Source organism: Limanda limanda, chromosome 7 (assembly GCF_963576545.1).
Source record: "Limanda limanda chromosome 7, fLimLim1.1, whole genome shotgun sequence".
NCBI lineage: Eukaryota > Metazoa > Chordata > Actinopteri > Pleuronectiformes > Pleuronectidae > Limanda > Limanda limanda.
The window spans coordinates 7,455,721-7,527,282 of record NC_083642.1 but is presented as its reverse complement, the minus strand read 5'-3'; the positions used below and the strand labels follow the sequence as shown (position 1 = coordinate 7,527,282).

Here is a 71,562-nt window from a genome sequence, read left to right as displayed (position 1 = left end):
ACACACACACACACACACACACACACACACACACACACACACACACACACACACACACACACAGGGCCGGCCCTGGCAATGTTGGCGCCCTAGGCGGGGTTTCAGAATGGCGCCCCCCCCAACATACACACGCAATTTGTCATGCATCCCCAAGAACTTTTGGACTGTATACAGATGCACACACAGGCAGACAAAATTGTAAGCTATAAAAAATAATAAAAATATATAATAAAAATATAAAAAGTCTGAAATCAGCTGTACTGACAGCATATGTCGACAAAAATAAACATTAATGATGAATTGGGGTGATTCTACCTCTTTATTGTTCTTTCTTCTCCTCCCCTACTTTGCTGCGCTTTCTGAATCGTGCACCTGATAATTTAATCCTTTTTTGACTCATCTTCAACTCTTACCACAGTCTAACACGCCTCCCCACACACACACACAAGAGAGTATGTGCTTGTGTGTTTCTGTCTGTTTAGACACAACTGACAAATGTGTGGATTAAGCAGTGTTTGGCAAGTTACTGAAAATTAGTAATTAGTTACAGTTACTAGTCACTTCTTTTAAAAGTAATTGATTTACCCCACCAGTTACTGTATATCAAAAGTAATTAGTTACTAGGGAAAGTAACTTTTAAGTTACCTTTATGTCTGCTTTTTAAATGTAATGAATATGAACAGTACTGAACAGTCAAACACAATACATATATTTTTTAGACCTATTTATTGTAATCAACAGGGCAACAGGCCCATTTGTGGGTCATTTGGTACCGGGACGCACAGAAAGAATAAACATTTTACATGTTTTCTGTTTTATCTAGTATCCGGTAGTTTTTCAAAATAAAACCGTTTTATTTTGAAAAATTACCGGATCCTCTGCGTTATGACTCATGCTTTATGCATGTCAAGACGCTCGTCTCGGTCACGTCACTTTTTCGCTGACCACAAACCAGCACGGTATTTGTCGGACCCATTTGTCATCAAACCAGGTGAATCCAGCAGGTCTGTTTAAGAAAAAGATCAGCTGCCCGAGATCGCAAATGACGGCGGCCCTTAAAGTATGTTTGAGAAAACAACTCTGCCGGTGTCCTGGATTAAAGTCACGGCAGAATACCCTGAGATCGCCACAACAGCACTTACAACTGTTTTGCCATTTCCGACATCATATCTGTAGTGACATGATAGATCGTTTGAAATATATCAATTTTCAGTGTGTTTTCCGGCCCGATTTGCTCGCAGCGAGCGAAAAAAATAGAACAGACCCCGGAACCATCGCTGCAGATCGCGAGCCGGCCGCGGCGCTGCCCGCAGCTTCCCGGCACGACGCTGCCGGTGCGAACAGCCCAATTATTTAACATGGGCGCGGAAAGGAAGCGGACAGCTTTCGTGGCGCCTCGCTGCGCTTCTATCTCCGGTGCGTCCCCGGGTTTAGAAGATGATGTTGTGATGTGAATGTTTTGGTTTATATTGCATGTGTCACGTCATGATAAATCAGTCCCTTGTGCCGCCCTCTCGGCATTTTGCGCCCTAGGCAACCGCCTACTTCGCCTATGCCAGGAGCCGCCCCACACACACACACAAACACACACACACACACACACACACACACACACACACACAAACACACTCGCCCTCTCCTGGTATTTCCTGATGGCCTGATACGATAATGATTTAAAAAAACAACTTTACGTCCACGTTAATCATATGCAAACTGATTCGCTAAGTACATCGTTCGCGAAAAATATGCACAGCACTGTACAGCCACTGAAGAGGAGCTGAAGAGCCGCGGGTTGCCGACTCCTGTGTGGAACCGAATTTGTTTGATGTATTGGACATGTTTGTGTCTCTTGTGGCAGCAGTGTCCATCACTTTTAGCTGTCCTCTGGAAACACTTCAGTTGTCTTTTTCTGTATTTGCAGTGCGTTTCTGTAATGTGTTGTGTTGTGTTGTGAAATTGATGAAGATGTTTTTTAGTATGTGGACCCCCCCGAACTGGAGAATGTGTTATCTTTGCCGTTGTCCTGATCGCCAACATCACTTACGCTGGTGCAGCTGCTGCAGAGCGCTGATTGCTCTTTATTCAAAGCTACTTAATTTAGAAAATGTTGAGATTTCAAATGGCAGTAAATTTGACACAGCACTTCGATGCACATGGCAAGCGTGAGGCTGATCAGATGAATGGTTCTAGAGACACAGAGATTTCTGGAATTGGTGGTACAGAGATGTGGCTCATCAACTATCAGACAGTAAATGATGCTTGAATATCTTTAGTTCTTTGTTACTTTCCCTTTTTTACCTGTATTACTCGATGCCATCATTTGACAAGACTTGTTCTCCATTGTAAGTGCAAACAGATCATTTAAGGTGGTACACTATAGTTTTTAAATCAAACTGTGGTGGGACTTGGACTCATTTATGTCTTGTAGGAGCTTTATGGTACAAAGTTAGAAGATGTATCAGGTTTATACCTTAACAACTTGTTGATATTACGTTTTATTTGTTGATTTTGGGTTTTTCATTATATTTGTTGAAAGTAAAAATATACACAATCTTGTGTCTGCGCCATCATTATGTCTGCATTATTTCTGGGGGAATTTCTGTTTGTCAGTCCCGTTCTTGTGAACACTATCTCAAAAGGGAATATTGAGGGAACTCATTTTCATATCTGGAACAAATATTCACCGGTATTCAAGGAGGAACTAATTTTCTTTTGCCACGTGAACGTAATACCTCAGGACACCTTCAGGTCATTAGGGTTGGGGGATGTGCTACAATATTCTAATCAGCTACTGTCTGCCCAAAAGTGTATCTTGTGTGTGGCAGCTGATGACTTTTTGCCTCTGTGTGTAATGTGCTCCTCAGACTCCGTATTCCCAGCAACAGTCCACTGAGAAGAGTGTTGCCCACTCCACAGAGCACCAGACCTCTTCTCAGACCTCTCTCATCTCTGTGGAGGCAACAGTCGGGTCGACCTTCAGTGCTCCAGCTAGGACGGAGCCTCAGGTCAGAAACTCTGGAACACACAACTTGCCATTCAGACCTGTGACGCAACTGACGCAGCATCACGTCCGACCGAGACTGAAGAACAATTCAGAGGAAGGAAAGTGGGGAAATGGGAAAGTGTCGGTCACACCATTCAAAGACCTTTTTAAGACTTTAGACACCACTGCTTTCAACCTCGGGCATTAACATTGGACTTACTTTTGTTTTATCTCCCTAACATATTTCAAAGTCTAAATCTTTTATTCTTTTAGCATCAATTTTGAAACAGTGAAACTGAATGTAGTTATTATCTGAGGCAAAGCCCAGGCTTCTGATCTCTATAACCTGTATGTGTTTACATATTATTTGGATTTTTGAAAATGTGAAAAGTGTGAAAATCTTACCTGTTTACTTATCATACATATGTTTGCCAAAGGTTTTGAGTAAATCATGTCACTGTTTCCAAACAATATTGCTGCTACGTTCGTACTTATTGCCAGTTTATTAGGTACATTTACTTTTTAAAATACAAACGCCCTGATAAGCTGGTAAATGTGAGTGTGTAATGCATTTGTTTACATTCTCCCTTAATCTGTGGTCAGTCCTGGTCACCTTGTTTATAAGGGGTACACATATTTCAATCTTGTGTTGAATTTCAAACTTACAAGCTTCTTATGCATAAGTTGTTCAAAACTATACAACTGAAATTTTTTATTCTACAATGGAATGCCATATATAAACTGTTGTGCCACAAATCTTATTTTTGTTCAGAGTAGATAAAATATTGGAAGATAAGATACTAAAGACTTAATTAGATCAATTATATTTGAAGCTTCTGATTTAAAACAGTCATATTTAGACAGGAAAGATGCTGGTTTATTAGGCCAAACTAAATAAAAAGTTTGTTTTTTATCATTGTTGTAAAGTATGTAAATTACAACTTGAATAATGAGTATCATTCATCAATACTCTACCACAAACTTTCTACACTGTGCATATATGTAAGATATATGTATGATGCATGCTTATTAAAATGATATCTTAACAGGAATATGATGTAAGAGGTCAACTTGTGAGGGAGGATGGGTCATATCATGAGGTCAGCGCCAACATTACAGATGCTGTCCGGTGTTTGATCACATGTCGAACGTACATGAAGTTGAAATACACCTCGAGCTCAGCATCACAGTTTTCGTTTTTTGCACATTGCTTTTCAAAGGGAACCTGTAGAAAAAAGATTGCTGCTTATTTGAAAATACAGGGCAAGAAGCAGATAGTTGCACTACATGTTTTACTTTGGTGCCATTAAATGATATCAAAACATGCAAATGAAAAAATTTGAGTTAAACATAAACAGTACAAAAAAGGTTTAGAAAACTTGATGTATAACAGGTTTATTTAATGTATCGAAATGATGAAGTATAAAGTGTTACTATCGCTCTACACAGATATGTTGAGGTTCCTGTCTCCTCAGCAGAAGCTTGTGTGAAGTTTTAAGTCACTTGATCTATATACACCATGATTTTTTCAAAAAGTCCAAGTCACATTTAGCTTTTATTGATAGAATTTTTTTCCACCACAGTCATTCATAATTGTTTTCCCATTATATTTCAGCATTTCCTCTCCGGTTTGTTTATCTGCGAATCGAAAATATGCTTAAAATGGGGAAGATCTTGTGGGACATCCATTTCATCTTAGTTTGGAACCTGTTAAGAGAGCGTCTGTAAGGATACAACTCTGTGTGACGGCCTGCAGCCATCTGCAGTGCACATACCTCAACACTAGCCGACCTGCTGCTGTCCACGTTCAGGACGGCACTCGCACTCTCAATGTCGACTTGGGAAAAGTTGAATTTGATGGTGATGGGTGAAAAAGTGTCTTTCAGACATTTCTATGAGAAAGGAAGAGAAGTCATCTGTATATTCACAAAGCAGAGATTTTTCATTTAAGAAATTGATTTCAGCATGACCATGAGAAAAGATCAAATAAATGTACAAGATTTTGACGGCTAGTGTTACTGGTATGTGACTTGACAGTCCAGTTTTATCAGTTAAATGTATCATGATGTGACAAAAAAGGTATTGCTACATGGAGAGGTGGGACGGTGAGTATTTGAGCTTGAATAACAACAACAGAAAACAAGTAAACTAAAGCATGCAGCAGATTTCAATACTGATAGCAAACATTTCAGTGTTTTCCTCAGAGGAACATTTCTGTTTGAGAAAAAGTGTTAAAATCCTTAAGCGAATTGTGAAAACACAACTACACACAATTTTGATGCGTTTGTTGCAGAGGACATGTGCTCAAAACATTTCGCTCATTTTTAACTCCGCCCTACACAACATTTTATAGTGTGTCGTGTAGGTCAGAGCTCCTCCATTTTTTTCTGGCCATTGTCTCCCTATAGACAATATTGTGAGGACCCCTCACACATGTCCCTTGGAATAATTAAACCCTGCCTACTTTTCATATTTCTACAAGTTTTGTGAGAACAACTAAAAACATTTCTTAGAAAGACATTCAACATGTATAAGGGTTGTTTCCAACACAGAATAACCATATATCATGATCATTTTAATGAGCGAATTTCCATCAACCCCCCAGGGTCCTCTGATCCCAATTTCAGAACAACTGGTGTTGGTTATGGAAGCAATTTACAGTGTAGCGACATGGATGATATTTATATATAGGTGGTAGGTGCTCTTAAACATATTTGTAGAGTATGAGTGTGAATGAATTGGTCTCCATACAGGCATGTTGACAGGGAGCTGGAAGCAAGTTTCATTAGCCGTCAGGTTGCAGGTGGAAGTAAGACTCCTGGCTTTCTTGTCATTTCCAAAGAAACCTCGGTAGGTTTGTCTCACTGGATCCACATTAAGCATGTATGAGATGTTCAGTCCTGAGCTCATCACGTCTATAAGGACACAAAGCAAGATTAAAGTACCTCATCGATAGGGTGTGCACTATTGGCAGCTCTTAATAAATCTGTTCATTGGCTCCGGTCCTTACCGGCTTTGCTCTTTGTGCTTTCTACCATTTCAAAGCAGACTTGTAAGATCCCCATGGGTAAATCTCCATCTGTTTTGTCCACACAGTTAATCTCCTCAGTGCTTATTTCCTTAGGAAGAAAAGAGAGATGTGCGGTGACGTTGAAGACAGGACGGGACCTGAAAGATATTGATTAAAGATACAACTTTATTCAATTAATTTTAAGAGATAAAAAATGTATCATTAGACTGTGGTGGAAAATTGGTCAACAAACGAGGTCCTGAGACAAGTTGTCTTTGTAAGTTTCTTTGTAAAAGCTCTTTGCAGAAAGGATCACACAGGCAAGGTGGAGGTAGAAAGTGAGAGGAAACGTGTGTGTGGGTTACCTCCTGATCCAAAAATACCCAGGGGGGCAGTGTTTGTGAATGTATTGTTCTGTGACTGGAACATATAGTCTGTAACAGTGCATCCTAAATGTATTAGAGAGGAACTAGTATCATGTATGGTTGGGTGGTTTGGGTGAGTGTTCTTCAAAAAAACACAGTCCAACCACAGACTAAAGCAAAGGCCACTAGAATTCAGATGACCTCAGGATCAACTTCTGCAATACATGAAAAGACTTAGGGCTCACATGCTAGAAAGTGTGTGCACCATAAAGTTTATGTCGAGCTGTGCCCTAGATGGAAATGTCTGTTGTAAGGATAAACTAAGAAGTTTTTAAGTACATTTCCATTACAAGAAGCTTATTTTGTAAAGCGTCTTGCATAGAGTTGAATCATATTTTGGTAGATCATATAGGAGACGGTTGATATTAGTTCCTTCGGTCCTGCTTTATACCAGCTTGGATGTAAACACTGCTTTATTATTGTAGAAATATTGCAACTGCAAAAAAAACTGACCTATACTTTGAAATCAGCTTATGAGACATTTTATAGATGTATTGTGTATATTTGAACAGATTTGATATTTTTTTTCCTTTCATTTATAACATTTAATTAATATGTTATAGGTTACTTATAGTGCTAAGTAGGTTCTCAGGTAAGGTGTTCACTCAAAAACCCTTTTTTATCTGATTCTGATTCAGACTTGGCCATAATCTTTAAGGTTTAAGGTTCAGTTTGTAGTTTTTAGTGACATCTAGTGATGAAATTGCATATTGCAGCTAAATACCCTTCACCCCACTCTCCCCTTTTCAACATGACATAGAACCTCTGGAAACCTTAAGTTGTCATAAAAAATCAACAGTGTTTAGTTTGTCCAGTTTGGGCTACTGTAAAAAAACATGGCGGCCTCTGTAGAGAGGACCCGCTTCCAATGTAAATATAAAGTATTTAAATATAAAGGGCCCATTCTAGGGAAAATAAAACAATGATTCGTACAATTTAGATGAAACACACTAGTGAAACATCACTAGGATTATTTTATATTCACTTTCTGCCAGTAGATCCTTTCACCTAAATCTGACACACTGAACCTTTAACGCACACAGTATCCATACCTCAAGACAACAGCCATGCCCTGGGATCCGATCAAAATATCTGGAAGTCCGTCCTCTCCGAGGTCAATGCGCCCATCAATGGCCTGTCCGAAGAATCTCATCTCAGGTCTTATTCCCTGTCCCATGATTCTCTGGAATAAAAGATTGGAAAATTTAAAGTGTGCACGATTCGCCTATAAATTCTAAGTTACTCATTAGAGAGGTGGTGGAAACAGATGATGCTTGATAGATGGGGCAACATCTACGAAACCACACTGCAGCCACTTTGCTCACTAACAAAAAGGAGCCATAAGGATCATACATGAAATTGGATATCAGGAACAATCTGATAATCTGATTTTAAAGTCACATGCATTGAAACTCATGGATCTGGTGGAATTTCAAGTTGCAGTGCGTAGAATTTAGTGAAATCTATTGGTAAAGTGTCATGTGCTGAATTCCCCTCACCCATCCTCCCCTTCCAAACATGATAGAGAACCTGTGGTAAACTTCAGTGTTCATAAAAACTCAAAGGGTGTTTAGTTTGTCCAGTCATGACTACTACAAGAAACATGGCGGCTAACATAGAGAGGACTGAATATTTATGTTGTGTTTTTTTCGACTACATATGTTGTTGATTAATTATTTTGTGATTTTTCCTATAAATATATTTCATTCTATCTTTTCTATTTCTATTCTATCTAACATTTGAAATAAACTAAAGTAAACTAAACAAAAGTTTAGTTTGTCCTTTAGAAGATGTGAGTTTTTGTTTTATTCAAAAGACAATTTTATTCTGTGTAATGAGGAATAAATACATGTCTGTCAAAGATTTTGACAGACAGTATAGAGATGACAGGAAATTAGGAAGATTCCACAAACGTCCCCATGGTGGATTTGACCTGGTGAAATTGTGGTTCATCTTAATGCTGTATTCACTGGGTTTCCTTGATGCACCACTGGTTGATGTGTGGTTGATGAATCTACCCACAGCATGTCAGTGATGAGCTCACCTGGCTGAAATTGCTGCGTATGCCATTGCGTCTGTCACCAAGGTAGATGTACACAGCCCCTCTGTTATCATCCTCAAGGGGGGCTCCAACAGCAACGTCTCGGAGTTCGTCTCCGTTAAGATCCGCAAGGCTGGAAATGGTGGTGCCAAATCTGCCCATGGATGCTGTCACATTTAGTACAATTTCCAGTTGCATCTGTAGAAGTCAATTCATTATGAAAACAAATGCATCGATTAAAAAAGTGAAGGAAACAAATAACAAGCATCTCTAAGCTTTATCGCTGCCCCCACCTTCTCAGACAGTATGTAGACATAGATCCGGCCTTCTTTCTTCTCATGGGGCTGATAGAACAGGGGAGCTCCCACCAACAGGAAGTCAGTGTTACCATCTGAGTCGATATCTACTGAGCACAGCTCTGCACCAAAGTAGGAGCCAATCTGAAAAAGTGGGGCATACAATTGCAGAGGGTCTAAACATACACTTGCTAATATATTTTTGAAAAACCTACATGTATTTGAGTAGAGTAAGGATAATCATGTATTGTGCTTCCAAGAGCTCTGTCATTTTCTCACACATTGCAATGCTGTCTCAAATGTTAAAGTAAGCCTGCACCTTGCACACATTCTTTTTCGTCATTGAACAGCTACTTTAATGAGAAATGACCCAAAAATGATTGATAAGGCCTCTAAGGGCTGCGTAACAAAAAGACGTTTGTTAACTTGCACTGGCAGATTTAGCAGAATTACCACGTTAAGCAAAATGTTTATGTTATAATGTTTCGATAACTCATATTATAAACAACCTTTTCAAGACAGTGTACCTACCTGGGTACCATTTAGTGATTGGGCTGCGGTCCAATTACCACCATCACGTCTGAAAAGTAAGACCTGTCCTGTGTGCTCAAATCTTGGTGCACCCGCAAAGTATAGAGAAGCATTGTCCCTCTTGCCAACAGAGATGGAGTATCCTGCAACAGTGACCGTCACAACATGAAATGTCACTCACATGAAATGTTCATTTTTAAGAAGCCCAGTGCTTTACAGCTATTTTAACTGTCAGCTACATCGTCATTTACCTTTGCATGTCTCCTGCCAAAATAAACTATTTTAATAAAGGGGCAGGTGATATGGTAATGACTGTTGATGTGACTTTACCCATGTAGGAGTCCTTCTTCATTAGTGGATCTTCAATTTGTGTTTCTTTTCCTTCAAGGATCTCTCTGAGAGAGCCCCCCCAGCTCTTTGAGCCCACTGAACCCAGGATCAACGTATTCTGTCAACAGAGAAATGCATTACTAGTCAGAGCACAGAGAAAAGTGGAGCTACCAGTGGGTGCTATGTCGAATGCTCAGTCTGAACTACTGCTGTCAAACTGGTTGGTCCACTGGGGCACTAGAGAATTGTTGTTTCATCCAGAAAAAACAATGGAAGATTGTAAACAGTGGTCCCTCAACAAGACAGCCGCTTTGTTCAGGAGGGAATTAACTCTACTGTTTGTCTGCACCTGTGTATAAAACCACTGGGATTTTGAATGTGCTCAGATTTTTGTCTGTTTTCACTTTACTCACGTTATAGAAGACAGCACTGAATCCACTCTGAGCCATTTCCTCCTTCAAGTCTTCTCCTCGAGCCACACTGGAGCCTAAATATGGAACAAAATTAGTTCACTAGTATTGGTGTGTATAGGCTATGGTTTGTGTTATAACATTGTTTGATAGAGAGGAAAGAAAAATATCCAATATCACTTTCCATTTTAAAAATCCTTTTTTGAAACTTTTCCAGTATTCCTTTCAGTCCGTTGTAGTTCTCGATTTTAAAGGCATAGTGCTCTGCTGGTTTTGAAGCAATGTCTGTGAATTTTGCTAACGAGGCTTCTTTGACCTGAAATCAGAATGCAGTTGGATATTATGACCCACGTCTTAGTCTGAGGTCGTAAAGAAAAACAGCACAGGCTGAAAGGCTGAGCTCTAACATGATTGTTACACTACCATTTAAAGAGAAAACACTTTAGCGTTGCTGGTCATACATTTCAGTTATTTTCTAAGAAGTGCAATTGTGCATCTCAGTAGGAGTTCCATCCTGTATGTGGAATGCATATCCTGTGAACCAGAATTTTGACATGCAATGCGTTCAATACAATACAATACAAATAGGATAAACAGGTCTAATTCCTCTGATACACAACAGCAGCAGTCAAAACCGCCACCAGATCATTTTGTGACCTGAGGCAAAAATTCATAGCAGTACCATTCACAGAATCACTTCCTTTTTAGGAGTTTGTCCCTAGAGTTAAAGGACAATGTTGGTTTTGTTGCTGCAATGCCTCATAACAAGCTGCACTGCAGCACTTTTGGTTTTACAAATTGTGAACTTGGGTCTGAAGATGGATTGCTTAACAGACCTCTGTAATAGTGGACATGCAATTCATGAAATTATAACTGCAGGCCTTTTTTTAAAGCCTAATACAAATGTCGTAAGTTACCAAGGGACTTGCCGCAGGTTATCAAATTCAGGCAGGATTTTCTTTTTTGGCACAAAGAACACTAGAAGTCTCCTCTATGAGATCTCCATTCTTTCTTCGGGAATAAGTAGCATGAGTCAAAACTAAAGAAATATCCCATATTACCCGAGTTCACCCTATATATATATATATATATATAAACAGTATATAAACCACACACTTGAACAGTAGCTCAGCACTATGAACACAGGACGAGAGAACAAGTGAACTAGTTATATAGATAAGAAAGAGTAATAAAACATATAAAATCACAGCTTACCCCAATGACAAAGCAAATGATCTGTTTCTCATCATATTTTTTAATAATCCCATTGTCTCTGTCACTGTGATCACCATCTGTGAGTATTACCAGAACTTTAATTGCATCAGGAGAGGCACCTGCAGTTTGGTTTTCCAAGATATTTATCCTGAAACAAACAAATAGTAAAGTGTTTTTTTAAATGCTCAGAATAAACAAAACTCCATCTATATATATGAATAAATCAGCAATAATAACTTAAATTAAAAAAAAATCCGTCAGTCAGTTTTTATCTCCATCTTGTTGTGATGACACTCATCTCAATTTGAAGTTGATCCGATGAAAACCCTGGTACAAGTGCATCAAAGAAAAAATGTGGAATATGGCCAAAATGGCCACTAAATGCAAAATAGCAGGCATCCTGTTGTGTTTTTCCAATTGCACCCAGAGACATTTTTGTTTGTCTGGTCATGATACACCTGTGTATCAATTTTTGTGAAGATCGGTCAATGGGAACACCTTCCGGGGGTCTCGGGGGGTCTCGGGGGGCACCGTTGAGCCATTTTGCGACGCCCATTGAAAATTCCTTCAGAATACGTAAATTTTCACCACTTACTAACTTTCTGCAAATTTTGGTAAGAAGTTGAGCATGTTAAAGCCCTCAAAAAGCCAATTCATTTGCCTGAAGAAGAAGAATAATAATCCTTACAATAACAATAGGGACCTCCCTGACCTTTGATCAGTGCTCGGGCCCTAACAAGAAATAATAATCCTTACAATTTCAATAGGGTCTCACCAGACACCTTTGATGTCTGTGCTCGGGCCCTAAAAAGTAAAGTAAAAATACAATGAACATAAAAACAGAATATATATACAACACACATAAGAAAAAAAAAACAATATATAAAATAAAACGATAAACAAGATCAAATATATAAAAAGTAAAGTAAAAATACAATGAACATAAAAACAGAATATATATACAACACACATAAGAAAAAAAACAATATATACAATCAAACGATAAACAAGATCAAATATATAAAAAGTAAAGTAAAAAGTGAAACGCAAAACAGGAGAGCAATGTCAATTTGCAATATGCAATATAATATAATATAATATAATATAATATAATATAATATAATATAATATAATATAATATAATATAATATAATATAATATAATGTACAGTGATATAATACAAAATAGAATGAAATAGCTTGTTTATGTGAATAATAACATTTTAATTTTGTTTTGCTGCAGTTAGGGGACATTACATCACAACCACACACTGTATATAAAGATCCAGCCGCGTCACAGAGGTCAGTGTTCCCCGGGCCGCAGGTGGAGGATGAAGTCACATGACGTGCGCACTCGGCCCTGTTGTTTGAGTTTTGTTATGACAAGTCGAGGCCTCGGACTAAATTTGTAGCGTCGCCCCCCCTCACGCTCCCGTGTCTGTCCGGGCTCGAATCCGCGATGGAGGGCATGGAACTGGACCTGGACCTGGACCAGGAGCTCATGCAGAAGTTCAGCTGCATGGGAACCACGGACAAAGACATCCTGATATCGGAATTCCAGAGGCTGCTCGGGTTCCAGCTCAACCCGGCCGGATGCGCCTTCTTCCTGGACATGACCAACTGGTGAGCCCGGGGACTTGTTGAGGCCTCCGGGGCGATGCTCGGTGCAGAGGCAGGGCGCTAGCTAGCTTCTTGTCTTTTATTTTTTTACCCCCCGCTGCTTGTTATCGTACAGGGAGAAATCGTGACTAAAACCGGGATTACAATGATTGTTATTAGTGTGTTCCTTCGCGGTGACACGCTGATTTACGTTAGCTGCGTAAACGTAGAGGGGGCTGACAGTTGAATACGTTGTAGTAACGTAACCAGCTGAGTCAGACACGGTGCTAGCCTGTTAGCTTAGCAGGGTTTTTTAATTCACATTCATCCAGTCCACACACACAAGCTCGCATTAAAATGGCTGCGTTTCATTTTGTAATGAATATAAACGAAAGTACATTTTACGTGACTGACGTTCTGTGGTTAGCTCGCTTGCTCAACGCTGATTAGCATCAAGCTAGCTCCGGTTTCATCACCGTCACGTCACTGGACTGACACCGTGATTAAAATGTGATTTCATCGAAAGCTTTGGGTTTTTTATATTGATCAGATTCATGAGAACTCGATCGCTTCTGTTATCTATAAGAACATCGATCCCACGTTTGTCTCTGATGACGGAGGATCACTGCGGGTTGCGTAACGTCGGAGACACTCGGTGGTAATGTCCTCCCGCAGAGGGGGAGTGTTAGCCTGGTGTAATGTCTTACATGCAAATCGTGGGTTAAAGGGCCTTTTTCACCTTCTTAGACTAAATCTGGACATAATTCATAAATGTGGAGTGTCCCTGTGTGTAAACAAACACATCAGGTCATTCTGAAACCCTCCCTCCATGTTAAGATCTTGTCAAATGTGTGTGTGTGTGTATGTAGAAGAACAGGCAAGTTTCATTTTGTATTTTTCCACCCAACTCTAGTATAGACAGTCAACGTACAGTATCGAAACAGAAAGATACGATGGTCATGAATCGTCACGTATACATTATATACCCAGAACAAATAATGAATGAAAACAACAACAACAAAGGAGAAATTAAACACAACAATTTAGAGGAAGACCTGACAGGTTTTATTCATCGACCAAACGAAGGAATTTAAATGCAAACGCAGAATCTCAAAACTTCAAGGAAAAGGAGCAGAAAGAGGAATAATCATATATAATCTGCCTTGGCCGCACATTAACAAAGCAAATACTTCAATCAAATTAAAAGTTAAAATAGCTGCAGGCCAACACATCCCTCTATTAGTTCCTAAGTTACAGTTCATTTTCAGAGAAGCTCACACAATGATTTCCCTGTCAACCTGTTACATTAATTGTTTTGATGGCTTCAAAGGGAAGTTGTTGACATGTACTGTTCCATTTCTTTCATAAATACAAAGAATTGGGGGGTTTTTTTGTTAGTGAACTTGCAGGAGAACATGCGAGTGGCTGTGGGCAGGGCTGCAGACCGTGTGTAGTAGAATCACGTGAGCTTGTGTAATGGCTCCTCTGCAACGGGCTGGCAGGCTAAAAATAAAACCCACCGGTTTATGGAGGAGCAGCAAGTCAGGGAAGCTCCTCGTCTGCATCGCTGTGCGTCTGCAGACATCTTAGCTGTGGTTGCCCTCAGTGTTCTGCATTGGGATCAGTCATTAAAACAACACAACAAGCTGCCATGAATGACTGTAGTGTGATCACTGTACAGCGTATTCTACAAATCCTTGTAGTACTAATAATAACATCGCTGTTACTGGAAGAATATTTGTACTTTTTCCAGAGATTTGCATGCTCAAAGGCCATGTGTGCTCTTGTTGTTTCCACCGTTCAGAGCTAAAAGAGCTACATTACATTCAAAAGCTGCAACTTCCATGCTGCTTTACAGTAGCTGAGATTTATGCTGCATGGAAATATATGCATGGTATTAATGTTTTTCGTATGAGGTTGTTAATAAAGTATGTTCTGAGCTTTAGACTGGTAGTTTAACAAAACAAGTAATTTGAAGATAGCGGTTTAATCGTAATCAAATATGAGTATTTTTGTTATTTCTAACTGTTAAAAGATCAAACGATCAATCAAAACAAAACAGAAAGTTAATTGATACAAATGATCCTTAGTTGCAAACCTATATGATGATATAAAATGCTTTAATTGAGTTTTTATTTTAATTTCTTAGTTGAAATAAATGTCCACACTATGGAGATTTTTGCTCTGTATGGATCCCATATCTGGCTTAAGCCCATTCATAAATGATTAGTTATACTTATTTTAGTTCTGGACTGATCGGCTGGATTTCTGTTGTCCCAGGAATTTACAGGCAGCCATCGGAGCCTACTACGACTTTGAGAGTCCCAACATCAGCGCGCCGTGCATGTCCTTGGTGAAGGATGTGACGATCGGTGAGGGAGAATCGGTTCCACCTGACACGGCTTTCACAAAGACCTGGAGGGTACAAAACACCGGTAAGTCTGCTGGATTGATGATATGATACAACACCTAGCTAATTCTACAACTTGTAAAAGTAAAACAAGTGCACTCACATGTTCTGTTCGAGTTCAGCATCGTTGTGTGTTTGTTTTCAGGTGCAGAGTCGTGGCCTCCTGGGGTTTGCCTGAAGTTTGTGGGAGGAGATCAGTTCGGTCACGTGAACATGGTGATGGTGAGGTCTCTGGACCCCCAGGAAATGACGGACGTTAGTGTACAGATGCAGAGCCCCGTGTCTCCTGGCATGTTTCAGGGTCAGTGGAGAATGTGCTCGGCTACAGGACTATACTTCGGAGGTGAGGACTGCAGCCGTCACACCACAGACTGACTGCTGCTCAATTGACATGTATGATGAAGAACAGACTGAAATGAGTAGTCAATTAATCAATTAGTCGAACAATATATAAAAGAAAAACAAAACAAAAGTTTTATAACTTTTCTAGAAACGGCAATGTGAGGTTTGGCTGCTTTTTGCTGTTTTAGTCCTTTGTCAAGGGAGGATTTTGTTTTTTAGACTTTTGGGAGGACAAATATGTAGCTTAATAATCAATCGTTACAACCCTTAAACTAGGAAAGGGTTAGGGTTAGAATCTTAATGGTTTTGCAACTTTCCTAATGCTTGTTCGTGGTGAGATGCAGCTCCCATCAACTTTAAAGGTTGTCATCCTGACTTTGGAGCGGCCAGGCTTAATGAGCCAACTTTATATTATGCTACTGAGTCTAACATGCAGATGTATGCAGCCTTAGGGAGCAGTCATTATTTAAGATTAACTGCCAGATAATACCGTGTACATTTGCTACTGTGCAAACTATAGTATGATGGGCCACTATTAATACTCTCAAATTAAATGAAGAGCCATTAATTCACTGGGTCATGTCATCCTACTAATTCAACACGTATGATGGATCCTAACAGGAAGTCCCTCAGGACTTGCCCACTTACAAAGTAAGCAGTGGAGGGATAAATTATACTTAACCTTAATATTTCATGGATGTGTTCATAGCCATAATTCATCACCTAACACTGTCAGTATCTTAGTGGCTTTAAGAGAAAGAAAAGAACCAGAGACCTGGAGCGCTAATAATCTTTTAGGAGATCTGAGATGTGTGGTCCACTTACATGATACACGTGTTGTTTACATGCAACCTAGTTTTTGGTCCATCTGCTGGTTGATGTAACCGTTGGGTTTTGTTTCTCTTGACAGATGTGATCTGGGTGATCCTGAGCGTGGAGGTGGGAGGCCTCCTCGGCGTCACACAGCAGCTCTCCTCCTTCCAAGCCGAGTTCAACACCCAGCCTCACCGCAGCCTGGAAGGAGACTACAACCCCTTCGCCTCGCCAGAGAAAAGCAAGTGCCCCAACAGCAACAACAACAGCCTCCATGATGACAGCGGTCACCGGGTCGCGGAGGAACATTGGCAGGGAAACCCAAACCAGCTACAGCAAGATCAGAACGGACTTTCACAAAACTCTGTGGATCTAGTAGCAAACAGTCTACAAAGCAATCTATCAGTAGTCTCTTATAACCAGGTAAGATATGATCACAGGGGAGGAAATGTTCTTTTCCTTTCTTCTTTTCTTATGACAGATAAATTCAAAACCTAAATAACAAAAAATATGTATGTTGTTAGCTAGCAATGCTAACTCATCACTCGGCATAAGATTATTTAAATTACATTTTCCATTAGGGTTATGCTATGTGGTGTTAAAGTAATATATAATATGAAAATATTTATTATATAACTAGTCGTACAACAAACAATACATTTTCATAATGATTAATCTATTGATTATTTACCTAATAGATCAATGTTGTAGTCAATAAAATAACATAATAATAAAAAATAATCAGATGTACTGTCAAGAAACAAGGGAATATTTGGTATTTGTGCTTGAGAAACAACTTAAATAATCAATCAATAATCAAAATAGTTGCTCATTAACTTTTTTTTCTAAGAACTAATCATTACAGCTCTACAGCCAAGACAGTTGACTGCCCAAAAAAACAAAGATTTGAATCTGCATGAATATATGTACAAATCTGAGCCCCTGTGAAGGTTTATGTATATTATTTTCTGTCTCATTTAGTCGATGTTGTTACTCTCTGTGCTTTAACCGTTTCCCTTCGTTCCAGGGTATACAGGAGTCCTTCCCTTTTGGGCACTCCTAAACCACGGGACTTGTAACGGTGCAGCGGTACTAAACCGTACCTCCGGAGTTTGTCACACCCATGAGAGAAAGAAGAGGCTTTATCCGAAGCTGCTGGAGATTCAGAAACACTTTATGCAAAGTCCAGCTCCACTTTGAGGAACCAGAGGCTGACGCTCCCGACATGCAGCTCAACTAACATCCCACACCCACTGTATGCACGTGTGAATGCTAAGTTAAAAATGAGTGCTGAGTCTTTTTGAGTGATTTGTTTTTTCTTTCCTTTTTTTTTTAGTTGTCAGAGTGCAAATGAAATGACGATGACAGGATATATTTGTGAAGTTTAGTGTATAAGTAGTGTGTGCGTGTGTGCATTGTGCAACCTGAAAGAAATACTTTGGAGGAAAAGCCATTTATTTTTTGCCAACTGATTCTCCAGTTTCTGCTCTGACTCTTTAAAATGTTTATTTCTGAATCAGTTCCCTTTAACTAAATCTAATAATATAAGTTTCTCTTAAACTAACCATTGGATATCATCATTTACTTTTCATCTTATTCATTTAGTATAAACATTTTTTTTTTTTTTTTTGGAGAAGGGTAACGGCAACATCCTCCAGAAATATATCTAAGGCTCATTTAAAAGCCAGTCGGTTTTTATCAGTGTTTTTCAACATGACTTGTTCATTTATGGGAATTAAATTCTATGCTGTTATTGTACCTGCAATGAAACTTCCCTCCAGTTGAGGGAGTCGGCAATTACTCTAACACGAAGGCACCGACATCTGAGAAACAGACTATATTTTATATTTATATCATGGCTCCTATGATTTGGTGAAGCTTAACCTCAATTATTTTACAGAAACATATTTTCTTTAAGCTAGAATTAAGAGCAACAGTAGAGGAAAACCAGACCGAACTGCAAAGTCATCTGATTTGGTATGAAAGGTTTCAAAAACATTAACTAGACTCATTACTGACACTTGAAAGATACATATCTATATAACATTAGAGGAATAGTATTCATTATCGCAGTATTAGAGATCCCCCCCCCAGTCATTGTCTTGATGAAAGATATAGTTTAAATTTTACATGCTCGAATTCAATAAAAACACAAAAATAAGAAGATTAATGTACCTGATGCTATAAGCTATGAATATAAATGGTGTTATATACACACAGTAACATCACATTATTATTAATGTTTTGTTTTTTGTTGCCCCGTTTTTTAATTTTCATTTGAAATCTGTCCTGGACTTTTATCACGTTAAGTTGAATGTATCCGATGAATGTAGTCGTTTTTTTGGAGACATTCATTTTTCCCAAAGATTTTACATTGTAAATTTTTAATGAACTGGCAGTTTTATGAGTGTAATTATTATTCTGCATTTCCCCCGTCTCTTGTTACAATTATTCTTGGGATTCTTTGAAGACGCATTGGAAAAAATTTGCCCTGTTATCTTTTCTTTTTTCTTTTTTTTTTCTTATGACAAACGTAACATCAGTCAAATTAAAAACTTACAATATCATATTTTGGTTTTGGAATTGTTACGGCTTTACTTACTTGCACTATCCAGCTGATCTATGCACTGAGTAAGGTGACCTCCATGGGACGGTCTGTGCGTGTTGTCCCCCCCCCCCCCCACGAGGACAGTTAGGTCCTGAAGGGTTTTTCAACTCTGTGATTTGTATCTGTCGTCCAGAGCCCCAGTGTTAGACAAGCCTTCTATGAAGGAGCTAACTGTCGGGCCCCAGGGTTCCCCGGCTCTCTCCGTGTGGCGGTAACAGCCCCAGCCTGCACGTGTCAGGAGCCTCTTGGCTCTTTGTCGTTTCACAGAATGTTCATGTTCCCTGTCCAATTGAGAGACGACTCTTCTCTCCGCTGTTCGGTGTCACTTCATCGAGTGCTGAGCGCATTTTGTTCCGAGTGTGATGTGTCATGTCTGAAGTTTCTACTGGCCAGCTTGCAGAATGGATCAGTTGGCATTAGACTATTAAAACAGCACATTTGTGAGCGTGAGGAAGATGAACAGATACAAACAGATGAACAAATGAAAGCTTGTTTCCTGTATGGATGTCTGGTGACTGTTTGTATGATTAAATTATCACTGAAAAACTGAAATGATGGGATTTTGTGTCATGTTTGTGCAACAGCTTTAGTTTACACCTACCAGGGCAGATACAAGTTAACATGATAAACAGATTTTAACACCTAAACTTAATATTTCCACCACATTTTGTTCTCTATATAAAAGCAGTTATGATTTGACTTGTCTTTGATGTTATATCTTTCAGCCTCTGTCTCAGTTTCTTGAACTTATGTAATTTACTCTAATTAAATCAAAAAGTCTTGCTATTTGAGGTTTGTAATTTGTGTTATTGCATTTGAACCAGAAATTACTTCATATCACTGGTTTCACCAAATGCACCTGTGCACAGTGATGAATTTGATTTGGATTTGATTGTAACGGGAACTTTTCTTTTCAAGCAAATTATACAATTATATCTACAATATATGATTAAACTGGGGATTGATCCGGTTTCTATGCACTTGCTTGGCCCTTTTAAGGAACAAACTTCAGAAACAAACTTTCAAATGAATGTGAAAAGCATGATAGGAGACACCGCTCTATAAATATATATTCTGTTTTATAGACCACATTAATGTGCTGTGCAGCACTGGAGGGCTCAGTTGACATTCACTGCCTGTTCCTTCTCATCACCTTTTACATGCAACAGGAGTTTTTTTAATAGGTGTTAATGCAGTGAAAATTATTGTGTACTAAAGAAAGTTAAAGCTCAAAGACACTTACCATGACAGTGGAGGCACAGAAAGCTCATCCCATGTGGTTTTAACTCTTTTTTTGCATCAGATAACATGTGAGCCTGGAGGGCTACTGGTCAAATGCAGCCCCTCAAAGGAGACCCATCATTTTTAGGGGCTGTTGGAGCCTGTCAACGTCTCACTCCAGCAGCAGCAGCAGGCTGCAGTTCAGCCGGAGGCGGCAACACTTTTTAGTTGAGTTCTACAAAGGTTATCTTATGAGTGACTCACTGCAAATATCCAACCGCCTAAAAACCTGTAGTTGTTGTGGTTCAGGCAGAAGTGTGAACCCCGTAGCTCATTTTGAGCTTTTTCAATCAAGGCTAAAAACTCACTGAGCCGTTTTTTCAAATTGCAATTGTACAATAATCAGGAAAGGTCTTGAAAGAGGATTTGTGTGGGTGGATACTCCACCTGCAGCTCTTTGGAATATTTCAACATAACCGCATAAACATTACTGTTTAGTTCAAGCAAATATTTACTCACTCTCACTCTCTGGTTCGCTCTCTCTGTCTCTCGTAGTCACTCTGTGGACCAGTTATTCAACTTTTCAAATAGCTTTACACCTTTGAAAACAGCCATTTCCCCCTTGAGAGGGTTTATTGATATTTCACAGATGTTACCATCCCTGCTCTCGATCCCATGTATCCTCAGCCAGAGAAAGTTTAAGCCCACAAAATACACACCAACCTCACGATCCTGACACTTTCTGATAAAAGCCATTTGTCACCGTCCATATAATCATCTCTGTCCCACACAGGGAATCTACAGAAGAAGTTTGAGACCTCTTCTACACCATTAAAGTTCACTTTCATTTTCCTTTGCTTCAAGGGAATTAAAAAAAACTATAACATGCAAATGCTGAGGTAACCCTCAGTGACTTTCGTTTGAGTATAAAAACTTGCCTGATAAAGTTTGATTAAACATTTCTGCAGAGTTTCCCAGTTGCTTCAAGTGTAAATGTAGATGTTAAATACAATTTGCATGAATTACTCCCAACCTCACGGTGAACATTAACTTGAATTCCACGAGATCAGATTAGATCAAGTAAAAGTTCACTGATGTATAACTTCAGTATTTCTTATTTCAGTTTCCCCCACAAAATGGGATAATCACCTTGAGAAACGACCTCTCTTGAAAAAGGACAGCGAACACTTTAGGTGCCCTCACAGCTTCTCCTCCAGGCTGTTCAGGCCCAGTCTGTCAAGACTCACCAAGTTTGTTTACTTAAGGAACAAGTGAATATTGCCCCAAGTCATTATTAAGTAGGCACTTACAGCAAACTCCCTCACAGACATAGAGACACACCCTTTCTTTCAGAATTGATATGTCACAAAGGCTCTGTGTCCAAAGTAAGTGCTACTGCTGCGAGTCAAACAAGGTGTCCACAGGCTGGAGAGGACTGAAGAGATCCAGCTCCGAGCTGCTGCTGGAGACCTAACGTGAGGTGCATCCTCACCTGAGGACCAGAGTCCCAGTCTCCTGAGGACCTGGAGATTAGTCCACACTTCAGCTAGGACACAAGGAGCAGAGCTGAGAAGAAGCATCAGCTACTGAAGCAACTCTATTCAAACACTAACAAGGTAAGACTGCATTTCATGATGAGGCCAGTAATGCTCCAAAGATCTGCTGTTACTAATATGATGTAAACCACCTGCTAACACAGAAGATGGATGCAGTTTCTTCAACGGAGCAAAAGTAGAAATATTATGAAGTGAATCTTCATTTGGAGCCAGAACTTAAAATGGATCTTTCTTTGGATCGTATTACACTCAAGCTAAAAAACAATAATGGTTGCCTGAATTATATCGTCCTTGTCATTGAGTTTTATGATAATTGTTTTGTACAAGTTTCTGACCCCGTGGACCAGTTATTCACCTTTTCCACCTTTGAAAACAACTCCACCGATATTATTCCCTCGGTTTATTGATGTTTCACAAATGATTTGCTCCATATTGTTGCTCCTGTGTATCTAAGCAGCTTTTCTTGTGTCTTATGTGTTCTAGCTGAAATCAAGCCTATACAATTCACACAATAAGATGTCCATCATAAATCATGACAAGTTCTGATACAAGGCAGTTGCTAAAAAATCTCACTGTCCATATTTCCTAGATGAAGTGTCCCAAACACCCCGAGGGGATGGATTAGTCAAGTAGTTTGAGACTATTTACATCACAGGGAAATACACTTTTACCTTTCTCAACTATGCGCTGATCCTCCACTGATGCAGCAACGTCTTTCTTCTGAGAGAGAACAATCACATCGTGGTGACGCATCGCGAGCTGATAATTTCATTGTGTCATTGTTTGTTAACAGTTTGTGTAAATGGTTCCCGGAAAACAGGTGTAAATACTGTGATATTTGACACACTTCGACACATCATATACGACCTTTTTAGTGAAAGTATTTTGTTTATGAGACATGTGTTGTTCCTGTTGTGAAAAAGACAGATTTAAAAAATACATCAAACCCAGCTCAGTTCAGCGAATTATAATCAAACAAGAAAGAAAAATCAAATGCAGGATGCTTCTTTTTAATAAGAGACGTTATAAAAAGTGTAAGCTGCAGTTTGATGTTGTAGTTTGACTTTAAATATTTTGGACTTCAGACTATTTCAAAGGGTTTCTTGCAAAATATTCATTTGCATAAAATTAAAATACTCAAGTTAAGTGAAAGAATTATTTGAAGTCATGTATTTTCACTATAACTGACTATAGGTGAACATGGGTGATTATTTCGGATGTTCTCTCTTTATTTCTCTCTCTTTAACATTCTGATAGAGTAGTGATATTAAGCCCCGGTTCTTAATATTTTAAGGTCTCGACTTCACTATGTAAAGACCCTTGAGATAATGGGTTTAATGACTTGGCGCTACACAAATAAAGTTGTATTGATGTGAATTATTTTGTTCGAGGAACATTGGAACGAGTGGAATGCAAAGGAGCAGTGAACAAACCTTTCATATCGACTGAATACCTCTGATATCAGTCCGACTGCAATCTAATACTGTGTTAAACACTGCAGCAGAAGTCTACAAATAATAGGCTTGATTTCATGAGCATGCTGCTTTCATTTGAGCAGCGCGCGCACACACACACACACACACACACACACACACAGAACAAGCGTTTGTTCTCGAAAGAAACTGTAACCTGGACGAGCAAGTTTCTGTCAAAGCTAAACATTTAAACAGCTAATGCCTGTAGGGGATAAAAGACTAGTTAGAGACTTGGAGGTGTGTCGTTAGCAGCGTACTCTCGTCACATATTTATAACAGTGTTTTCTTTTAGATTTAAATACTGTAAAATATAAATGCTGTTGTCAATAGATTCTATAAAAAGACCTTCTGTGATGATGTTTTATTATTAGTGGAAATCTACATTAGACATAAAACTCTATAAGATCACGGTTCTACAAATGATGAGTGTTTGAGGTAAATTGAAATTATGGGGGGCAATAAATAAAAGCTATGATGTCGTTAATGTCATCTTCTTTTCTATTTACATCCCTCTTTTTTTCTAAAGAAAAGTGTGATACAGAGCAGAGTTTCACTCCTTAAGTCAGAATCAAAATAATTAAAAAAACTTGCAAAACTTGAAAATTAGCCCCCGACACGCTTCACAATAAAACCACATATTAAGCTGAAATGTACATGCAGCATTAAAATAAACATAATTAAAATATGTGGTTTTTCTCACTTTTTTCATATTTTTTGTTCATTTGGTTTTGAAATATTTCTCTTCCATTACTGGAAACTGAAACATGCTGTATTTAATTTTTATGCAAGTGCATAAAACTTAAATTAAATATACCAGCATGTCGTACCACTCCCTGACTGGTGATCTGTTCCCTTACTCACTTGACAGGGTAAATGTTCCACCTAATTATCATAGAATATGTGTCCCACCCTTTCAGCCGTATCATGCTCTTCTTTGTTTAACTTGAGATCCATCTTGATGACCTGATGATGTTTTCTTTGAAAGGCACAGGATGTTATAACGTCACACGTTTCTAGTTCCAGAACAAGACTTCGATCTTCTTCTTTATCTGTATTGATATGAAAGGTGGAGCAGATTGAATTTTGATATCAATGAGTCACGATAATGGACGGAAGGCTCAGAATTCCGTCCCTGCTGAACCCGTTTGACCTGAATGTTTTAACCTATAGATTCATGAGAGAACTAGTTGTTTCAGACACTGGATGAAAACAGACCAGTGGTTATTAAACACTTGGATGGACAAACAATGGCCTCAATGGATTTAACTGTCACAAAGATTCCAGTTGGCTTAGCTGGGATAAGTGATCCCTTGTTTCAAAGTAGGTTCCAGCTAAGTAAATATTACAGAACAAATGTCAGGTTTACTTTGGGATTACTCCTGTTTGGATATGTGTCACTGCATCAGTGCCACTGTGTCTCACAACTGAATGTCACTGTTCACAACTCTTCTGAAAACCGCTGCTTTCCTGTTTCAGCGCTAAAGGAGCCTGAGCATGGGGAGTCCAGGTCTCGAGCACCCGTGCTGCACCACCCGCTCGCCTCACTACATCAGTCACCCCCACACTAACCCCTGGCTGGACGAGGCCGAGGACATCAAGCCCCCCCGCAGTTTGCTGGGGCTCCCTGAGCTCAGCTGGCCGGGACTTTACCTCCCCTGCTACGACCGACTAGTGATAGAGGAGAACCCCTGGGTGCTGGGGATGGCAGAGGCCCCCGGTCCCGCCGCTCCCTTCTGCAGGAGTCTGGAGCCGAGCCCACCGGCCCCCGGCCAAGCCCACGCTTCCTCCCCTGAAGTGGAAGGTCCGGTGGAGGAGCGCTGCCTGGAGCAAGTCCAGACCATGGTGGTGGGAGAGGTGCTGAAGGATGTGGACACGGCCTGCAAGCTGCTCAACATCACACCAGGTAGGGCTCAATGCACCAGGTAGAACAGAACCCTGCAGGTACAACAGAACCCTGCAGGTAGAACAGAACACAGAAGGTAGAACAGAACACTGCAGGTAGAACAGAACAGAGAAGGTAGAACAGAACACTGCAGTTAAACAGAACACAGAAGGTAAAACAGAACACTGCAGTTTAAACAGAACACAGAAGGTAAAACAGAACACTGCAGGTAGAACAGAACACAGCAGGTAGAACAGAACGCAGAAGGTAGAACAGAACACTTGAAGTAGAACAGAACACAGCAGGTAGAACAGAACGCAGCAGGTAGAACAGAACACAGCAGGTAGAACAGAACACAGAAGGTAGAACAGAACACTTGAAGTAGAACAGAACACAGCAGGTAGAACAGAACGCAGCAGGTAGAACAGAACACAGCAGGTAGAACAGAACACAGCAGGTAGAACAGAACACAGAAGGTAGAACAGAACACTGCAGTTTAAACAGAACACAGAAGGTAAAACAGAACACTGCAGGTAGAACAGAACGCAGCAGGTAGAACAGAACACAGCAGGTAGAACAGAACCCAGCAGGTAGAACATAACAAAGAAGGTAGAACAGAACACTTGAAGTAGAACAGAACCAAGCAGGTAGAATAGCACACAGAAGGTAGAACACAACACAGAAGGTAGAACAGAACCCTGCAGGTAGAACACAACACAGCAGGTAGAACAGAACGCAGCAAGTAGAACAGAACCCTGCAGGTAGAACACAACACAGAAGGTAGAACACAACACAGAAGGTATAACACAACACAGCAGGTAGAACAGAAGGTAGACCAGAACACAGAAGGTAGAACAGAACGCAGCAGGTAGAACAGAACGCAGCAGGTAGAACACAACACAGCAGGTAGAACAGAAGGTAGAACACAACACAGCAGGTAGAACAGAAGGTAGAACAGAACACAGAAGGTAGAACACAACACAGCAGGTAGAACAGAAGGTAGAACAGAACACAGAAGGTAGAACACAACACAGCAGGTAGAACAGAAGGTAGAACAGAACACAGAAGGTAGAACACAACCCACCATCTAGAACTGAGCACTGCAGATTGTGTGCAGAAGTTTTAGTCAAATTAAATTCTCTATTTGTTTATTTGCTCGACATTGACAATGAGCTGACACCTGGCGAGCTGATGAGGCCCGGGCCGCATTGTGCAAACTCGCATGTTGACACAAGATCATCTTCACTTCAAACAGAGGAGTCATCTAGAGCCTAAAATCACACACTGTACGCCTGACTATTTGCTTTTGCTCCGGTGGTTTTTCTTTACTTACGTATTCATAATGCAGCCATATTTCACTTAATTAGACCCTAATGGCTGTTAAATCCCAACATACTTCCACTCAAGCTGAACATGTGAGGAGTAACTTGTCTCTGTGTGTTTTCCTCGACAGACCCTTTGGACTGGAGCTGCATGCACGTCCAGAAGTGGCTGCTCTGGACCGAGCACCTGTACAGGCTGCCGCAGGTCAGCACCATGTTTCAGGAGCTGACTGGGAGGGATCTGTGCTCCATGGCCGAAGCAGACTTCAGACAACGCTCTCTGCAGTTTGGAGACGTGCTGTACGCTCATCTGGACATCTGGAGATCTGGTGAGAGCAGCAGGGACGCCGGGAAATGGAAATGCATGAACTCTACTGTGATGTTGTCAAACTGTTTGCTAATCTGAGGCTGAATTTGTTTTTATTTTGTTTCTTTAGCGGCTGCACTGAAGGAGCGCTGCCCTCCAGAAGAGAGCAAATCTGGTGAGTTTTTCGGTGCAGGTTCAACAAGCTGCAGTGATAAAAACAACGTTCAGTCAGTAATGTGTGATTTGGTGTCTGGACGTCAGCAGCGGATGAGGATTCCTGGTCAGAGGTGATGTGCACCTACCCCAGTCAGCCCATCCACTTGTGGCAGTTCCTTCATGAGCTGCTCCTCAAACCACATAGCTACAGCCGCTGCATCCGCTGGTTCAACAAGGAGAAAGGTAACAGATCCAGAGCCGTGAGTCAGTGGCAGCTTAACTGGATATTAATTAGAGGTGTTAATGTTAGTGTAATACTGTGGGCTTTTCATTTAATTTATATTTGATTCATGTTTACATAGCATTAAATGCCATTAAAATGTATATTTAAAGGGATGGTTCACCCAAAAATTTGAATTCACTCATTATTTACTCACCACTATGCTGATGGAGGTGGTGGGTGAAGACTTTTTGAGTTTTAGGGGTAAACAGTGCTACAGCCAAATCCAATACAATTGAAGTCAATGGTGACCACTTCTTCAAACGTATAAAAAACATAAAATGCCTCCTGTGGTGTCATCCAGGTTTCCATTTGCCCCGAAATTCAAATTCGACTTGAAAGGGCTTTTACACCATGTTTTAGCCTAAATGTCGGCTGTGACCACGGCTCTGCAGGAAGAGTATGATAAAATAATTTAGTGACAGGATTAGGAGTTGTAGTTTTCCCTAAAAGTTTTTAAAGGGTTCAGTGTTTAGAATTTAGTGGCATCTAGTGGTAAAGTTGCATGTTGCAGCTGAACACCCCTCACCTCACCCTTCCCTTCCAAACACGAAGGAGAACTTGTGGCAGCCTGCAGTTGTCAGAAAAACCTGAAAGGTGTTTAGTTTGTCCAGTGTGGGCTACTGTAAACAACATGGCAGCCTCCCTAGAGAGGACCTGCTCCTGATGTAAATATTAAGTGTTTATATTAAATATAAATGGCTCTTTCATTCACTCTGTAGTCCAAACTAAATTAATTTTCTTTCCTCTGTTCACAGGAATATTTAAAATCGAGGACTCGGCTCACGTGGCTAGGCTTTGGGGCATCAGGAAGAACCGCCCGGCAATGAACTATGACAAACTGAGTCGCTCCATACGCCAGTACTACAAGAAGGGAATCATCCGGAAGCCCGACGTCTCCCGCAGACTGGTCTACCAGTTCGTCCACCCAGTATGATGGACGAGTTCCAGCCGCTCAGACTGAGCTCATGGCCAACCAAAGATATGCTGGACATACAGTCGAATGACATGAACTCAGGAGCTCTGTTTGTATGTGACGTTTCGTGTCACTTGTAAAGACTGCCTACAGAAACACGCACTCCTGCCTATATAAGTTTTGCTCGACTTTATAGCGGATTTTATTTAGTTCTTCTCTTTGTTGTCTTCAGCCCTCGTGTTTAAAACGACTCCTCGTTGTGATGTCTGGTTTCTCAAAGTACATTTTTCTCCAGACCATGGACAGGACCTTTTCTTTTTCCTGCCAGATATCACGCGTGTTTGTGCTCTAAATACTGGAGGGAGCAGCCACTCACCTTAACTCAACATCGAGTCTGGAGACGAATCTACAGATAAGATCTATCCAAAGGTAACTAGAATGACCTTTGGTTGGGCACAGACCTCCGCCAAGGCCCAACAGTCCACATTATACCACGTTAAAATGAACTGGATCCAGATTTGTCCCCAAATCATCATCTGATTTTCTTTCTCTTCAAGATCCATAATTTATTCTCTGAAAAACTGAAGAGCTGCACCAAAATTGGGATTGTGTATCCACCTTTCCGTCACTCGTGCTAAGCTAAGCTAACTGACTGCTGTCTCCAGATATATATCTATTTATTCATACTGACATAAAATTGTTTTTTTCGCATTTAACCTTTTATGGAAAAAAGTCTAATTCCCAAAATGTCAGACTTTTCCTTTAAAATGTTTGTTTTTTACACGATGACATTTTCCAATTACTCCAATAATTATTGCAGAGCAATGATGTACGTGGATATTTTTAACAAACCCTGCAGTGATAAATATTCCTCTGCATTTCCTCCTAAGAATTTATGTTTCTAATCTACATTAAAGAATTACATTATTACCCGGTGTTGTCCTTTTAGAAGAAGAAACGATAAACAGCCTGATGAAACACTGAAGATCACACGTGCACTCCATTCAAAAAACACACGGACACTAACGTTTTCAACAAACTTGTTTCCCTTTCAAACCAATATCGCAATATTGACACCACCACAACAAATTTGATTCGGGTTTTTCATCACTATCATCAATATTATCTGTGATCATAATAATTTTTTATGCATATTTAAATGAACTTCTTGTTACATCAAGATGAACAGGCACTACACCAGTTAGGAGATAAAAGTACATCACTAACTATGAACATACATCTTCTAGACCGCTAATATAGGGGTTTCCACAACGTGAGCTGCTGTCCCCTGTGTGCATAAGGAAGAGATCATCAACATAAAAAAGCATTTACATGTACACCTTTTTACTGCCTCAACATGGTTAGGTCTCATTTTCAACTCAACACAGTTGTACAGTTACAATAGAATATAATCTTTAAATTACATCATCATATACAAATCTGACAGCGTGGGATAACGTCACGCTTTTTTATGATACACTGACAATTCCATTGCAATGAAATTCATACGATATGGTTCCTATTACTTTATATGTTTTCCGTTGCTGTTATTTAAATGAAACACATTTACATGTATAACACTACATTTTGTCTTAATAGTCAATCACTTGCATTTTTTTTTCTTTAAACATTTTTTTTTCTGTTACATTTACACAACTCATACACACTGGATGATGAAGATGTTTTCCCCCAAAATATTAACCTGGTCAAGTGGATTATGTGTTGGAACTTGCATGTATTGTGTATATCGTGTGTTTTTAATGAACGTGTGTGTGTGTGTGTATGTGTGGTGTGTGTGTGTGTGTGTGTGTGTGTGTGTGTGTGAGTGTGTGTGTGTGTGTGTGTGTGTGTGTGTCTGTGTGTGTGTGTGTGTGCATATCGAGGATGTGGGACAGTTGGATGGTAGAAGTCCTTTTTGCTATGCTGGACAGCTGTTACTCTAAGACACAACTTGTGAGCTGGTGATGTGTTTCTCCTCGTGTGTGTGTGTGACCCAAACCTGTTGAATCAGAGCGAAACACATCTGCCGTTGGCTTTTTCGCTGAAATTTTGAAAACTCCAGGACAACTAAGTTAAAAAAGCGCCTCTCTTGTCTAATCAGAGATTTGGGTGCAACTGGTAGCAAGACAACAAACTAATCAGCGTCTGATGAAAAACCAATTCCTGTGATAAATCTTATTATCTATAGAGCAAGTTGAAGATTTTTTTAAGAATGTAATGCGCCGTGTGAGCGTCGTCTTACGTGCACGGCAGAACTGGTGACGAGCGTTTTTTGCTGTGTGGCTGCGTTGTGTTTTGCAGACGTATGAAGTTTGGGGTGGACTGGGAGGCAGATCCTCACTGAAGCTGTCTGTCTACGTGATATGTGAAGTTATTGCATGGAGAGAAAACAGAGAGATGATGGTACTGGGTCATTCTTTGGCTCAGCAGGGAAACGGGCCACATTACTAGTGCTTTTTGCTAGTTGGGGCTTTAACTGACAGTGGAGAACCATGTTTAGACAGCATGACCTCTTCCCAGCCCAAACACTAGTACATTCATGTCCTGTTGAAGAGGCTTTAATCTTCAGACAACAGTCTGTAGCACAGTAACACATTGACACGCCTCCATCGCCCCACGCTCTGGAAGAAAAGTGCCTGGCACAGGCATTGGTCAAGACCCTCCTCTCATACAACGGTGGCCCCCTGAAAGAAGATGATGTGATCCGACTCGGCTCGGAGGGAAAGTATCGCTCCTCTCTCCTGTCAGCAGTAACGATGATTAAAGTGACTCCTGAATTACTGAACCAAAAATGAGAGCTGCTGCAGAAACGGTATCATTTCCATGGCGTGCATGAAGATGATATTGTCGAATGACTTGTGATGCTCAGAACAAAACAAAACCAATGTCAAAAACAAAACAGAAAAATCAGTTCATCAACACGCTTCCTCACATGAAAACGGAAGCATGTGCATGTCCAGAAGCATGTGATGCTTAAAAAGTGACTCTCTGCATTTGTAGTTGAAGTGTTGCATCAGGTTGCAGCCCACACAAGGCTGCAGGATTCAGGGAATGCAAGTTGTTGCATAGCACATGCTGCTATGCAAGCTTAGAAACAGTTAAAAACACATAGCACTGCACACACCGGAAAAGAGGTCGGACCAAATCACAAAGAAAAACAAAAACAGAAAAGGAAAAAGAAAAGGAAAAACAGAGGATACTGTCTGTGGTACTTTTTAACACTACACAGCATTCCTGATGTAAGAATGACGACTGACCACACAGCATTAGAAATGCTACACAAAAATGGCATCACACTGTATATACACAATGCAGGTGAGAGAAGCTCGTCTTTGTCGAATGGGTGTAATTGATTATATTATCTTCCCATTCCCGCGAGAGAACAGACCGCAGTCTACTGCAAGTTTAAATAAGCTGCATCATATGTTACTTGCAGCTTTACAGAGAAGCAATGTGTTCCTGCACTGACTTGATGTTATAGCTGAGTGTGTCTATACTGGAATAACGGCTGCTCCTGTTTTTTTAATGTGTGAGTCCACCCACCTTCAAACGCTGGATAAAATATATAATACTGATATATAGTCTTTTTTACGTTACTAAGTTTTTATTTAGGCAAGACTGCTTGGCGCATCTGTTGGGCAAGGGATGTGTTGCTCTTAAGTCTCTGGCTATGTGCGGTGCAATTGGACGGGACAGTTCAAGCTGCCTCCAATGGCTTGTCCTTGTCCAGTCACGGGACTAGATTGGCTCGACGTAATTGGCCGGGTACAGTCCCTCTCGGCCGTTGTCCAAACGACCTCTACACCAGCCCTGCTCGTCCTCGTCCTCGGTCTTGTTCAGCTCGTCACCTGCGGAGGAGGAGACGCCACTCTTCAATTAACATGGGTCACATATTCAGTGTGAGTCTCAATCTGAAAGGACCATATTTGAAAATATATATTTTTTTTAAACACTCAACATTTCTGCTGATTATTGCTCTCTACATATATATATCGTACAGTACAGATCCAGTAAAATGTGACATTAAAACAAACATATATTTTTATAGTTATTAGGAGCTTCCATGTTTGATCTAATCAAGATGATTGAAAATGACTTTTGTGATTGTACATTAAATAATAATAAAATACTTGCAGGAGCTGGTTTATCTTGGCATAAAGACAAAAGAAAACTCTTCACAGGCACGTACAGAGTAAAACAGACTAATTAACATGCTCCTAGAAATAGTCTGGCACCTAAACTCCTGGGAAAACACGGCTTGTTATGTGTCTTACTTTTGGATGAATTTGGGCTAAGCTAACAAACCACCTGCTGGCTCTAGAGACACATTTAACTAGTATGCAAATGTTATATTGATTTTTCACTCTTGGCAAGAAAGCAAATGAGCTGAACTTTTAAAATAAATATACTGTTTTCAAATTGTTGTTGCTGGAGTAAAAGTGATCATCCTCATGCACATGGACACACACAAGCTCCGGGGTGACAAAAAAACAATTATGTAGATTATCACACTGATATACAGGTCTTAGTAAAAGTGTCAGGTGACAGGCTTATGCCAGGTAAGATTTTTTTCTAAGTAAAGAAATGCAGTCAACATGCCTCAGGGATCCACATAGTAGATTTTGGTGAGTAAAACAAAATGCAAAAATATCTTTTGTTTGTTTGCGTGAAAACTCGAGAGGGCACCTTTTTTATTTGTTTGTCAAGAAGAAATAAACGAAAAGAGTCTTTAAATATTCCCTCCAGTCTTTGCCATTCATCCCTGACACCTTATTTCTAACTGTGAGGTTTCAACACTGCTTGTGGAGAACAGGATACACAGCTGTGGCTGTTTTTCGGTGTAATTCTTGTCTTTAATCCGTTAGTCACGTCTCTGAAGCACTTTCTAAGGACAATTTCGTGTTAATTGGTGGCAAGTGCCTGTAATTTGTTTTCCATGTGGCCATTATTAACTAATCACTGCTATCGTCTGAAGAGGAAGGCAGCGTCAGGACAGAAACCAGGACGGGGTCGGAGTTATTTCAGCTTTTTGTCTCATCCCTGACCCTGTGCCACGTGCACGCTGACCCTGTGCCACGTGCACGCTGATAACTACCTGCTTTGAAGGTGAGCTCGTCCTGCTCCTGGCCGTCGTAGTCATAGAGGGCGCGTACACGGACGCCTTTGCCGATGCTGGAGTCTTCTTCGAACGAATTCCCGTTCCCACCGTTCCCACTGTTCGCTCCATTCCCACCGTTCCCACCGTTCTCGTTGCCGGAGTAGCCAGCGGGCTGCTCGTCGTCAGACCATTCAGTCGAGACAGCTTGATTCTTTTCATAGCTGCTCACACTGGAAGGGGGGGGGGCGGGGAGAAAACACAGGGTGAGATCTAACATCAGACGTTCCCTTGAGATTAAGGATTAAGGTGATATTCTCTATCGCTCATTTCTTTAACTGTTCTCAATCTCATGAGAAATTCAAAACCAAGAATTCACAGATTTGACTGAGCTTAGTATTCTATAAAGATTATAGGCTACCGATCTTCATTGTTGTCCAAAACAATTAAATAAATAATAATGAGACGCAGGACGACATGTTCCTTTATTGATCTGATTCAAAATATCATTCCGTGATTAAATTGCTGGTGTTAAAATGCGATGGATGGGATTGTTGAGCGTAGATTCCTTGAACTAACCTGCTGCGATCACCAGGTGGAGCCACATGGTCAGTGCTGGGAGTGGGTGGGGCTCCGTCTGGTTTCTTCTTCTTTGGAGGAGCACTGGCCTGGTCTGGGTTGTATTCCTGGTGAGAGAGAGAGAGAGAGAGAGAGAGAGAGAGAGAGAGAGAGAGAGAGAGAGAGAGAGAGAGAGAGGAAACAAACAACAGCAGAATAAGGATTAGTCTCAAATACATAAAGAAAGATATTATTGAATGTTCTGGTCAGAGGGTTCGGTTTCGTACCTCGAACACAGGCCAGTTCATATGCATCTCAGGGCCGTGGTTGGTGCTGAACCACTTCAGGTCCTCTTGTGTGTTTGCACCCAGGATGGTGCGCTCCAGTTCTCTGTATATATTGCCATAGCTGAGGAGAGAGAAGTGGAACAAATGGTGTCAACGAAGGTGCCAGAAGGGGCCTGGAGGGGCGATGGTGCCAGTTGGCAACAGACCCGACAGTGTAGTTCAAACTCTGTGTTGAGAGAGATCCAACACGGGGGTTTGACCAAAATGAAGTGTCTCCGTGAGTTTTCTGCTGGAGCCGAGGCCCTGGAGTCACTGGATAGTTGTGACCTCACAGAGTTATATAAGTCCTGACTGCTCAGTTTAACACAGTTTCTGAATCTGGGCTCTGAGCATTACTCTGTGTGCTTTATAATAGAAAACATCTCACTTTCTACAATATTGCATCTTTAAGCAAATACAAGATACTACACCTCGAAACCTCAGTAGTAGATAGTAAATAGAAGTAGATATATATATATATAAATATGTTAGTATATTAAAACTAAAGGGAAATATTCCACTGTGGTCATGATCAGATAGATCAGATTATATTTTATCAGATTATTTCATGAATCTCAGCACATCAGTTTCTTCTGAGTGCTTTAAATTTTCAGTCTGCATCCACATATGATGCATCATAGTTGTGGGAACTCATTTACAGAAAATCTAATATTGAAATCTGGATATGTAATGTAATTTTTTTAAGGAGAACATCTTCCCTGTTGTCTGCTTTTAAGAAGGATAAATGTACTTCATCAAATGTTATGTCGTTATCGAGGAGAAAGGAAAATAAATCAAATAGAAGCTGTTAAATTAAAATGCTGAATAGAGATGAATGATGAGTCAGGATGAGCAGAGCTGTGTCTCTACTCTCTGAGCAGCTCGACTACACAATAAAAGACGACAGGTTTGGTTAAATAGTCTGATAATCACTTTGTCACAGGGGCCACCTTTGTTGTAGCACGCAGGTTAAAACCCGCCTGGAATATGACAAGCATCCACTCTGAGTAAGAATCAGTTTGGCAGCAACGTCAGTGACCGAATCATCAATTAATTAAGCAGCGAGTCTAAAAATCTCATTAGAAACGTGTGGCTGGTTATTAAATGTGTTCAAATTAATCAATTTGAAGAGAAATGTGCTGAACGTGACACAACAAATCAAACTCATCTATTAGAGAAATGTGATCCGTGTTGCATGTAAACATGGTACATAGAAATACACTGTATATATTAACTGAATGTAATGGTCTGAAATTAAATAGAAATGTAGGGAAGTGATAGAGATGGCTGTTAAAAAATAAAACAAATTGTGTCTCTTTCTTATATAAAATAACATGATGAAAAATCTGTCAGGTCTGTTTTTTCCATGTATTTAGCTTCATATGTCGGAGTTAACACAGTCCGGTGAGTCGTTATTAATAAAACTCACAAACCTTTGGTTCTCGGTGAGGTTGAGGTGGCGTTTGATGTCCAGCAGCGCCTCCTTCAGGAAGGTCAGCCTCTTGACTTCATGCTGCTGGCACTGGTCAAACACCTGCTCCATGCACTCCATGTACTGAGGGGTGCACTTGTTCAGCTCCTCCAGAGACTTCTCATACTTTTCTTTAGCCTTAGATAGGAAAAGGAAAACGCAGATCACACGATTTAACAATAATTCCTGTTTTAATAACAAGCTTTTTCTTATTTGGAACTTTTGAATCTTGTTTTAACGTGGTTTCCATTCCAGCTTATTTCACAGGGGTTTTAAAATATGTTGCTTTGGTTTATAGCAAATATATAATTTCAAAATAAAATAAAAATGTATTGCCTTCACACAGCAAACATCAATCTGATAGAAAAGTTTGATTAACCAGCTTAATCAATATCCATTAAAAACCCTGCCAGGTCATCAATATGCAACCAGTATGACAACCCAATATGATACTTGACCTGTATTCATAGAAACTTGACATCTACTGAAGAATGAACCATGTACTTGTGTAATTGTGTGTACTGATATACTCCGTGAGCAGAGAACATAATCCTCCGTGAGCCAAATGTGTTCTTAACTTGTTTGGCCTCAAAAGGGATTTGAATTAAAAGACTGAAAAGCTGTTAACTTGCTTATTTGCTTTGTTTTCTCACCTTAAGCATATCCTGGTGGCATTTGTCTACTTTCTCGTGGAGCTTCTTCTGCTGGTCCGGCGTGACCGACGCCTCCAGCTTGCCGTTGGCCTCTCGGGTAGCAGCCAGCTTCTCCTCCTTGCAGGCCATGTGGTATCCTTTCTTAGCCGTCTCCAGCTGTACGTCCAAACACACACGTTGTCATTGCAAATTGTCACATCTCCTCATCTCAGAGCAGCAGAGACCTTGTCCAGACAGGATGCTCCATTTTATTGTGATCACTAAACTGTATATAGCTACATAAATACTATTATGCTCTTTTATCTGGGACCGGAGACATATTTGCTATTTAGGCTTAAAGACCAAAGCAAGTACAGACATATACGACTTGTAGCACAGGAAGGGAAGTCATGTTTATCATGTTAGAGTCATAAAAACACAATAATATCTGTATCTACTGAGGTCTAACCCGCCTATGTGCTCTCTAATATCACAAGGATAAACCTGGAGGTAGTTCCACTCAAATTAAGTGGAAATTCAATCTTGACAATAAAACTAAACCAATGGATTTAAGCAGCAAAGTAGTAGAAGAAATAGTTTGACATTTTGAGGAATTCTAGGGTTTGTGTCAATCGATCCACTGCATTGATACGACCAACACGACCAGTGCATTTGGTTTTAATTAGTTATTTGATGCTAAATAAGATCTCATGATTGGCAGCGGAGACTGAATATGTATCAGCAGAACCTGAATACTGCAGCTATCCTCCACCTTCTCTACTGTGAAGACTCTGGCTCCAAATGACATCAAATGCACAAGATGCACACTCAAATAGTGACCGTGTGAGGAGAGAATACCTTGTTTATGTGACAACAAAACAATATTTGTGACATTCTTACTTATGTCCCTTCAAACCCTTTTTTCCCCAGGCACTACGCTGATAACTGATAAGAACTGATGATGAATATTTATTCCGTCCTCCTCACCTCCTTGTGCTTTTTGGCCCACGGTTTCTGAGCCTTCTTGAATCCCTCCTCCGCCTCCTTGGCCTCTTTGAATCCTCCGATGATTTGCTTGTGGTACGCCTCCTTCTGCCAGTTCTTCACTCTCTCCACGTCGTCGTTCACCAGGTTGTTCTTCACGTCTTGGTGCATCTCACTCACCTTCTCGGCCTCGGTCATCACGCCCAGCCAGGCTCTCTCCACCGAGCCGTACTGGGGACCTAGGGAATGGCGCAAATATATGACTGTGTAAATGGAGCTCTGGCGAATTGACAGACATGATTTAGGGTACGTTCAGTTGCCGAGCTATTTATTTAATTGACCCTCCTCCACACGCTGACCTTTCTCGATGAGCTGTCTCCATCTCTTGGACCAGGCCGTCAGCTGATCACCGTAGGCTTTCTCTATCTTGGCCCGCTCCTGCAGGCAGCCCATGAGGTCATTGCAGAGCCGATGGCCGTCGTCAAATCTCTTGACAGCACGTTTGTAGTTCCCCACCTGAGACCGACAGATGCACACAAACATGTCAGAACAAATATATAAATACACACAAAACTGACCAAAGGCACATATTTCACAAGAGAAAAAAATAAATGCACTATGCAATATTAAAAGCAGTTGCCGATGGTCATAATGACAGCTTTAGAAGGAACAGCTCCAGGAGGCTGTTTGCAGGATCTACTGCAGCATTGCAACATTAAACTGCACACACTATTCATGTTCTCTAAACCTTCAACCGAGTATATTCAATATTGCAAATATAAAGCATCTGATTTAAATGTGACTTCAAAATGGAACTGGTGTTATTTCTATTGAATTAATTTATGCTTCCTGTGTTTGCTTTATTATATTTTTACATTTAAAGAAATTGTTAAATATTTAATATTGCAATAAATATTATGCTACTCTGTCACATCTATTCAAAGTTAACCATCAAAGAAAATAACTGTAGTTTATCTGCAGTAACATTCTGGATTAAATGGAATAATAGCAGTTGTTGCAATACTAACTATTCACATTCCACTTGTTTTTTTTTATAATAATGTCAGCTGTATCTATACGTCTGTTATTTCTCCTTCATATTTCCATGTATTTATAATTGCACTATGTTTGTATTACATCTATATTTCCTATTCTATCCTTTCCTATCCATTTTTCCATTTTGGATCCTGCCACCTTAAGCGAGGCTGCCTTAACAAAAACAATACCAGACCGTGTGGCTCCTCCTCCTCAGTGCCTGCAGGGGGCGTGAGCTCATGGTGCATGATGAAGGGAGGGTAGTAAGGGGGGGAGGGGGCTCGTGCCTGTGCATGTGTAGTTATGCAATCACATGGGCCTGCCTTTGCGCATGTATGCCAGTGTGTGTGTAAATGTGTGTGTGTGTTCACAAACTGTGACTGCTCTAATCCTCTTGAGTGGTGTAACGCAGGAAGAGAGCAACACACAGGAACCACAGACATTGTGCAGCACACGCCATGAATAAAAAAAACGTCTTATTCATCTTCACGCAGACATGAAGTCATGAGGAGCACGTCTGATGCTGAGCTGCACCGTGATTGGTCCTGACGTGAGGATGCACGTGTGTGTGTGTGTGTGTGTGTCCTGGTGGAGCTGCAGGGAGGCATGTGAGACAGGTGTGTGTGGGGGTGTGAGCTTCGGCCTGTGCGACCGAGCGCCAAGTCACACCAGCAACAACAACACACAGGTGGACAGGTCCTGCACGTGAACACACACATGATTCCCCTTGTTTTCCAACAGCCTGGTGATTAGCTCACGGCTGTTATAAGGTCGATCGTGTGTCTCGGCCGATCTGAGTCAAATGTTGATGTTTCTGATGACACCATCTGAGAAGAAAGCATTTTTCTAAGAAGCATGATCTGACCCGAGCTTGTGTTGCTGGTGCAGAGATGCTATTAGCAGGTGCACGTAGTGAAAGGACGTCTCAGAGCCGCCGAGGACTGAAGCTCTTTGTCTGTGTCTCTGTGTACGAGCCATGATACAAAGAAGACTCTGTACCGAGGGAATTCATTAACGCTAATTTGGCGGGTTTGAAAAGCAAGCAAGCGCACACGTACACGAGTACACACACACACACACACACACATACACACAGACACATATGCTGCCTTTTCATTACAAGTAAAGATGCTGTCACTTATATGAAGTTTATATCTTCTGTGATATGATCAATGATTTAAAATTATTTACAAACAGGAGAACGAACATTCTCTCACTTAACCTGCCACATTTGATGAAACAAAGTAAAAGTACTTATTGTAAAATTATCAACAAATAAACAATTCTAATTGTTATCTGAAATTATAGTCACATTATTTATCCATTTATTCATCCTAGTTAGGATGATGGAAGAAAGAAGGATAGAAATTAAGAGATACTTAAAAAGAAAATTAAACTAAATCCAGAAGAAAGTCTAATTTAAAAGGTGAGCATAGCTGTTGCTGTAGCATTAGAATACATTTTCTAAGTAAGAAGAGGAAACAAAAGCACTGGGGAGTTTCCTCCATCATAAACCAGCTCCTTTCTCTCTTTCTGACTGGTTCTGGCGACCGTGGTGAACAGTGAACTGCAGATGGTACACACTCACCTGCCAAGTACATTTGCTCTTATTCCAAACTGTTTCTAAACCATCTGGTGCATCAGATTCCATGTTTTGTTTGCCACAGTCACCAAAATCACAGACAAACGCAGCTTCACGTCCACATGACAACATGTTTGTTAGTTGCACGGCGGCTCAATGAGATGGAGAAATCACTAATCAGGTCACTTTTGAAAAGCTTCTTATTTAACACAGTGGTTTAACACTTCTTTGTATCCCTGTAAAGATTCAGAGGAGTTTAATACCACTTTATATGTGAGGCTACAACCAACAGCTGTATATTTTAGCTTCGGCTGCTGGGGGACTCGAGAATCAAAACAAGTGGGATGATGGGAGTTGTTGTCTTCAACATCGTTGCTGATGAAAATCGACCTGAAGTGACTCAGGCATACATCATGTTCACGAATCAGGTTGTGTGTTAATTTTTTATTCATGTTATGCATCAAGCTGTGATGAATAGTCACGGCCCGTCACAAGTGACCGATACAAACAGTGAGATGGAAAAACAAGCGACTGGCAAACTGGCTAACAGTGTTTTTCTTAGTCAAGCGTCGTTTGCACCGAATGTTACAGACGAGACGGACAAAGGTGAAATGGATATGACATAATTAAAAGGCGGCAAAATGAAATGTCCTGTTATCTTGACTAAAATTGTGGATTTCTCTGGGTTTGAACATTGTTGAGAGTATTTTGGAAAATGTAAATAATATAAATAACATAGATAGATCTAGATGTTTTAAGACATTTTAATAAAGAATTGTTACATATTATATCTATAACATAAAGAAAGAAAACAGGGAAATGTCGTTACCTTAATATCAACGAACCGATATATAAGTAGGATGGATTTTCTTGCCTAAATATTTGCAGGACACCAAACTTCTTTTACATGTGTCTGTCAGTCACCCTCTAAACTCAACGGTTATTAGACGATATCACTGCGACTTAACGAATATCCTTCTAAAAGCTTAAGGACTAGTAATCTAATTTTCATGGTTTCATTGAGGACTCTGCTTGATTTCAGCAGCCAAATCAATATAAGACGAGTGGTGGGGGGGGGGAGTTGTGTTGCAGGTTGCCAGCAGACATCAGTACAGACGCCACGTGTCCTCCTTACCTCCCAGAAGCTGTCCATGGTGTCGTCCACACCTGCACATTCATCGTAGGAGCCAGACATTTTGTTGGATGTGGCAAAGCACTCTAATGACTAAACCTGTCCTCTGCAGCAGAGCTGGGTTCCTCATGCACTGAAAGAGACGGAGAGAAAAACACTGTGAGACAGGAACTTCACACACAGCACGGAGAAGTGAGTCTGAACACACGTTGGAAGGAAAACACGTCTTCTGTGTTACACCACACAGAAGCAGTGGGGCGATTGTCCCCGGGCGACTGCAGGGGAATCTTTCAGAGTGAGAGTTTCTGTTCGAGACGTTTATAATAATGGAATGAAAATAGGTCTCCTCCACCATGCATGCATATAGCTCCCTGCCCTGAGGAATGAGAGGGAGCATCTTCTCTGTGTGGTGTCCTAGAAACGACACCGGAGAGAGTGGAGCCTCACACAGCGCTGACCCGGAATCCTTCCACTGTGCAAACCTGAGTCATCTTGAGACCTCACATCTGAGAGAGAGAGCTCAACAACAACACACACACACACACACATGCCACACACGCATCTTCATGAACTCCAGCAGCCCAGAGACACACTTTACGTGTAAACAGAAAGGAAACAGAGATCTACGCGGCTATTTTTACACCCGCACGTGTCCTTTAATGAAGCGGTTTAATCAGCTATCCCTCTGCAAAGCTGCACAATACAGTTCCTGCAGGATTTCCTCGAGCTTTTAGGGTGATTTATATTTATTTGTGTGACGTCTGGTCGATATCTTACCACCGAGGTTTAAAGAGAAGAGACTGCTCCGACGCTCTATTTGTATCGAACCCTTTTGAAGCCAAATCCATTTTGCTCCCATGACTAATGCTCTTCCCTTGACAGAGATCTCTCCATTTGCTCTGCAACATCCAAATATGACAATGCATTAAAGTGTAGGTACCTAATAATGAGAATAATGAGGCTTTGTCGATGACATTTGTGCTCTCATGTGGTTTCTTAGTTGTTATAATTGATTACAGTTCATCCTGCTCATTATCTAATCCTGCACATTGTCTCAGAGTCATTCTTCATATGCTCGCGCCGAATGAAATGTTGGTTTTGCACGCTGCTCAGAGGTCAAGGCAGAAGAACGATGATTCATGGCCATTTCAGATTAAATTCTGAGTCAGCACCCTTCTGTCTGCAGCAGCGCCACGAATGTTTGGTTTCAAATATTAACGGTGTCCTCGATGGTTCCTCCGTCAACCTCTCTCTGCAGTCAAGTGCAAATTAACTCCTGCAACATCCTTCGTCCCCGGGAGTGAGTCACGAAGGACGACTCCCCGCGTTAGGCTCAATTGGAACGCGCCTGGCCTCACTCTCCTTGTACACAACACAACAGAGTAATTGTCCTTGTAAGATAAATAAAGAGAAACTAGAAGGTCAACCTGCGAGTGGAAAGCTGTTTTAATATCAGCTCCCTAAAAACGCACTCCAATTGAAATGTTGTCTGAGGAACGGATAATACAAAATGTGACTGGTTCTGGTTTCAGCTGAAATCTAGTCCAGCTCAGTCTGTGTTTTCTTAGCTGTGGTGTATTTGAACCATTACTGTCAGCAACCGTCACACTGGTTATAATAGTTACATTCTGCGCTGGATGTAAGACCGAAGCAGGAGTTCATGACTTAACAATTTTCACAGTCAGTGTCTGAATTGGAGACAATTTGTGTCTTTCAGCTGCACTCAGATCAGCAGCTCAGGGTTTTTCTGGTGAATCATCTGAAAACATGACTCTGACACTGACAACTGCTTAGACTCCTTGTAGGAAAAACAACATTTCACCGGCCACAGGGGGAGACGGGGTTCTTTTCCTACTCCAAATACTGACAGTCTCCTAATTCACACCTGTATATCATAACCATTTGTTTACTGGGACACCGATATAAAGTGAATGTGATGAAAAGCACTATATCCAACATTTTCTGTCCTTACATCACTTCATTATCATCTCTGAAAGCTTGTCGGATAGTTTCTAGTCAATATTTTCCATTTATTTGAACTCCTGTGAGTTTCAACTGGACCTTCCACGAAATCTGTGACTCCTTATGAGTTGGGACACACCCTCAGTAATCCCCTTCTTCAAAAGAGGGACATGACCCCCTTTCTGTAAATCCAACACCGAGGAGAGATGGCAGCCACCACAACAGATTAAAGAGCTGGATATGTAATCCATACCTGGCTCCACTGAATACAACTCATGACAATAAAGAAACTTCAGTTACATCACTGATCTACAATACAAGGCCAAGAACCTCTCTTCCAGATGACAGTATACGTTTATATAAAGAATAGTGAGACATTTTGGGATCTACACTTTCTTGCTGGGTGTTAGATGAGTTCAGTCATTCCACTCTCGTGTCTATAGATCAAAATGAAGCTACAACTGCAGCCAGTTCATTTACCATGGAGATGAGAAGCATCTATTCCATCCAAAGCAAATAAAACCTGCTTAATCAAACGTTAACATATTAACATGTTATATGTTTGTTTAAATAAACCAATAGAAAACAATACCTGATTTTCTGGTCTTTTTAAGCTAACTGGTCAAACTATCCTAAAAATTAACCTGGTGACAAAGTGTCCAGTGGGACGAACCATTGAGGTTGATATTCCTCAAGCAGTTGGACATAGTGAACATGATGTTTATTGTCTCTGGTACAGGACACATGAGTTACTATAGGGCCAAGAGCTTCGCCACTTTCTCACCACTTCCCATATATATACAAATATATTGAAATCAGATCCATGCAGATCTGCAGTAAGTCGCACATGCTAGATTTTAGCACTCTACACATAGTATTGTTTCTTGAGAAATTCACAAATGTTGAAAAACGCCGGATCTCAAGGTTAAACGATCTAAAGGTTCTTCTTGAACGACGCAGCATCCTTCCATCGTGTTTTAACCCATCCATTACTTTTTGTGTAACCCTGCTAACTAACACAAAAACGAATGCAATTGAAATCATAACCTCCTTTGTGGGGTTAACAAAGTAGTTCATATGTGTTCTACTCTTCCTTTAATTAGTAACTATTCAGTATATGCATTCAAACTAATTCCAACATGAGACTTTCCAGTTTGCCACTATGGTTGATGATGAATATGCTCCCATCTGGGGGATTATTCTGAGGCCCCCTCCCAGCAGAACTGTGAAGCACCACAGACCGACATTAATGAAGAATGAAAACACCCCTAGAGCTTTGACAACACATGAAGACTCATCTATCTGATACGTGTGTCATGCAGCTGTAAGGTTAAACCTCACTAAAGTAATAATCTTAATCTCGGCAACAAATAAAGACCCATTGATCAAGCTACCAACCCATTATCCTGGTCATCCAATAAGCTTCAGCATCCGTGACTGCAGCACCTTGTGACATCAAAGCCTGTTAAGCTGGGGCACCAGGCCAGAATCCCATCTCACAACAAAACCAGTGTTTCCAGCAGCCAGTTTAAACAAAACTCCCACCTTAACCAACACCTGATGACATATGGAGAGCATCTGGAGCAAAGTAAAACAATTCCAACAGCCAGGTCCATGTATTTAATTAAAAACTCATGTAACATGGATAATTACACGTGCATGTTCATGTTATGACAAAAGCTGAGACCTGAAGAAACTTTCAATTCCAAAAAGAATAAAAAATACCACAAAATGAATTGATTATGACGTCTGGATTAGATTTTTTTTTTCCTCAGAGAATGTGGACGGAAACGTCATCCGCCCTAGTTGACTCTAGGTTAGCGGAAGGAGGACTCATCATAGAAATGTCCCAGTTCAGCTGCACGGTGGGAGAGTGGAGTGTGTCCCATTAGAATGATAAGCGTTGGGGGGGTGGGAGGGGTAAGTGTCCTGAAAAGGGGCTTATGCTGCAGTAAGTGAGGTCAATCCACCTCACTTTGCATTCCCCTGGTGTAATAACTGGTGAAGAAGACACAGTGAAGACAGAGTGGAGTGCTTCTAACATTATCCTGCTCGGGTTATATAGAATAATGAAAATGATCTGTTTATAAATGCAAAGAAACGGCTAAAATATTGCACACAGGTAAATCATCGTTACTCAAAGAAGCATGAATTCACTTTCAGTTCAAAACCACCGACAACCCTCTCACTGCCCGAAACACCTGCTGCTGTCAGATCATTTGCTTTTGTAGTTGAAAGTCTTACGGGAATCTGTTGTGACAGCAGAGGCAGAGGCGGCTCTCTGTTCTCTGAAGCTGTCAAAGTACAATTCAAACTTTTGCACAACTGTAAATCACTAAACATTCTTCAGGAGGATCACTTACCACTGTTGATTCCATAATTGCAGAAAACAATCGCAAAATTTGTAATCGTAACACAACTCCGAGAAATGTCCGACTCCTCCTGGACGCACGGTTTTATAATCCCAATATTCACATAGACATCTCCTCTGCGGACCGTTCTTTGAAAGGTTATGGATCTGCTGCAAATGCTAGTTTTGCAGCTTTGACCTCTGTGGCCAGAGCGAACCTAGAGAGGACGATAAGTCTGACCACACCAGCATGTCTCAGAGGCTGAGGGATAATCCTGCAGTGTGCCACTTGAATAGCTTTAGAGGGGGAGGGAAGAGGAGAAGTGGATCGGATGAAGAGAGACAGAGAGATAAAAAAGTGGGACGAGGGATATGATATTGACAACAAACTGTAATTAGCTATTTACTGACAGGGTAGCACAACCGTGATAAACTGATATAGGAGCTTAAGGTTGTGTTTCCTAATCTTTATTAATATTTTTACACACATTATGAGATCATGGTTTGGCTGCAGGAGTTCACAGCAACATGACCAAGCCCAATTCTGCAGGGACTCTCTGTAGATGACTGTTTTTAGGAGAGAGTAAAAGAGAACTCCTGACACAAATGTCCTTTACACAGTCAGCTGGTTGTAAAGCACTGAATGTGAACCACAACAAACACGTAAGCTCGTTAGAGTAAGAAGATTTTAGAGAGATGAACTAACTTTACTCCAGCAGATTGTTAAGCTCACTGTCTCCTGACAGCAGCAGTGTGAAGACCAAGCTGCTGGCCAGACGCTCTCGAGTAATGTACAGTGATTGAAAAACAATACATCTAATGTGCCTCGTCAAACCCGATCAGATGATTTGATACAGTCGGTTTACGATGGCTTCTTGTTAGGAAGCTGTCAGATGAGAACAGTGTGTCCTCCCCGTTCACTGACTGAGCAAACGAAGACGAGTAAGGAGAGAGACGGAGGGAGGCTTTTCATTGACATATGGCGAGAGGAGAGAGAGACAACGATGCAATGGGGGAAGGGAGGATGAGATGGAGGTAAGGGACATGGGTGAAGGGCTAAGAAGTTCTGGAAGAAGCTGCAGATTGTGCAAGACGCTGCGGTCAGACATCCGGAAAGATCCTGAGTGGAACAGAGAAAGAGCCGAGGGGCCGGGACGGCAGCTGAACACATCAGGACAGAGATGTGATTCATCTCACGGAGCAGCACAATATAAGAGAGCTGGTTGGATGTTGCCAGGAGACAGAGCTGCCTTGTGCAGATTTCACACACACACACACACACACAGACGCCGTTACAGCCCAGGCCGTCATTAAGATGGCCATGTGACCATCGCTTTGGTGCAATAAGGCTGCTTGAGTGACGCAGTGTCAGCTGTCACTCACACTCGTGGGACGTCCTCAAGTGAGCACCAACACCAACAAGAGAGAGAAACTGGTGGAGAGTCAATGAGTACTGAGGCAAAAAAGAAAGATGGAGATGGACGAAGAAGAACGATGCAGCAATCAGAGTTAGTTAAAGGAGAACAGTGGAATACGAGCCCTTTGAGAGTGGAGGGTGGTGGTGGTGGGGGTGGGGGTTGTGGTGTTTATCAGCTGAACGAGTTATGCTGTGAACCCTCCTCAGTGCTCGCTGGCGCAAAGAGGAGGAGAGTCAGATCTGAACTGACGTGTTGATTCAGACGGGGAATCTGCAGCAGAATTTAGAAAAACAACCCCTCATACCGTCTCACATCTTCATCAGCTCAGCGTGAGCCTACAGCCACCAGAGCAGAGGCCCTGAAACGTCGGGATACGAAGACATAATTCATTTTTTTAGAAACATCCTGGCAGAGAAGCAGACAACCGATATAATCTGATGTACCCGAGAGAAATGTGCTACCCAGGTTTTCAATATCAGGAAATGCTTTTTCTGTGAATCATCCTGCAGCTAAGCTTTCAGCTTAGAGGCTCTACACAGGCACTGTGGTGCTTTGATGCTTTGATGTTGACAACGACCACCGGCCCGATATTTAGCAAGTGTCAGGTTTAGCATGCTAACATATGCTGTTAGTTGTGTTTTGTATTGTAAAACAATCACAATTTGACAATAAAGTAAAATCAAATCAAATATTTCGCACCAGATGAAAGAAATGAGGCTGATAGAGATATGTTTAGCTGCTGTTTGGTCAAACGCCCAAAGTTTACAATGTTAAAGGATTCAACTTCAAGTGGCAGGAATGTCTAAATTAAATTTCATAGCAAGAGTCGTCCTCTGGGGGCAAACAAATGATGAAAATGGACAAACTTCCATGTCCACTCGCAGTCGACCCAAGTGCAAGTTTATTTTAATTTGGACCAAAATGGAGGACCAACATCAGCGCCATATTGCTAGTGTTGGAGAAGAGTGTGTAAGTCTGAACTCCCACTATCACATGTCATACACAACCTGACGAGTGTGAGACTGAAGCTTCTCCATAAGCAGCTGAGATCCGTTCTGTATAACCTGTAGCTCTAAAAAGTCACTTTCAATCCGTCTCCAGCATCAAACGCAATAGACATTCTGTGAATAATCAACTCCTCACAACAGAGCAGCTACTGTTCCAACACACATTTTGTTTTCAGAATTTGAAATGGGTTTATTGCAACAGCCAGATGCAGCTGCCAGTCCATCACAGACGAGCTGTGTGTGTGTGTGTGTGTGTGTGTGTGTGTGTGTGTGTGTGTGTGTGTGTGTGTGTGTGTGTGTGTGTGTGTCATGATTTCACACACACAAGTGCAGGGTGACTCAGCTATCTGATCACAAACGCCTCCAGAGGGTCTGGGGTGGGTCACTGCACCAGGGTGGGGGGGTAGTTTTTTAATCAATATTAATTTTGTGTTAGCTGTTTGAGTCAGCCAGGTGTGTTATTGCTCAACTCAAAACAGATTAGACCATAATTCATTATCACTGGGATTAAAATGAGAGGGAAGACGCTGGTATTATTATTAAATAATATTATACATCATTGAATTCTGTAGGAAAATATTCTCTTTCTCTTCCTCCCCATCCCCACAGGGAGGTCAGAGGTCACGATCAGCCACAGGTAATGTGACTGCCCTTAAAACTGTTCCTATGCAGGTTCAAAGTGTCGAAGTCTGCTTTGATAAAAGCACGATTCAGATTCTACAGAAATGTGATGTAAAGGCACCGGGTAAGAAGAGAGTTTATACAGGCAAATAAAAATAAGCAAAATCCAATTGAAGAAATAAAGGATGTAATTAGAAAAGGTTGTTTCTAAAGCACATTATCACAAACATATCGTACAGTGGAGCTAACGAACCACTAAATGATCCTTAAAACAAAATGATGCAAGAAAATATACATCAAAATACAATGAAACAGGGGCGTCCTGGTAATGAAGTGGTTGAGGTCATGTAACTGCAAACTTTCCAGTTATTCTAAAGCCATAAGAGGAAACTATATCTGTAATATGTTGACCCTCAGATAAAAAAAGTGAAAAGTACAAATCTTGTCTTTTAAAGAACAGATCCCAGGACCAGAGAACACAATAAATCCTGAATAAAATGGACACTAACAAAAATAATAAGACTTAAAGAGCCATAACACTGATTAAAGCACATGTATGACTCACAACAGATGGAAACACATGGGCTCTAATCTCTTTTAATTCAAACCCTTGACTGTAGCCTTGTGTAAGATGGGGGAAAAAAATCACTATCCAATCAAATCAAATGTTCTTTATTGTCCCATAGGGAAATTTTGTCTCGGGCCAAAGTGCCACAGCAGCTGCAGAAGAGGACATTCAAAAAACAACAACAACAAAAAACAAGAACATATCACGCAAGATCCAGAATATTAAACCTGCCCCAAAGCATTTCAAATGATCACTATGTGAGCCCAATAGTCAATTCATTAACAATACAGTATGAACAGAAACAGCTAATCTGTGCACGACATTCAGGCAAAACTCAAATATCAAGACCGTTCCTATTAAGATGTTTCTGTCCTGTTTTCTCTTTCCTTCACTCTGCCTTGTGTTGCTCTTATCAAACCTGAATGTAACCTCAGCAGCCTGATGACACTGCTGTTATTCTCCTAAAGCTCAACACTGCAGCACCTCTCCGAGTATCTTCTTCAATACTAGTCATACCAACAAAAAGGTTAAAAAAACATGAACCTTCAGTGAAAAATTCCTTGAGAAAGATCCATCAATGAGCTGCAGAGAGTTGTTGACGTGACAACTTGACTCACATTCTCTCAGACCTTGTGTGCGGTATTACTACAAAGCTGGAACTGTTCAGGCCAAGTGTGAAGCATCTTCAATGACAGAGAGGCATTGAGCATTTCTCATCTATTATACAGCTTATTCAGAGTTGTGCAGTACGATGCATTCAAGGATCCGGGAGTAAAGTTGTATTCATTCGGTCTACACACAAGTTGCACCTCTTTATCATCTCTACAAGATTAATTAAAGTAGCAGTGCAAGCTACTATCAGCAAAGGCAATGACATATATTGGTTAATTGAAGGACATCAACTGGTTCGATAAAATAGGCAATAAGAAAAAGCCGGTCAAGAAGAGGAGTTTGAATTTTAGGTTGAGAATAATAGAAATCATTTAATAACTTGTCTTTTCCTCCAGCACCATCATCAAGTCAAAACTATCAATTTGATTATTATTGTGTAAGATGAAACCTGCAAAGCTAGCTTTGTATTGCTTTCTGAATCATCATTGTGGGAAATATATCAACATTTGAATTTTTGGGCCAAATATTCCGTTTCCCCACAGAAAGAAATCACTTTGGTGATCCCTTTACTTCCATAAAACATGTCAAATACTTTGATTAATGACCAAAGACCTGTTTGTGGACCTGTAAATGTATATAACATTTGCTACACAAATACAGTTTAATTGAATTAACACATACTATATAGGAATAAACCTGTTTACCATGTATATATACACACCAATCAGCCTTAACTTGTTTTAATTATGTGGCTTACAAGTGTACATTACTGTGTTCTTAGCAGTTCACACACTTATTAGTTTGGCAGGTGTTTGATCATATTAAGGTTTTAGGTAAATTGATGTTTTGACGTGATCCTCCAGCATTTAGAGGAAAACAGATTATCCAACTTTCATGGCAATCCAGCCATTAATTATCTATTTGAAAAAAGATAAAATTCAACAGTAAAACGATACAAGACATTTCTATGTTTCTTGGATTCATCTGGATTCACAATAAGGAAGCTAATACTGCTAAAGGCTAATCAATGTGTACAGAGACTTGAGACGTGAAGATCCTTTCTGAAGAGCAGATAAACAGGGAGAGATCCCAGACAGCTGGAAACAAACAGGGAGACAGGAAGAGACTATTGAATAGTTGTGTCTGTGATTCATCCCCAAACTCAGCTGTTAAGCAGAAACATACAGTTCACAATAGGCAGCATTTTTAAGATAAACACACACACACAAACACACACACAACGGAACAGAGATGTGATCTAACGCGGTGTCCCGAGCCCTGCTGCAGTGGTTATGTAACTATCAAGCCTCCTGCCACAAGCCTCCTGGTGACAGTGTGGTGGAGACGGGGGGAAACTGCAGGGGGAGGGCAGAGAGAGATGGACAGGAGAGGCAGAGCCGAGCGGAGGAGGCAGTGATGGGGAGGTGATGAAGGAATGAACTGCAGGAATGCAGCAGTGGCTGTGAGATGGAGCAGAGAGGATGGAGGTCCTGGTTCCAGTCCAGCTTTTCCTGATGTCCAGGCGGAGAGAGGAGCCGAGGAAGAAGGGAGGGAGCACACGAGCAAAGCAATAGTCAACATAGGAGAATGTTGCTCTTCACACACAACAGCGTTCCGCCTTCTCACCGCTGAGCGGGTGATGCTGCACTGAATACTGATGGGCTGCTTCCAAATGCATCGTGTGTGTGTGGATTGTCGAGAAGCGGGGAGAGTGGGAGGTGGAGACACAGGGAGGGTGACTATGCTACAAATGATTAGATTTGCTTTGCATATAGTGAAAACATACATATGACTAAATCACCATGCATTCTTATATAAATAATAGATAGATAATAGAGGTAATACCCATCAACAGCAGAACAGGTTTGTTCATAACCTGCTGGTTGTTTTTAAATGAAAGGTTTCAGCTAAAAGCAATGATTGAATCAACAAACCATTTGGAAGCTTGATAGAAAAAACACCTTTGCTTTTATTAGTACATGAGATGGAAGAAAGGAGGGAAAGAAAATCTATTACAATCAGCTGAACTCATGTTGTATTTTGAAGATGAAAGAAATCAAATTTCATCATAATCCAGCCGGTAAATGTCAAAAATGAATCTCATGGTGACTCAGAGGATCACTATCGTCATTATGGTTCATCCTCTGGGGACCATGAACGCTATACAAAATTACTGACCAAGGATTTCTGTGAATCTGAACTTTCATGTTCCTAAATACTGACCATCAGCATTTCAACAATGCTCCTTTCTATGCTGCCAACAAGCCAATTTATAAGAAGAGTAAATTGGTGCTGAATGTTGTGTAGCAATGAAAATCAGACTGTACCATCACCATGACAGGAAACTGACTGGAGAACACAGGCAACAGCACCAGTTGCCCAGAGAAGGTTCAGCAACGTCCAGACCATAATCACCTTACGTCCCTATTTATACCCTCCTCTAATACCCGGAGGCCATTTAGGAAGAGCCTGATTCCACCGTGTGATAAGAGACGGAGCGGGGGATCAAAGACCTGACGCTCCAATCTGAGAAAAGTCTGAGAAAATCAAGTGGACTCGCTAGTCAACTAAAAAGGAAACAAGCATTTTGACTTGAATTTAAAATCTCAGCAAGCGATAGATCTTTTTAAAAACTTTTATTTGGATCCATATTATGTTCTTAGAATTGGCACAAACGCAAAGTGTCTATTTGAAGCAGCCTTAACCAACGTGGCCAATTTGGCGTGCGGCGTGATGGATGGATGCTAACCACGAGCCAAACTACTGCTGTTAGTTGTCAAATAAAGAAGCAGATAAAATAAATAAGTATGGTGTGAATGTTTCAATGCGAGCGTTGGCAAACCATCCCAGAGGCATAAACAAGCAGGGAAGCTTGGGCGACCTCCTCAGCTGGCACCGGGAGGACTCCCTCTAAATCTGACTTTAACAAATTAGATTAAATTCAACATTTAAACGATTAAATTAGATCACTATCCAACATTCAGATGATTTTAAAGGCCGCACAGCAGAGTGTGGCTGAGCACAGGTAGAGAGAAGGTTATCCTATTATTTATTCCTGCAGCAAAATCCCTCATCCTATTTCACAATCATCCTTTTTATTTAGCAAATACAGCAGAATAAAACAGATGTTAGAAGCCAAAGAGCGTTTCCAATAATCCTGACGGTGATGTTGTTTTCTTTGAAGCTGTGTTTCCCTCGGTTTCTTTCACTTTGTTTATACTCAGTCTATATTTTTCTGACCCAGCTCTCCCCTCCCAGTCTGAGCCGCCCAGGATCCCCGGGGAGGCTTTTCTGAACTGGGCCACGGTGTTCCGATGAGCCTCCTTCAGACAGCTACTTAACCTCCCTGCTGCATCGAGGTTCTGTCATGATTCACACAGAATGAAGCGATCAAACCGGGGAATCAATAACTACCCCAGTGCTATCATTCTTCTCTGTGAGACGGCAGCAGCTTCTCTTACAGACTCCTGAGATAATCTCCTCTAAAAAAACAATAGATATGAGAGAGAGTTCATCATGCACCTCCACCACGGAGCGAGTGCTTCATTTCAAACCAGTTGCAAGAACTGGGTCTCAGACTGAAGAACTGGTCCTTCTCTTTGCTGATGTAGAAGAAAGTGCTGCTTAAGTCAGGGGCAGAGATTATTGTGAGCAACTAGAGCAATAACACCAAGGTTGTTTATTTGTCAAAATGTGTTTTCTCCATGTACTCCGGCTTCCTGCCACCGTCCGAAGATGGAGATTGGAGACTCTGAATTGATCGTAGGTGTAATGATTGGAGTGTGAATGATTGTATAATATCAACTGGGATCGGCTCCGGCTCAAGCTCCGAATGATAAGATGTACAAGTCGAGTCAAGTCCTAACCAGCACCAAAAAGGGGCATCAGAGTGAAAGTGCCTGAAATGCAGCCGTCCAACATCTCTGTAATCCGATATGTAATGTTGCACCTGCTCATGCACTAAGCAGAGAACACGAAGAGGAATCTGAAATACACGTCTCCAATAAGCACCAAGCTTGACCCCTGCTAGTTAGCTCACGGACAGACTGGAACCCTTTCATTAAATATTAACAGCATTGGCAAACAGCTACTAATTACCTTAAGTGGTGTGTGTAGCATAACACCGGAAACAAAAGTACTCGGGTCTGTGCTAAAGCCTGATTCTTTTTACCTGTGCAGCTTCAGGCTAATTGAAGTTGAGGGAAACGGGCAGATTTTTTAACGCAAGACGAAACAAACAAGGAAAAATCAACTCACCTTCTCCACCAATGGGAGGTCAGGTTTCCATAAACCTGAGAGAGAGCTGTTGGTCCCCTGCAGGAGATCACCTGCAGAGAGAAACACGAGAGGGAGCCGTCAGTGCGTCCGGCTTCAAGGAAGAGTGGAGTGCTGCTGAACCGCTCTTTTAATGCAAATCAGCCCGACAGTGTCAAAACAACAACTATCTTTACAGAGAATAAAACGTGAAGAGATTAGTAGAGTTCTATTTTGAACTTTCACGATCAATGGGAGCGTGAGAGGCAGAATATTTAATACTATTAGCATGTTGTGCTTCTTCAGAGCAGAACAATAATACAACAAGTGTGGTGCAGAACTAATGTGGACGGAATTATAAAGTTGTCAGTGTTTAAATAAACCAGAATCAACTTGTGACCTTGAACAAATGTGTTTCTTTAAATACAGTAAATACGGATTATGCATTGTAGCAGAAAAATGATTTAGGTGTATGTTATTGTTCTTTTTTGTATTTTTCAGCAACGACAGCTGAAAAACACATTACTCTGATATAACCTGAGCAGTCTGGAAGCTGCTTGTTTTAAAAGATAATTGACATTTTCAGAATTTCTTTTAAAAAGTGAAGCCTCTCTGCTGTCACTAACACATTCCACAATTTAACAGTGTGCAGCCCACACAGAATTCAACACATACAGCTCACCCACACCACCAAACAATTTCGAACAGAACCATATAACTGGAATTAGTGGGTGGGGGACTATTAGCTAATGTAATGTTCTAAAAAACAGCCGCACCATGAGCATTAACTCTGTCTCCATCTCCCATCTCACCAGAATTATGGATGATAAACCTCAGAAAGGTAGTTACTCGTTTACAGCAGGGTTTCATTTAAATTATTTTGTCAAGGTAAAAATCTCCTCTGACAATATGTGAAAGTCATCAACTGACTTCACTTCAGGCTTGAAGCTTAATCTCGATGTGAGAATGCAACTCCATGCTTTTCTTGAAAAGCTAATAATTTAGTTAAAAACGTTAAGCACCATGCAATTTAGGCAAATGGGTTTGAATCCATTCTACAATCCCCTGATGCCACGATTGTTTTTGTTGATTTATCGATTGTAGCTTACCTACAACGAGAAACAATAAGTCAGTTAAATGATCATTTATTGTTGTCTAAGCAAAATAACAAGTTCAACCTTCAGAAATGTGAGGTTTTGTTGTTTTTCTTGGTTAAGAAAAGTATAAACTATATTTTAGGGTTTGAGGTGGTCGAAAGAATTGACAATGTAACTTTGGTAAAACCAGGTATAACCGAATAATACGAATAAAAAGATTAATCCATAATGAAAACAATCATCAGTCGCAGCTCTAGCTTCAAAATCATTCATTATATCATCAAGCGGCCATTTTGTTTTGTCTTCAATGACAGTGTAGATGTTATTATTCTGTTCACATAACACCTTTAGTAACTTTAAAGAGAACGTCTGAATCTTCCTCTCACACAGCACCATGAAGAGTGGACCTGTGGACTGAAGCAGCCTGAGATGTGGGCAGCGTCTGATGAGACGTCTGATAACGGCCAAATCCGGCTGAATCAGGAGCAAGTTCGTGGGAAAACCACTGAGTCATGGTCAGCTTGCTTTTGTCGTTGTTTTTTTCCACATATGAGTCACCGAGGATCGTTCTGAAGGATGCAGAGTCTCTGAATGAAGGAATCACTCAGAGAACGACTCATCATCTACCAACGGTTTATTCCACTAGTAAATAAACAGGAGATTAATCAGCATTTGACGACTGAGATCTTGTTTTTTATGTCCAAAACTATGTGTTTCATTATGTAAGTCTTTTCGCGATTTGTCTCAAACGAACGCAGCACACAGGCTAATTGAGGGTGAAAGTAACGGTCACTTGCAGCCCTGGCAACACAATGTCAAACACGTCATCCGGCAATTGGCCGCTACATCATCATTGGGTTCCTCTCTGTCTCTTTGAATGAGGAACACACCCTCTAGTGTTCAGAGCATTGACCTGAAACGGCTGCATTCACCAAAGACAACCCCACTGATGATGATGATGATGATGATGATGACGTTTCACCATTCAATCCAGTATTGATCCACGTGCACGACGCGGACGACCGGGACTCCATTTTGAATTCCCCAGAAGATCCTGCCACACACCGGGAGCTGCTCGGCCTCAGGTTGAGCCCCGGCTGCCCGGTGATGATTCAGAACAGACTCTGACATGTGGTGACGCTGCTTGAACCCAACTCGGTTCCACGGAGAGAAACACACTGTTTGCTGCGAAAGTCACATCCACAGCTGAAGCCTTTTTCATATTCATGGTAAATATTGATGCTCTATTTGTCCACATTACATCTGGTAAATTGCTTATTCCATAAATATTACATTAACGTCATCTTTGTTTATTTCTGTGGATTCACGGCGACGGTTCGAGAGAGAGAGAATTCGATTATTTCTGTCGGGGAGACAATAGCAGTGGATGTTTTTAGTAATTTCCAACATCATAAATCTTCCGGTGAGGATGTGGAGTCTTCCCCTGCGTGTGTCCTCCTCTGCAGCCACAGCTACTCGACACTCCGGCTGCCCTTCAGACTCCATGCTCCTCCACGGCCTCTTCTTTCACACCTTGTCAGACACCACCCATCTCGTCTTTTCACGGAGGGACGGCAGCGTTTAACCCTTTCATCAGCAGGCACATTTAAGAAGGTTTCAGAAATAAGACAAAACAACAACCTCACTATTTCACACGTTGTCCTCCCTCCCTCACACATGATGTCTCGGGGAACATCCTCCGACAACTGACGACAACATGCAGGTCACCAACCACACACCACACTCCCTCCATGTGGAATCTATTGAGAGAATGAGATCATAACCAAACCCTGTCTTTTGGAGTGTTTGCAGTTTGTTTTCATAGTCAGAAGTACAAATTCAGATTTGCCTCATTGTAGTAATATACTAATATATATTTATTAATCTAGACAGGCTATTATCTTCATCTGCCTTCGTTTAAAACATCTCGTGGTCAGTTTTCTTTGAAAGGAAACACACATTTAAAGGATACCTCTCTGTCATTGTCCACGTACAAAAAGAAAATCGGAAATGCTGTTTCAATATTTAATTCATAATGAAAATGAGCGGTTTTATAGCATATATTATTTCCTTTCTCTGTTACAGTAATATATGTCTTTTTTTTTCTCTTATCATATATAACCTGTATTGCAGATTTGATAGGTTTTGTATTTGAGTTGTTTGTTATATTTGGGTCTTGTTTTCATGTTGTTTACATGTATTTGTAACATTTTATTTCTGTATTCATGTTGTACTATTGTACTTAACTACACTATTCCTCGCCCTCACTTTATCTGTATATATTTTTAAAAACATCTCAAATGTGTGACCAAGATAATGAAAATCAGGAAAACAAATAAATGATCCCTTGGGCTCTGAAACTATATGAAATAAAATTAAGAATACATGCAAATAGCATTGAATTTGTTTAGCTCACTTGGCAGAAGTATGGCACCTATTTAAAATAGGATGAAGGATCATGCTCCCATTATTCCTTCATCAGTTATTATGTCCAAAGGAAACCAAATTGAGGCTGATTAAACACCTACAATCAATTAGAAAAGAAGCCTAACTCTATTACTATTATTTTTACTGGAGATCTAATATCACTACATTCCCTGTGGTAGATAAACACTCACCATACAGCTATTCTATTAAAGGCTGAAGATAACAGCGAGTCAAAGCAGTGGTTACACCAGTGAAAATCATAATTAACAAACCTCCTGAGCAGGAAGACGCTGCCCTGTGCACCGCAAATGGAAAAAAACAAATCAAGTCAAGCGTGGAGACACGAGATGAGCGGCGCCGCGGACGCACTGCGGGCGCTACAGGAAGTCAGGGTGGACATACTCGTGGCTTCAGAAATGAAACAGCAGTCTCAAAGGAGAAGGGATGAATAGTTAGTGATTTAATTAATAGCTCTTTGTCTCTCAAGGACTCAGACAAGCAAAGACAGACTGACAGAGACAGGAAGTCAGAACAGGAAGTAATGCTGTTAGATTATCATATTATGGCTTTGATCCCAGAATATTTCAGCCAACATTTGAATTCAAGAATTCGAGCCAATAAGCTACAGAATGTACGAAACTCTTCAAAAAACTAAATAGGAAAAAGTAAGATGCTGAATAAACACACACAGCTTTACTAGACTTTATATTTCATATTAGACTTTTAATGGACTTCACTGGCAAATGTTTGATTTATTTATAAGTAAGATAGATTTGTTTAGACAATTTTCCATTCATTCATCAATTCTGTTCATTTTGGATCACATATTCTTTTGTATTCCATAAATAATGGAGCAAACAACAATAAAGTAATAGGTAATGAATAGTAAATAGAGCAATATATATATATACAAAAATTTGTAGGCTGAAGCAATACGTCTACCCTGTATACACAACCAATGGAAGCTTTCAGGTGCCTCATGGTTTTCATTGTTGGCCATAGACACATTTCAGATGGTACCAAACTATCAATATTCTCACTTATAGGGCCCAAAATCTATAGTCCCAGTAATACTGATGTGTTTCCCAGTTTGGGGGTAAATCTGAAGATGAATGGTTTGGACAGAAATAAATTACTATTTTACTGCAACACAACATGATGTTTACTCCTCGTTTTTCGTGCCAAATACAGTAAACTATCGCCTCTTACTCCTCGTAAAATCCTTCAAATGAAGTGAGAGGGGAGACACACTGCTCCCGAGGCCACAACTTGAGGACAGAGATCACAACCACTCATTTCTCTGAAGACACTTAAAAGCCTTTTCAGACATACGAGCAACAAAACGTTTGAGCTTCGGGTGAATGCACGGATGAACTATGCAAAATACTGGAAAGAATTCTGAACAATGCATGGAATAGACAGATTCTGCCTCCAGGTTGACATGTGAAGGAGTTCCTGGCGAGACCATTTTGACTGCACGGTGAGGAGTGAGGAGGCTGCTAATAAATAGGAGGTGCTCTTTAACTCTCGTCTCTCCGCGACACAATTGGATTACCCCCACCTCCCGTCCCCGTCCCCGAGGACGTATCATCGTCTCCTCTCTGCAGCCCTGCATGTGTCGGGCTCTCTTGGGGGGCACCTTGGCTGCTGACAGACGTGCTCTTCACTGGATGCAGCTCCACGGAGGGAGCTCATAACAAACCAGCACAGGGAACTGGGACCAGTCACCTGCTGGATGCCACCTTCATCACAGAGAGCAACAGAGGATATAAACACAAACAGAGCTGAGGAGAGAGGCTGTGTGTTTACAGGCTGGTTCTTAGAGGACAGGAGCTGCATGGTTTGGAGGAGTGATGCTCCAGCCTCCATCACAACCCTCCTCCTCCTCTTCCTCCTCTTCCTCCTCCTCCTCCTCCTCCTCCTCCTCCTCCTCCTCCTCATCACCATCATCACCCACCACCACCACAACATCTCTGCTCTCAAATGGGGCTCAGTGTGAATCCTCAGCTGAAAGCCTGGATGCATTTCAGATTTGATGAATGATTAAACGACCACATGCACCCTAATCCCATGAAGGAGACCAGGATGCTCCTCCTCTGTTCGTAGAAAAAGAAAAAAAACACACAACAACACACAATGACGCCGGAGATGGCTCATCGCTCTGCTGTGACAACCAATTACATAACGTCAGAGCTGAGTGCTCTCATTTGCATTCGCGTCCATTGCACCGAGTGAACGCTCACGCACACACACACACACACACACACAACAAGGAGACGACTGACTCTTATATCGACGAAAAGCATAGAAAGTGATCACGGTGACATGTTTGCTCGACGTGTTGTTCACATTGTGTTGTTTACCAGTTTGACGCATGGCAGTGGACATAAAATAAAATGGCACCACCTCCATCCACTGTAGTGCACTTTACCTGGCAACAGCCTCCTGTCATTTCTGTGCTGAGAGGGGGGTGGGGGGGTTCTGCACATAATATGTTGTTGTGCAGATAAACAAGCTGCATAGGATTTGAGTGCTGAGGTCAAATGTGTTCATCGAAGGATGCACAGGGGGGGTAAAACAACACCCTGCATCATCCGGAGGAAGTAAAAACCCATTAGTGCAGAACCGAACTAAACGGCTCATTCAGATAGTTGCACAAGCTCAAGCCTCTCGTATTAATCCTGGGGATGATGCAAGATAGTCCTCTTCACCCTTGGCGCATCCGCAAACAGCGGCACAGCAGATCAGAATGACGCATGCATGATGGAGAGGAGCTGGTGGATCTGTAGTTATGTGTTTGTAGGGATCCGCATGCAGCAAGAGACATTCATCAAACGATGGGAGGTGATAGCGAGGTTTCTCCATCCCTGCGTCGCCCTTTTACTCAAAGGATGCTCAGCTCCTCTTCATCCAAAACACACACTCACACACACACACAAACACATACAGGCAGGACTCACCAGAGATGCTGCTGCTGCCACCGAGGTTCACTTGCGCTGCAAATAACTCGGTATTTCCCCCTTTGCAGCGACAGAAGGTGACCCTGCGAGTCCGTGCGCGTCTCTCTGCTTCCACCAGATCACGATGCGCGCAGCGGGGGGGGAGCTCCACGGCACAGGCGCGCGTCCGGGGGGATGGCCCAGCGATTTCCTTTCAATGGACGACAGAGCAAGGGCTGCAGGGTGAGAGAGAGAGAGAGAGAGGGAGGCTGAGCAGGATGCTGCTGGGAAGCTGCTTCTAAATCCCCACCTCACAACAGTAACCACATGAGCTTAGGGGAGGGAGGGGGGGCTGTGCCAGATGTGTGCACATGTGCAGGTGCGAGTGGGTCGGTTGGATTCTTGTAGGTTTTCATCAGCTTGATAAATGAGAGGGAATTCTTTTGATATTTGGTTCAGTGGATATTGGAAGATGTTTGTTTTTGAAAAAATATAGAGATTAGATAATATTTGAAACATTATGGGAGTTTCTGTAATGGAGTGGGAGTCCCAAATGTGACTTCCACTTTCCAACCAATGAGGAGAGAGGGTGGTAAGAGTGGGCGGACCCTCTCCTCTTGTCAATCACGTCCACATTGCACTACACTGCAGGGGAGGTGGTGTTTTTGTCCTCTGGCTGCCCAGCATCATGTTATGTAGATGCTCTGTTCCAGGTTCATCTAAGGAAGCGATTCAGCTCATACTTCTTATGTTTCTTACGTTTTCTCTAAATGACGAAATATGACATTAGCTAGAAAGGCACTGAGCAGAGCGTATATCTGGCAAGGCCCAATAGCTGCCTTAAATTCAATTAACCTGCACTTAATTGCACACACATATATAAATCACTGTGCTAAATATGCGTGATTCTTGAATATCAAGATCCATGAATTATTCTCTATAAATCAGTGAAAATACCGAGATGTATAGACACACTGATTTGGATCCGCACCAACATTTTCCCTGACCCATACTGTGTCCTTTCACTAGCGTTTTGTGTAATCTTTCACACAAACAAACAAACAAACCCACAAAGAAATGGTGAAAACAGAACCTCCTTGGTGGAAGTAAATAAAAAAGCATTGCACAGCGAGTAGTGACCATGCCGCTAATAGGTGAGGAAGAAAAAGCTGGACACTGTTCTGGGTTAATAGAGTCAGGTAATGAAATCCTCTGAGCTTGTGAACTCAATACCGTTATCTGTGCTGATCATATCCATAAACACCAAATACTCAATGCATATTTTGGCTCCTACTCTGTCAAATAGGCAAATAAGATTCAATTTAGAGCTCCTCATCATTTCGTAATATACTATTAACATCTTGTCTTTATTAGCCAATGAACAGATGGCAAAAAGAAATGACATGTCTGCTGTTTTGTGCACAAACACAATCGCCAGCCAGGGCACGCTCACAGTGCAGCCTCTTTCCATTAGCCTTCCCCTTTCGAGTGCACTTTGTATTAAATGCACAAACAACACCATCTGCCTTTGTGCTTCATGGACCAGTGCAATCACAACCCTTTTAAAATGTGGACAAACAGAGAAAATGATCTTATCCACCAGTAACACTGAAGTAAAGAATCACCAAACATCTCTGTGTCACTACTGGTCCCTTCATACGTCAGTGGAGCCAGTGACAAACTCACTGGACGTCCAACACAGAGGGAGGAGATGAGGTGTTTGGTTCTGTGGAGGCGAGATCGTGGAGGAGAAAATGTCTTGAAGAAGATTAAGTGCATGATGCTAATTTTGGTCTGATTCAATACATGTTGTGCCAATGATTTCATGAAAGCAGCTTCAAAGTATAGACATTGTATTTGATCACTATACATCACTCTACAACACATATATTCAATATCAAAGGATTAAACACACATACACACACACACACACACACACACACACACACTATATTATACTCACTAACATTACCTTGTCTATATTAAAAGTTTTTGATAAACTGAAATCATTTCTATGCAATGCCCCATATATTGTGATCCTACTGTTTTAAATGATTAGACAAAGTGAACATGGTTATTGGAAATGACACATTTTACCCTCAGTGATGTTTTCATCTTGTTTAAATCAGTGCTGAAGACTTCTGTGTTTGCCAGGGCCTTTTAATAAATCAAATATTTACTACATCCTTTAACTGCACTCCTTTCACTTTCACTCTTTTATATATTTAATACTTACTTTTTATGTTTTTATTCTCTACGTCAAACTTTTAAATTTATTTTTATTTCTTCTGTTTTTGCTTTTACAATTTGTAATCTAAGTTCTATGTGAAAACACTCAGATTTATCTTGTTGCTACACAATCTAACTTTCCATGTTGACACACGGGAGTGTAGTGACATCTTGTGGCGACGGACTGACAGCACACAACTTAAAACTGGAGTAAACACAGTGGACAGGATGACATGCATTTCTCTTCACTACTTTGAAAAATATTCTGTTTTTATGAAATGCGTTTGTCATTTTAGTGTTTTATCGTTTTAAGATGTTTTAGGGCAGGTGCAATATTCTACTCACTTTTATTCTGCTTTATTGTTCTGGGTCTTACGTGATATGTCCTTGAGTATTGTTGTTGTTACACAATGTTCTGTTCTGCAGCTGCTGTGGCACTTTGGCCCGATAAGAATTTCCCCATCGGGACAATAAAGTATATTTTAATATGATCTGACAGCCTGCTTGTGTAAAGATTTTAACAATTTAGCCATTCATATTAAAAACAATATCAGATCTGCCATAAACAAAAACTATTGTTATGTTTTTAAACTCACGTTTGAAAATGTGGTTAAAATATTGTGCGACACTGAAGTTGCTGTGAGAGAAGATATTTGTTATGATGACATTAAGGTACAAAACTGAAGATTTGTCGCTAACACCTGCTGTTGGTCACTGAGATCTGATGACGTCAACTGGTGGTAGGTATTAATTAGTGCAAAGGAACATAAAAGAGTTACTCTCCTCTTGTCCTATGATGTTTAAGTATACAAAGGCAAAGAGGTAATGATGTCTGATCAACTGAGCGGCCACATGACTTTCATAGTGCTGACCTACAAGCCAGTCACCTGCAGTCAGATTCACCTTTAACCTCAGTGTACCCTCAAGTTCGGGCCCGTATCATTGGTAAGAAACCCAAAACACTCGATGACGATAAGGTGAACAACTGATATTATGTTGGTGGCCACTAACAGTGGCCAACTTCTGAGGGAAGTCGGTAACAGTAAATCTTAAAACGTACAAGGGATACTCAACATCATATCCTATATTCTAAAATTAACATTCCGATCCACTGAAATGCAGAAAGGAAGGAAAGGCTGGATAGAAGAGAGGATAGATGAACCGGATCAAATGATATATTGATATTTATAGTGGTATTATAGTATTTCATTATAGTATTTCATGATAGTATTTCTAGTTTAGTATCTAGCTGGTATTGTTGTACTCCATTCATGACACTCTCCACCAACAAACCCATGGGTGTGTTCTTTTATCATGTAGTAAAAAGCATAAAAAAACAGGAGCAGCTGATGAAACAATATAAACCCTCTGCATCTGGTGACTGCTTTTATTACTGTGGTGTTTTTTTTCTTTCTTTTCTCATATGAACTCATCGAGCTTCCGTAGTTTTCGCGGTGTCTCTCTTATTGTGAAGGGCCGGGGCCGGAAGTGCTGTGTCTTTCTGCAGGAGCTGGAGGAGGCGCTACTTCCTGTGACTCGCATCATCATCATCATCTCTCCGGTCGAGACTCCGCTCAACAGACAGTGAGTGAGACACTTTACTGACACTTAACACAGGGGACAGGGGACAGGGGACACCATCCCCTCGGGGAGTGTGACGCGTCCTGGTGGTGCGGTGTAACAGGACAACTCGTCCGGCTGCGTCACCGGCCGATGCTAACAGCTGCTAGTGTTTATGTAGCTGTCAATGTGCTGATCTCATGGCTTCTGTTTGACATAATTGGGGTGGGGGGGGACTGGGAACTGTGGGTAGTGTGGAAAGTAAAATACCACAACCCATTGAGATTGCAGCAGCAGAACAACACAACACAACACAACAACACAAACCTGCAGCGTGACAGTGATTTGTGAGGTTTGAATGATGGCTGCCAGGTCGACAACATCCTGGCTGTCCCTTCAATGTCACTTACTCCCTCCGCTGTTTGACCCTTTTGTTGTTAACTGTGCAGATTTCTGTCCCTTCAGATTCCTCGCTGTTCAAACGGGGGGAGGGAGGGCTGGTGAGAACCATGTGGGAGTCACATGAGCGACGAGGATGAGGCGTAAACAACGAGGGGGCAGCCCAAGGATTCAACAGCTGCACAGTGTCATCCGCTGCTGCAGCCCCCCCCAGTGTGTCCCCCCCACAACCCGGGCCTGAACCTATGCAATGAACAGCACCACGCAGCCCCCCCACACCGTGGATGGGAACGTGTCGGCCAGCTACGTGTTGGTGCCATTCTTCCTCATCACCATCATTGGGATAGTTGCGGCTGTGGTAAGTGGTTGGACGGGCCCATAACAAATTGAATAATTATCATAGTATCATGTTCCTAAAGTGCAATGCAACATGTGGTCGATTTCATTGATCGATATTAGATTTGTCCTCTGGTCACTATTCCATCTGATCTAATAGCTTGTTGTCCTGTTGCTATTGTCTCATCAGAATCAGAAGTATTTTATTGCCAAGTACGTTTACACATACAAGGAATTTGCTCTGGTTAATGGTGCATACAATGAACATAGAAACATAAAAACGCAATAAATACAACATACATAGGAGAGCAATAAAAAATAGGAAACCAGTATATATTTACTCACTGTATACTTCTTATTTACTCACTTTTTACCAATATTTATACAAAGTAACATTTATTTTGACATAAACACTTCTGAATAAAAATATATAAAAGATATAAAAAGTGAAGTAAAAAGTGTAATGCTAAATGCAAAACAGTGAACAGTGTCAGATTGCAATATGCAATGTAATGCAGTGTAACATAATATGATATGATATGATGATCATACAGTTATAGCTATTATAATTCTATTAGCACACAGTAAATACATGTTTGCACACGTACATTGAGAATAACTCTGATTCAGTGTATATCATTATATTCCATTTGCAAACACAGTGCAGAGGTATAACACACGGCTGATCCACTTCAGATTTGTAAAAGTGTGTCTCAAGTCATTCTCCGCTCACAAAGAAGAAATTAAAACCATAATTTCAATCTAGTCTTAAAGTTCGAACTTAAAGGAAATAAAAGTAGTAATAATGTGATAATAAACATTATCAGCTGGAGGTCGCAGGTCAACTTCCACAAAGTTGAAAAGCTGTGAAAACAATATTTCAGTGGAAACAATCCCACTAACATGGGAAAACCCAAGCCCAAACAGATAAACCTATTTCTACACAATTAATGCCAAGCTCTTCGTTTTGTCTCTTTCAGATCATGTATATCCGAAAGAAAAGAAGGCAAGTCTCTTAATCTACTCATTGATTTCCTCACAGAGCTTTAGGTGATAACATGATTGCGTTACTCAGTGCGTTTCGTGACTTGTTTGTTTGATTTTCCTTGGTTTGTGTCCCTCAGGATGGACCGACTCCGTCATCAGCTGTTACCGGTTTACACGTACGATCCTTCAGAGGAGCTGAATGAAGTCGAGCAGGAGATGTTGTGGAAAGAAGAAGACACACGGGTACGAAGCAACATCGGTTTTCAAGCTTAAAGAGTGTCTTTCTTCTACTGAACTTTTTTCTAGGTCGAAAGTGGTATTTCCAGTTGTGTCTGACCACATTTTTCACAAAGAGTGAAAGACACGTTGACAGTTTCTTTGTCTTTGCTCTCATCCTTCACTCGAACAGAACAGGAGTTCCTCTTTTTAGTTGCTTCCTGTTTCACAGAGGAACATATCTACAAAAAAGTAGTAGTATAGTAGAAACGTTTCACTTCCCTTTTCATGTGCAAACCTCACATTAGCAGTTGGTGACTTGTTTCTAAGATCTCTTCAGTGATAAGTTAGTTTCTTCACTTAACACAGAGTTTTCTTCTCACTCACAATTGTTGGAACAAGAAATCAAGTTTAGCAAAGGCCGGAATAAAAATAGATGTCCGCGGCAGCAAAGAAACCGAATTCAATTACCGAACAGGCTAATTATGGTTAAAAACAATGCACCGAGCCATGTGAAACACTAGGTGGCAACGTTTACAGGCATAAGCAGCTTATTCTATTTTACTCCATGTTTGTGAAAATGTGACATTAATCAAGTTATGCATTAATTTAAGAGGCTGTTACTGAATAGTTATAGTTAGAACTGAAACTAGAAATTGGTTTAATCTTGTGAGCTTTTGTGATTTAAGTCCCTTAGATTTCTGCTGCTGCAGCTTCCAACACAGGAAGTGAATTTAATTTAATTTGTTGTAGATAAAACTTCAAAAACGACTTGTCTCTGTGTCCTGGGTTCTGAGGAGAATCCACAGACTACAACACTTCACTATTTTCACTGGGACTCTTTCTTTTATAGAAGGTAGTTCAGATGAAGGGTTCCTAGTGTTGCTTTTGAGTTAGTGTAGTTGTGTGTTTGCCCATAATTGGGAATAAGTGCGGTGTGTGTTTGTGGGTTTATAAGGTGGATTGACCCTTTACAGTCACAACAGCTTTTTACATTCTCCCCGAAAAACAATTTAGCACTTGTGTTATGACTTTTAAAACACGACTGGGCTGAACTAAACTGCTTCATTCTACATCTTGTGTTCTCAGGTTGTTCAAGGCTGGGCGAAAAGTTATCAACAGCGGCGCCCTCTCCTGACCAAAGATGTCAACGCATGATTGCGGGCAAACCGTGGCATCAAACATTTGTCGGCGTGGAGACGACCTCCTGTCATTTTCAGTCATGAGACTCTGGTTTGCTTTCCTTTGCCACCGTCTGGAGCCGTCTGGGAGGACATCACCCGAGAGGCGTCCCTCTCCTCGCTGGGCACATAGTGACTGTCGGTTTGCGAGGTGCGGATCCTAACCCCCGTGTGCCTCACCGGACGCTCTACCTTACACTTATTTATTTGAAATTATTTATTCGACCCCTGTTTTACTGTGGCGTTCAGGGTGAAGAGAGGTGGCGTGCGGGTAGAGATCCAGATTCCTGTGGGTGTTCTCTGCTGTGTTTATATTGTCAGCGTGGGCGACAGTTCTGTTCCTGTGCTGCACGGATTTGTTCTCACTAGGTTTTAAAGGCTGTGGTTAGAGTATGAATGTTCTGCACTGGTTAAAGAAATCCCTCCTGCTGCGACGGGGGGGTGTGATCATTCACTGAGGTGGTTTACTTTGCTTTAAAAAAAACACTGGTAGTTTTCAATTAGTCACATTTGTTGCTGTAACACTGTTTCCAAAGAGCTTTAGAAGTATAGCTGTTGAATTAGGTTTGATCTATTTTCTGTTTCACTCTGAGTCTCAAGGTTGAACACGTCCTCTTTGGTTTGATTTTGCCCACCAGATGAGCTGCCTCTTTTTTTTTTTGCGGTTGAGCTCAAATCCTATGACTCCTATCAAAGGCATGAAAAGCCAGATATGCGAGTAAATAACACAGATATCCTCTCAGCCCTGTAATGAGTAGTGACTAGTGCCCTAAAAATGTCCTGTCCATGAGGCATGGCACCAGAAGAATCTGCTCAGATGAATACCATAAGTCTGACTCAGGAAGAACCTCAGTCGTCTTTTTTATTTTCTCCTCCATGATAACCTCTCCTGACCTTTGTCTGCCTGGCGTTTGTGAATGTAAACCTGAGAACAATAGAACTGTTACACTTTCCGTGACGGGGGCACAACTAGGCATTGTAATTTGTCAGCTAATGCTCTGGACTTGTGATCAATGTACTTCAGAATCAGCTCACGCACAAAAAGCTTGGAGGTGTTTGTGCAGGAAACTAACTTGACCCCCCGGAACATGCTCCTGGCTGCGACCTGCTCATATTTTACATTTCATTGATTATTTTCTATGCATAAACTGGATATTTTTCACGTAGAATGTTAAACGTGAAATTGAAATTGGCCGTTCACAGTTCATACTGTACAAATGTCAGAGCATATAACTTTTCATGGATGACTCTGATTTCAGGTCAAAGACTCAAAGAACTACTGATGTAACTGTCGACTGTGAATAGAAGCAAAGATATTAAGTTTGACTTGTCAGGCTGTTGTTGCTTTTAGTGACCGGATGAGACTGATTTAAAATGTTGAAGATGTAAATAAAAAACTAAACAAAATTAGGACAGATGTTTTCTTGAAGATACAAAACAACACAACAGAGAGAAATGACAAAGAAAATTCTCTTTATTGACCATTTCTGATACAAATTGTTGTAGGGCACCATAGAAATATAGACATTGTACATTTATATACGGTGTACATTAAAAAGAATGATCCCATCCTGTTGAGTTTTAACGGTTTATAAATGAACGGATGCAAGATGTCGGTATGTAGAACGACACCGATATTGTCAAGAAGTATTTGGAGGATGCTGAGAAAAAATAAAATCGTGAAGTGACCGTTGTACGAGTGCCAAACACACAAATGTCCAACAGCACAGTTAAGTGGAAAGAGCGCCCTGTCCGTCGCAAACACACAAACATTTGTCCGTGAAAAATCGGAACCAACATTTCAGTGCACCAGAAGAAACAAACTTTTTAAAAAGGAAAAAAACAAACCCGCTAATCTACCACAGTCAGCGAACACAGTTGTCGAGCTGACTGGCTTCAACACAACCTGTCTGCACGAGCCAACACGTGGTTGCGTGTAGGAACACAATCCCACGGTTGGCATCTAAAAATAAAATTAGAACAATCTGCAAAAAAAAACTAAAACCAAAAAGTAAGTTACACAAACTTTGTAATGACAACATCTTTCCATCTCATGCCAGAGGTTACATTTAAAAAAAAACAACAGAAAAACCAGTTAAATGCATTTGTAATGGTAAAGTAAGCTCTTGAGTGAGGTATGAAGATCCAGGCCGTGTTTCGCCTGTTTGCAGTTTTTCCGGGTTTCGTAACTGAGGTTGTAGCAGCTTAGGTGTATGGAAAAAACCCAGTTTAAGTGGACTGTGACCGCGGGTTCCCTGACACTTAGAAATACACAAAACATTATATATTTTTTTTCTTTAGCCGATGTCATACAACACACATCTTCAAAAAAAGACTAAGAAAAGTAGATATTTTTGTTGACCGGTACTAAGTTCTGACAGAGAGACCGACCCCTAGGTGAAGCAGTGAGTGCTACGTGGAATGAAAACGTTCAGCCCTGTTGGACACTGGTGCCGCCGCCCACTATCCTCCATTACAATCCTCTGCGCATCTGCCTCGAGTGATTGACAAGCGCGTGGAAACCGAGGAAACAGAGGACCAATGTAACAGCACTTTTTTGTAAAAGCTCCCTGAAGAAACAACACTGATGCGTTCAGCCTCTGCCAAGTTACCCTATCCTTTAAAAACACACGTTATACCATATAGATTTGATTTTTATTATGACATGAAAAGCAGCACACCCATGTTTTTGTGGTTTTTTGTCTTTAAATGGTAAGTAACCCCCAAAAGAACAAAAACAGTAAGTCTGATCGGACTATTCTGATTAGTTAATGATACGTCAACATCTCCCCATTACACGCCGAGTACCGAGAAGGCAGAAGCATATCTAGGTTTTAACTGCCCTACAGGTGGAGGAGGAGGGGGCGATGGTTCTGCTCTACTGGTGAGACCATGGGGTTGAGGTTAGACACGGGAAGAGGGGTGGAAAGAAAGAACAAACACACCAGCCGTTACCTATTCTCCTCCTAAACGCTGAAGCTCAACTCCATCTACAGACGTGATTGCAATGGTTAACCACTTCACGTGAACACACGAAAAAAGAAAAAAAACAAACAAGTATCGGTAAAATTCACCTTTGTCCAGTACAAAACATGGGAGAAAAATCTATACGCCCTACCATCTCAGATGCGGGAACGACAAAGAAGTAACATTGAGCAGAGAAAATGTCCTAGAAACCATCTTTAGGGGGAAAAAACAGAAACATCCAGGCTCTGTAGAGCAAACCTTTGTCCAGTATAAAAGACTTGTGATAGCATGACATGTAGAAGAAAGGGCTGTTACCTTTCATGATATTCTGAGATCTATGCTTGAGCAAGGTCCGTCTGTCTATCCAGTGCTGTTGCATGATTATTTACTGTGTTAAGCCTCCTTTTGGCAAAAGAGGGCCCTGTCGTGAACAGTGGTCATGTGGTGGCACTGGTGTTGGAGATACAGCCCAGCTCTGGTTTAACAGTAAGTCAGTATGTTGAGTGAGGTAGCATGCGTTGGGAGTTACTGGTCCTCTTCCTCCTCCGCCTCGGATGATTCCTGGGACGCCTTCTCCTCCTTCTCCTGCAACACGGAGAAAACAGGTCAGAGGTCAGAGTTCCGACCTCGTGGAAATGTTCAGCAAAAACAAAACTCCGTGTTTTTGCTTTCAATCACCCGAAACACTCCATAATAAAAAAAACATGTCCTGAGAAAGTGCAGCGGCGTGACGAACACCCAGGGGAAGGGTGAGCCATCTGTAGTGAAAAGTGATTCATAGGATTGGTGAGTCACACCCGCCGCCCCCCCCCCCCCCCCCACCACTCACACTCTGCTGCTGCCAAAGATGTTCATTCATAAAAACGAGCAGGGCTGGTTGAAGGGGTAACTCTGGGTCATTCCTCTCTGTGACTAACGCAGCACAGGCCTCTTTGAGAACACGCCCTAACCACTCGTGCACATGACAGAATGTTACTACACGACCACAATTCCTGACGAGATTAAACGTGCCTCTGTGTGCGGCTGGCAGGTTGTTTCACAGCTACAACAAAAAAAGACAAATAATCACGCTGTCAGTTGGGTAACCTATAGAATCCCGGGCAATGTTTTAGAGATAATTTGTCAGATTGGCTTTTTACAACCAAACCAGGTCGAGACTTTGAAAGATTGCAGGAACTAAAATGGCTGTGATGAGCAGAAAGGGCTTGTCAGAGAGGAAGAGGGCGGGCCGGGGAATTAGGAAAATGCAATTTCGCCCTGCAGACACTCATACCAATCATAATTCAATTGGGAGGAGGAGTGGTTTCACCGACAGGAGCACTGGAGCTGCACTGTGTGTTCGAGGAGGAGGCGCAACTCACCTCCTTCTTGGGTCTTCCTCTGCGTTTCGCTCCTGTAGGTGGAGCTGCTGCCGTCGCCTTCTGTGGAAGAAAAGAGCATCAAGTTAACAAGGGGGGTTCCCACGATGCATTGCACTGGGTCGTGCTGCT

General features: G+C 41.1%; 6 protein-coding genes across 6 annotated transcripts in view; 3 read left to right on the top strand and 3 right to left on the bottom strand.

Moving 5' to 3' along the window:
* Positions 1 to 3,983: 3,983 nt before the first annotated feature.
* Positions 3,984 to 11,406, bottom strand: LOC133004676 (integrin alpha-M-like; the record flags this gene model as incomplete). Its single annotated transcript, XM_061074150.1, has 12 exons — positions 3,984 to 4,208; positions 4,759 to 4,875; positions 5,735 to 5,898; positions 5,994 to 6,151; positions 7,471 to 7,601; positions 8,463 to 8,657; positions 8,753 to 8,899; positions 9,287 to 9,429; positions 9,617 to 9,734; positions 10,030 to 10,103; positions 10,207 to 10,342; positions 11,242 to 11,406. Coding segments are annotated over 12 exons (1,680 nt in total), but the record flags the coding sequence as incomplete, so codon positions are not given.
* A 1,154-nt stretch (positions 11,407 to 12,560) lies between these two features.
* Positions 12,561 to 19,564, top strand: LOC133004841 (protein ILRUN-like). Its single transcript, XM_061074372.1, has 5 exons — positions 12,561 to 12,863; positions 15,120 to 15,274; positions 15,395 to 15,592; positions 16,502 to 16,827; positions 17,432 to 19,564. The coding sequence occupies exons 1-5, from the start codon at positions 12,700 to 12,702 to the stop codon at positions 17,465 to 17,467; spliced, it is 879 nt and encodes a 292-aa protein (XP_060930355.1). The 5' UTR covers positions 12,561 to 12,699; the 3' UTR covers positions 17,468 to 19,564.
* A 5,194-nt stretch (positions 19,565 to 24,758) lies between these two features.
* On the top strand, positions 24,759 to 28,148 carry LOC133005771 (SAM pointed domain-containing Ets transcription factor-like). Its single transcript, XM_061075553.1, has 5 exons — positions 24,759 to 25,167; positions 26,600 to 26,797; positions 26,906 to 26,950; positions 27,037 to 27,174; positions 27,970 to 28,148. Exons 1-5 carry the CDS (start codon positions 24,759 to 24,761, stop codon positions 28,146 to 28,148), a joined length of 969 nt encoding a protein of 322 aa, XP_060931536.1.
* Positions 28,149 to 31,865: 3,717 nt separating this feature from the next.
* Positions 31,866 to 41,005, bottom strand: pacsin1a (protein kinase C and casein kinase substrate in neurons 1a). Its single transcript, XM_061075314.1, has 9 exons — positions 40,946 to 41,005; positions 37,553 to 37,709; positions 37,197 to 37,432; positions 36,231 to 36,386; positions 35,540 to 35,715; positions 34,068 to 34,188; positions 33,802 to 33,908; positions 33,223 to 33,455; positions 31,866 to 31,975 (listed from the first exon to the last, which is right to left on the bottom strand). Exons 1-9 carry the CDS (start codon positions 41,003 to 41,005, stop codon positions 31,866 to 31,868), a joined length of 1,356 nt encoding a protein of 451 aa, XP_060931297.1.
* Positions 41,006 to 63,941: 22,936 nt separating this feature from the next.
* smim29 (small integral membrane protein 29) lies at positions 63,942 to 68,512 on the top strand. The gene is made up of 5 exons (XM_061075125.1): positions 63,942 to 64,010; positions 64,452 to 64,743; positions 65,702 to 65,727; positions 65,846 to 65,951; positions 67,014 to 68,512. Exons 2-5 carry the CDS (start codon positions 64,636 to 64,638, stop codon positions 67,080 to 67,082), a joined length of 309 nt encoding a protein of 102 aa, XP_060931108.1. The 5' UTR covers positions 63,942 to 64,010; positions 64,452 to 64,635; the 3' UTR covers positions 67,083 to 68,512.
* A 638-nt stretch (positions 68,513 to 69,150) lies between these two features.
* The window catches only part of hmga1a (high mobility group AT-hook 1a), a 5,436-nt gene continuing 3,024 nt past the window's right edge, over positions 69,151 to 71,562 (bottom strand). Inside the window, exons 4-5 of the mRNA XM_061075378.1 lie at positions 71,434 to 71,490; positions 69,151 to 70,657 (exon numbers count right to left, since the gene is read on the bottom strand). Of these exons, the coding sequence (XP_060931361.1) occupies positions 70,598 to 70,657; positions 71,434 to 71,490 (117 nt within the window). The 3' untranslated portion in view covers positions 69,151 to 70,597. The remainder of the gene's footprint in view (positions 70,658 to 71,433; positions 71,491 to 71,562) is intronic.

Bases quoted from the DNA above. Each gene is read 5' to 3' on its own strand.
- LOC133004841 (XM_061074372.1), top strand. From the start codon at position 12,700: ATGGAGGGCATGGAACTGGACCTGGACCTGGACCAGGAGCTCATGCAG. The intron at 15,275-15,394 runs GTAAGTCTGCTG...GTTTGTTTTCAG, and splicing joins CTGGAGGGTACAAAACACCG to GTGCAGAGTCGTGGCCTCCT. The intron at 15,593-16,501 runs GTGAGGACTGCA...TTCTCTTGACAG, and splicing joins TACAGGACTATACTTCGGAG to ATGTGATCTGGGTGATCCTG.
- pacsin1a (XM_061075314.1), bottom strand. From the start codon at position 41,005: ATGTCTGGCTCCTACGATGAATGTGCAGGTGTGGACGACACCATGGAC. The intron at 35,716-36,230 runs GTGAGAAAACAA...TTCCTATCTAAG, and splicing joins GCCACCAGGATATGCTTAAG to GCTAAAGAAAAGTATGAGAA. The intron at 31,976-33,222 runs GTAGTTATCAGC...CCTCCTCCGCAG, and splicing joins CGAGCTCACCTTCAAAGCAG to GTGACGAGCTGAACAAGACC.
- LOC133005771 (XM_061075553.1), top strand. From the start codon at position 24,759: ATGGGGAGTCCAGGTCTCGAGCACCCGTGCTGCACCACCCGCTCGCCT. The intron at 26,798-26,905 runs GTGAGAGCAGCA...TTGTTTCTTTAG, and splicing joins TCTGGACATCTGGAGATCTG to CGGCTGCACTGAAGGAGCGC. The intron at 27,175-27,969 runs GTAACAGATCCA...CTCTGTTCACAG, and splicing joins CTGGTTCAACAAGGAGAAAG to GAATATTTAAAATCGAGGAC.
- smim29 (XM_061075125.1), top strand. From the start codon at position 64,636: ATGAACAGCACCACGCAGCCCCCCCACACCGTGGATGGGAACGTGTCG. The intron at 64,744-65,701 runs GTAAGTGGTTGG...TGTCTCTTTCAG, and splicing joins TTGGGATAGTTGCGGCTGTG to ATCATGTATATCCGAAAGAA. The intron at 65,952-67,013 runs GTACGAAGCAAC...TTGTGTTCTCAG, and splicing joins GGAAAGAAGAAGACACACGG to GTTGTTCAAGGCTGGGCGAA.